Raw genomic sequence first — 72089 nt, forward strand, 5'->3', positions numbered from 1 at the left:
TTGGATAAGGATAGCAGATAGGTCAACATGTACTTCTTACAATAAAACTAATAAAATAATAGTAATAATAATAATAATGAACAAATACGATAATAAGATATGAATGACAAAATAAATAAATTATAAATATACCAATGCTAGATACAACATACAATAAAATATAATAAATAGTAATATAACTATAATAAATAAATACAATATGTATATATAATAATGGTATTCAAATGGATGGAGATTCGAGGTAGTGCTCTTTCAAGCGTCTTTTAAAAACAGCAATGGTGAGACTGTCACGGATGATGTGAGGGAGCGAGTTCCACAATCTGACAGCATGAACAGTAAACGAGTAGGAGTAGAAGTTGGAACGATGGGAGGGGAGGGAAAGGTTAGACCGGACATTGGACCTACAAGGGAGATCGGGAGATCGAGAGAAGTTGAATCTGTCGAGGAGGTATGAAGGAGAGAGAGGATTGTGCAAGATGTTGTAAAGTAGACAGAGGATGTGGGAGTTACGACGGTGACAGATAGGTAACCATTTAAGTTTTGTACGGTAGGCCGAGATATGGTCGAACTTTCTCAAGCCAAACACGAAACGTATACACAGATTCTGTACACGTTCGAGTCTAGTTAACTGCTCCTCAGTGGCATCTAGGTAGCAGGAATCGGCGTAGTCTAGGATGGGAAAGATGAGTGTCTGGAAAGAAAAATTTTGGTATGTATAGGTAGGAAGTTTTGGAGGCGCCTCAGCGTGTGTAGTGAATAGTGGACTTTCTTGCTCACTTTGGTCACTTGCGGGTTCCATGAGAGGTTACGGTCAAGAATTACGCCAAGGTTTTTGGCCGAGTCTGTGTAATCGATAACGGTGCCATCATAAATTACGCTCGGGACATTGTTTAAACGTTGAGACATGTATCTGCTGCCTATGATCATGGCTTGCGATTTGCTGGGATTAACCAACAGACCAAAAGACTTTGCCCAGTTAGCTATTCGCTCAAGATCTGAGTTGATGTCATTGACTGCAGAGACGATGTCGAGGATGTGAGTGTAGAACAAAAGAACATCTCATTCAAAAGTTATACGATACCTAAACAATTCGGACAATAACAGATGCGCTGTGCGTTTGTTATGAGTTGCGGTCAATTCTGACCCAAAGACCGTTAAAAAAGAGTAAAAAAAGCCATACGCGAAATATTTAAATTATTTTTTTAAAACTTATTCCACTAATAAGTAAATTAATAATAATAAAAATAATAATAATTTATTGAGAACAACAATACATCTGCTACAAAATATTTTTACAGGTATATTATATTATTTTAAGATTACAGACGGTTTAGTGCCGAGTTTCTTTGATGTCTGCACTAGGCAACCGCAAATTGAAACAAATAATTAAAAGTCATAAAATATCATAATTCTTGAGCGCTTATTTTCTAAGAAAATTTCATTTCTATCTCAAAATGGGTCAAAATTGACCCGAAGACCGTATGAAGGTTAAAAGAAACATAAAAATAAAAACTTTGACCAAAGTCTTCATGTGTGTCGTAAGTATTTTTTCTGTTAATTCATTTCCTAATATTATTTATCTTAACTTCATAAAATATGATCATTTTCCAGTTTCCCAACAACAAGACATTAATGACCGGAATATAAAGGAAGACTTGAGTGGATAAAGTAGAATAAATAACATATTGTTATAAGATTTTTTTTTATTTTTTTTTATGAAGTAAGGGGGCAAACGAGCTAACGGGTCACCTGATGGAAAGCAACTTCCGTCGCCCATGGACACTTGCAGCATCAGAAGAGCTGCAGGTGCGTTGCCGGCCTTTTAAGGGGTAATAGGGGAGGGTAGGGAAGGGAATAGGGTAGGGGATTGGGCCTCCGGTAAACTCACTCACTCGGCGAAACACAGCGCAAGCGCTGTTTCACGCCGGTTTTCTGTGAGGACGTGGTATTTTTCCGGTCGAGCCGGCCCATTCGTGCCGAAGCATGGCTCTCCCACGTCAAAATTCGGGCAAATATTTTTTTTCCTAATAATAATTTAAAAAAACCTTTTAACTTACCCACTTTATATGGCTAACATACCGTGCTAATTACTATATTATATAAAATTAATATTTTTATATATTTTTTTGTAGGTTCTACTATTACTCCGCCGTTTGTGAACCGATTTTCAAAATGTTTGTTTTGTTATACTTATTAAGTTTCACTCAACATTTTTTGATTTCAAATCATTTTTTTATTTTTAGTTGCACACTTAATCCACTCACGTCTTCAAATCACAAGCTAATTAGCGTTACCATGGCAACGAAATTAGCTAGCTAATAAAAACCATAGCTAACCTACGCGTAGACTTTCTACAATTAGATAGGAGTGATACGTCCCGTATGTAGAGATAAGTAGAGCGTGAACAACCGCTTGTGATGGTTCTATCGATTTATAGGCCTCATACTTTAGTATAAGCGGAGAGTTATTAATTAACTTTAATACTAACCCAAAAAATCAAAAATCGTCCTTCTCTCTTCACACTTACGCCCGTCTTTCATATGCCAGGTGAGAAAGGAAGACGCGGAATCATCGCCAAGTTAGTTTTTTCTTAATAACTTGATAAATATACAACATTTTAAATGTCCGCCAAATCAGTGTTTCAATGATAGAATTTAATACAATGTGTCAAAATATTAACTTAGTTTAATGCACGGTTATGGCAATATAATTATGAAAAATATGAAATATATGAAAAATTCGTGAAAATTAGATGAATATTTGTGATCATGTTTTCGATCAAATCAAATTCTTGGAAATATAATGTAGTATCTATGTTTAGAAATGTAAACAATAAATTTCGATGCTTATTTTCAAGTATAATAATGAATTATAAAATCGACAATATAAGGTTAGTCGATTTTTACCTTCGTAGGCAAACCTCTATTTGTCAAACTCTGCAATATTATTACTAAAAAAATATAATATTCCCAGCTAATGATAGAGCCTATTTATTTTATTGGTGGTTTTTAAAAATTAAAAAGCACTCTTCTTTTATTTATTTTATTTAGAATTATTCTAGATATTTAGTAAATAACACATCGAATTTAAAGAAATTAACAATAATATTTTTAATATTAGGCAATAAAAATGTTTTCGTCTGTCTTTTGACTAGCACTTAATGAGAATCTTAACCAAAATATTAAAAAAAATGATTACAGCCCTATTAAATACGAAAGAAAAAAAATTGTAAGTAATGTAAATTACTCTCATTTTGGGCAACTTTGAATTGTGAGTTGACTTTACTTACTTATTTAAAAAAATATTATTTCTTAGAAACCATAATACTTAACATAATACTATCTGTTTCTTTACAAATATTTCTAAATGAATAAAATATCAACTTTTTTATTATTACTGGCTCTTAGCCACGATGTCATTGTGGAATTCACTGTTAAAGTTAGAAAACTAAAATACGTAAGACATCTTAATTATAAGCCATTCGGCCATGTTGATTGTTGAATTCTGACAAACAAAATGAAATGCGTAACGTGTTAAATTACATTTTTGGTTTAAATAAGTTAAAATAACAATCAAATTTTTGCTGCATTGATAACCCAAATTACGAACTTCATAAGAAATTACATAATATTTGCAATCATAGTCAGAGATAATTAATAATTACTCAACTTAAATACTATAGTCGGGAATGGAGTTTCTAAGCCCCATACATTACCTGTTAAATTCTTCATTAAATTGAAGGTTAATCATAATTATTAAATGTCTCTGAGTACGGCGGTAAGCCCGCCCTGCCCGGCCATAGACGGACCACAAGACCGACTACTCTTATAGTGCGGTCGCATTGTGCACCTATCGCTCAGGAACTGCTCGAGCGGTCTTAATTTAGTATGAAAACTGCAGATCATTGTGCGGCAACCGCGTTTAGCAGTCTGTTTCGACTGCAAGATGCGGTCCGTCTATGGCCGGCCTTAAGAGGATTCCACACCGCCATTTTTTCCGTACAAACGTTGTCCCCTGTTTCCTCCCTGGATAATGCTAGTAGAGTTATAATTTTTTTCCTGAATATCTACGGCCACTAATACAATGTCCCTATGATTTCTTTTTTTTCATAATTTAATTATTAAATAAGATATGAACGTTCAAAAACCCAAAAAAATGGCCAGATTTTCCACTGTGTTCAAACGTCCAGAAAACAGATTTGGATAGATTATACAAAAAAAGCAAAACATAGGAACACAGCTCAAGCCTTTTTTTAATCTTTAATGAAAAAAGTACTTAAATCGGTTAAGTTTAGGACAACGAATCGTTGATTTTCTGGATTTTCTGCAGTTGTCTCTATCGCGTTCTGCGGTATAGGCTTGAGGTAAGGGAGACAGCTATAGATATTACACGTAGGTACTTTTTTTTCATTTCTCTAGCCGCTGTGGTATCCTCTTAAGCTGCGTTTCCACCAGAGATGTGTTGCGAGGAATGTGTTTTTAAGATCCAATAGAATCGCTGCGCTGAGCGAGGTCACGTCAATTAAGCGATTCTATTGGTTCTCAAAAACAGATTCCTCGCAACACATCTCTGTTGGAAACATAGCCTTACGGTGAAGCCAAACGAGCGTAATTTGTGATTTGTGAGTCGCAGAATTTCTGCCGCGTAAATATCTCTTCATACAAATCATGACCCACAAAATTACGCTCGTGTGAATCAAACAGGACTTTTGTATGAAACTGAATGCAGCAGAATTTCTGGCAGCCGAAATTCTGCGACTCACAACTCACAAATAACGCTCGTTTGGCTTCGCCCTTTGAGTGTTTCCGTAAATTCTTGTCATAATCTAGCCAGTATTAATCGGTGTCCAGGCGAAGTTTCTCGCGTTCCTTATCTTCTCTTCTCTGTCATCTTCCTTCTTGGTGACGAAGAGCCTCTCCAGCCTGTCTCTCAGCTCGTCTGGCGTGATGGGGGAAACTGTTGGCTCCAGCTTCTCCGGGTATTCTTGAGTGTAAGTATGTCTGTCCCGGTAGAATCCTGGAAACGTGATTGGTTATTATTTTTAGGTAGTAGGTTAAAAAAGTGGAAGGCCTAGTAAGAAAAATGTTGACACATACATACCCGAAAGTACCTATTATGATTTTTTATTTATTTAAAAGTTACTCAATTAAAGGTATTTCTAAGCTTATATAAGAAATTCCCGAATTCCATTTTGCCCATTATTACATTTAACAATATTTTTTTATAAGTTCTTTCCCGCGGGACTCAAATCTACAGGATATAATATCTATAATAAACATCAAAATTGGTTAAGGGTTTTAAGCATCAAGGGGTAATCGATAGAAAGACCCACAGTTTGCATTTACATAATATATTATTAGTAATAGTTTTAATATCGAAATTATTAGAAAATGAGTTTATAATAGGAATAAATTAACAAGAATATGGCCCATCAAGTTTTGCTTACAAAAAGGCATTACAAAACCCAAAAAATGGCAAAAATAAATAAACGCCAATAAATATTAAGTTATTAATAATATTAATTTGTTAATTTTAGGTATGGAAAAGCTTTTAGCAAACAGCTTAAAAGCGATGGAGTGTGACACACTACAATATATTATATTAAACTCACATATCGAAATGTGTAATAATGTTACTATCCTCGAGGAAATGAGGGGATAATGTTACACTTGCATGACGTCATGGGCCCTGCGATCAAAAATATTCGTACAAAATCTTAAAATGAAAAATCGGCCAAATGTGAGTCGCACACGCGCACGGAGGGTATAACCGTTTTAGTAAAAATATGGCAGATATTGTGGTTATTGTATGGGAGAATATATAATATTTTTTTTAATTATTAAAGTTACAATATTATAATTTTGGTAGGTTAGTATATTGTGAAGCATCATCACGTCAAACTTTTAAAACCTCTCTTTTACTGTCAGAGGTTAAAAGTAACTCAATGTGAGTACTGAGGAATCTCCAGTCAGCTTAAGTTATGGTTTAAAACAGTAAATGTAAGTTTACTAATGCATTATTAAATATTTTTACCTCCTCCTGTATGATGTCCTTGATAGTGCCCCAAGTTCTCATGAGAATAAGCTGATATTCCCGGACTAAAGCCTCCAATCCCACCGAAATACCCTGGATTAGAGCCTGAACTTCCACTGAAGAGTGTCACGGCTATCAGAGCTATCTTCGCCAGGAAGAAGGCTTTCTTGCTGGCCAGCAACAGGAGGCCAAGAAGCAGCGGCAGAAGAGTGGAGATGTGGAACTTCAGGCCAAGCAGAAACGGTACTAGAACGTTCCTAGCTAGGAGACGACCTGAAAGATATTAACGCTTAGAAAAGATTGAATATCATTGTTGGAATTCTGAATTTAGAAATAACAAAATATGGAAAGTAATATAAGGCATATTTAGTTTTAACACTGAAAGCAACGAAAGAATTTAGCCTAACCAGTTTGTTAGTTTAGGAAAATTAAACTAGATGGCGCTGCAAAGCCAAGTTCATTGCTTGGGCCGTGGCCTTGCTTTGTGACCTCGAAGCTCGATGCGTCGCTACTAGATGGCGCTTTATGAGGTTCTATTAAATAACAAAGTTTTGTGTTTAGTAAGCGATATAAATATAAGAAATATCCGTTTTTGCAACTACATAATTAGGTATATCATTAATATTTTTATAAAAAGAAGAGGATTCGCACACATGCGTGTAGACTCAGTAGCCCAGCAGTTCAGTAACTGCTGGACCGATTGTCACTGATGTCATTTATGTAGATAAAACATCAGCTGTAGTCTGTAGAATACCCTAGATTAGATATTTTACCCAGGGTATTCTACTCATATAGGAACCATAAAAACTACCAACCAGTGGATACCTCCCCCTGATGATAAGACCTGTCTTTCATACGCGGGTCTATAACGAACTCCAGCACTCCATTCGCCAGGGTCGGTCCTATCCTCATCACTAACCCAGGATATACACCTCCGAGGTCCCAGTGCAAGGATCTCTTGGATATTAAGTCGCTGGCATCCTCCATTATTGCCCTGAAATATTATGTACTTTCAGCCAAATTGTACGCGCCATTAACTTGAACACACAACGCCATCTAGCGATGAGTTGCAAAACTAAAAATATGGTTATTATAGTAGAGTAACTTTTTACTAACACTATTTTTACTTTTAAAACATACCCATGTATTTGTTATCATTTTTAAATATTAGATCATTTTTGTCATTTATTTATCTGTTTTTACTTCTTAATCCAGGAACTTATTTAGTTGCCTCCTGATTCATAATAATAATATTTATATTAGCATTATTTCGTAGATAAAATAAATTTAAATCAATCAATATATTTTATAATTAAAAATAAACATTACCGAAAATCCATGGGATCCTTGTCCAGAAAACTGCCAATAGTTCTCTCTGTTTTCTCATCTCTGACAAAAGAGATACCATTCGCCAAACTGAAACTCTCTTTCTCATCGTAATTATTCAGTCTACTCAGGAGTTCCTTGCCAAAACATACACCTACTTCATTGCCTCTTCTCACACTCAAACATTGGTTCAATTCTGAACTCTCTATAACATTTTCTTTCATTTCTTCACCCTGCTGCAACTGTATCGGTATAGCAGATCCGAGTAGCAACAAAAACGCAATTACGTAAGAATTCATTCTGAAGAATTCACATTACTTCATTGTTTAATTTGTATACACAAGTATTTGAATTGAGAACTTTTCAATTAATTAATTTGAAATAAGATTTTTTTTGTTAATTTGAAATAAGAACTTTTTAATTTTATTAATTCAAAATAATAACTTTTTAATTCGTTAATTTGAAATAAGATTTTTTTTATTATTCATTAATTTGAAATAAGAACTTTTTTATCGATTTTCTTTCTTTTTTCGTACACTTCGTCCTTATAAGACTTATACTTCGATTACGACTGAATTGTATCTTCGTTACCTTAGTTTTATAGACTTGTTTCTGGTATATAGTCCCATTGTTCGAGTCACGGTTCTCAGGTCACAATGAGGTGAAAATTCACGTGTTACGTGATGTTACGTTTACGGTTCAGTGGTAAGTCTTGTCTGTCACGTAAATTACGCGGATAGGGTTGAAAGGAGAAAAATAATCTTAAGGCGAGGATAAACCCCAATTTGTTATTCCGTGACTCCCGGTTTACCTAGTTCCAATATAATAACGAAGTGTTAAAAAATATGAGATATAAAGCACAATATTCAAAATACCTTAAACCATAAACATTTTAATAAAACCTAATACTTTGGCTGTAATTAATTTACAAACTCACCTCCGAAAAAACTCTATTTCATCGAAATATAAGTACGATATTAACTAGGATAATTATACATTTTATTTGAATAAATTGTTAGTAAATCTATATTAAAATATCCTTAACCGAACAATTTTGTTTCTTAATGTTTATTTCCAAAGATATTTAAAAAAAACATGAAAAGTAGAGAAGATCTGCCCGAGTAGTTACAGTTTTATGCTAAGCTAAAATGAATCTTATTGCGATGCGTATACGCTCGGTCTTTGGTTGTGTGCAAGGTTATCGTTTTGGATTGACATTAATTAGATGACGCCCGCAACTCCATTGCGGCAAAATTCGTTTATCGCGCGGGAACCGTACATTTTTCCGAGATATAAAGTATTCTTTGTCCTTTCCCGGGACTCAAAGTATCTCCATACCAAATTTCAGCCAAATCGGTTCAGCGGTTTGGACGTGAAGAGGTAATAGACAGACAGAAACAATTTAAATATTAGTAAGGAATGTTGACATAATATTACATTCATGATTGTGCACGTCCTATCTGCTATCCTTATCCAATCTCTCTCCGTAGGGCTGCTGGAAGAGATTTATATTAGAAATAAGCAGATCCTTTGTGTCGTCTTACTGTGTAAATCATTGTTTTGTTAATATTTCTTGTGCACAATAAATCATTAAATAAAAATAAATAAATAAGGAAGTAAGGATTTTCCTAACCCTATTATTGTTTTATAAGTACTAGATAACGCCCGTAACTCTATTTCGCTAAAATTATTTCATTTTTTCGCAACCAAAACTAACATTTATGTCCAAATGTTTGAACTAAATGGTTTTGGAGTTTAATATTGAAATTTTACATAATATTTATATTATATTTTTAAGGATGCTTATAGCCCGATAGCCAATTTGCTATGTAGATATTTAAAGAAAGTAGTTAATTCGTGATAAAATTGTATGGAGATATCCATACCCAGCAAAATCAGTTTAGCTGAAGAGGTAACTGACAGACGGACAGACAGACAGATAGACAGGCATACAGACAGACGGACAGACAGGCAAACACACTTTCACATTTATAATATTATTATGTATATTATGTATAATATCTCATATTATTATTGTGTAAACCTTCGAAGTTTAGTGCGAACTAAAAGAGTTCAACGCGAGCGAAAACTATTATGTTTCGATTATTATTATTTATTACTAATAGGTAATAATTATAAAATTATTCTAAATAAATAATAATACTACATATTTTTAGGGTTCCGTTCCCAAAGGGTAAAAACGGGACCCTATTACTGAGACTTCGATGTCTGTCCGTCTGTCTCCAGGCTGTAACTCAAGAATCGCTACAGCTAGAATTCTGAAATTTTCACAGATTGTTGTCGCTATAACAACAAATACTAAAAACAAAATAAAATTAATATTTAAGTGGGGCTCTCATACAACAAACGTGATTTTTTTGGCCTTTTTTGCTCTATATCAATAATGACAATAGGTAGGTACTTGAATTTTTCTCAAAGTATTTAATTATATGTGTACTTACTTTAATATTTAATAATAATATTAAAATAAAATAAAAAAGTGGGTTCCCATACAAAAAAAACAATTTTTGGCCTAATTTTGCTCTATAATGGTACGGAACCCTTCGTGCGCGAGTCCCACTCGCACTTGGCCAATTATTTATGTTTTACTCTTTACCTAAAAATCTTTGACATATATTTTTAAAACTATTTAATGTTTCTTCAATTTTTTTTGTGTTTTCATTACATACATTATAGTGATCACATTTCCCAAAAAGTTTTCCTTTGCACATGCCTTTAAGGCCTTTGACCGCTTAATGCTTAAAGTCATAACCTGTCGACATCTCCGAAACGCAACCAAACATCGACCTTAATACTATAGTATAAAGTTACATTTTCACTGTATTTTTTTCTTAATATGTTGAGGAAGAAAACTATATTCTATTGTGGTACAACAAGGTTGAATTTAGGTTGTTTTTTGGTGTCTTAAGATGTCGTGAAAGTCTGTCCGGCTGTAGTAAAAGTAGATGACGCAATACACATTGTTTTTGAATATATATGTAATTGTTTACGTAACATATGTAGGTCAAGTTATTTATATAATTGTTTTTATGTAATTCAATTTTCTAAACGGATCTCCTGAAAATGTAGGGTAGGTCAAAGGTAGTTGGTTTTTTAACTGGTTTACATTAAAATTACATTGCTTTATAGAAATTTAAATAAGTAATAATATATAATTAATTATTGTTCGCTTTTTATTTAACTATCAAATATAAGCTTTAATTCTTCCTTAGTGTTAGTAATTTCAGTTTTTTTAAATATTTAATTGGCTATTATATAGCCATTATGCCTAGATAATATTAATATTATGTGTATCTTAAATTTTCCAATCTGCTACTAAGGTTTTTATGTTTTTTTTTAAATATATTTTTTTTGTTTCTTTTTCTCTTGCTTGGGCCTGTAGCTAAAGCAAAAAGGTAGCAAATATAGTTAGAAAAATCATTTAGCTAACGAATTGTCTACTGTGTATTTAATTTTTAACTAGTAACCGACTCACTCAAAGGCAATAAAAATTATATTTTTTAAACTAATTAAATCTTTATCCTTCGATCGCGGATTCTTGGAAATTTATTTTTATTGTTGTTTTGGAACTTTTGGAGTTGAGAGGTTAAATGAAGATTTGACTATAAGTCCTATACATTATCTGTGAAGCTCATCATTAAATTACAGTTAAGTATTTAAATATTCGTCTCTGAGTGCGGCAAAAAGATGACTAAGGGCTTGTTTAACCACTTCCTGATAAGTGCCGGATAGGCTATCCACAACTTAACTTGACATATAGAGTATGGAGTGTCTGTCAGATAAGTGGTGGATAGCCTATGCGGCACTTATCAGAAAGTGGTAAAACAGGTCCTAAGCTAAGTACAAGGCAATTAAAAAAGTTACATCTGTCTATGGAAACATAGAATTTTACGAAATTTCAAACTTATACGAATATCATTCGAAAATGGAATCCGATGTTCGAAATTCAAAAGTGACACATCACTCATCGCTTTCTACCGCCTCGGGGTACCGGCTCCTACATTTAAACACCCCCCACTTTTATAACAAATCCTCGTGTTAAGCTAATTTCAACTCAAACGCAAGGAAATAGAATGGGTAATCGATCGATTCAACATTTGTTTATTTTCTATTTCCATGTGGTAAGCAAATTTAAATCTTATTTGCGTGGAATAGAGATGTGATCAGCTTATCGAAGTTAGTAGAAATATTTACAACCTGTCAATGCAGGTGTTCTTTTCTATGACGTGTAATGGAATGTGATGGGTCGAATTGCACCAAAAAAAGTGGCCGGATGATATCGGAAAAGCGATAAATATATTGCATTGTTATTCGTAAATTTATATTACGTGCGTAATTTCATATAATAATAATATTCAAAGTCCAAATTAAAAAAATTAAAATCCGATGCTATGCTGTAGTCTGTAGACATTAGCAAAATTTGGTACTCGAGTTCAAAATTAAAATGAAAATTACCTATTTGAAAATTAAAGTTATTTTAGAATTGAAACTACCTGAAGCCTATAACTACTATGTTTACCTTTAATTATTTATTTTTTATAACAAATATAATATAATAATAAAAGGTAAATAATTATAACCATTTTAAATATTAAATAGCTATTCTAGGAATGATTTTCACAAGTAGGTATAATAAAAAATAAAATAGCTCCCACACCGGTTTCGGTGACGGTGGCCGGTTTCATGGAAACCAGGCCAGCTACGCAGGAGTAATTTTATAGTGCCCAAGTGTGTGCGCAGTACACAAGAGCATTCTCTATTCCTTTACTCTCATAACCCAGTGGAACGGCAGACCGACACGACTGGCGAGAGATCAGGCGCCGGACCGACTTTTTACATGCCCATCCGACGCATGGATCATCTTACTTGTCAGACAATCAGGTGATCAGCCTGCATTATCCTAACCAAACTTGGAAATAACATGTTTCCAACGCGGGAATCGAACCCACGACCTCCGAGTCAAGAGCCGAGCTCTGAACCACTGGACCACGGAGGCGTTATAATAATAATTATGTTAAAGCACTATTTCAAGTAAATACCTATAGCAATTATTTTGATCAATATAAGTTTATTGATAGATTGCAATGTTTTTATTTTTTATTTTGTTGCATTTAAAACAAAAAAATCGGCCAAGTGCGAGTCGTACTCGCGCTCGAAGGGTTCCGTACCGTTATAGAGCAAAAATAGATCAAAAATTTTTAGACCCTGGGGCTTCCATACAAAAAACACAATTTTTGACCTATTTTTGCTTTGTGAAAATTTCAAGTGCCTACCGGTTGCCATTATTGATGACGAGCAAAAAAGGCCAAAAAATTGAAAACGTTTGTTGTATAGGAAATTAATTTTAATTTTAAATATTAATTCTGTTTTATTTTTATTATTTGTTATTTGTTATTATAGCGACAACAAAAATACACAATCTTTGATAATTTCAGAAGTCTAGCTATAGCGGTATTTGTGATACAGCCTGGTGACAGACAGGCAGACAGACGGACAGACATCGAAGTCTCAATAATAGGGTCCCGTTTTTACCCTTTGGGTACGGAACATTTTAGCATCTTACATCTACAATCGTAAAAAGATTTAAAATACTTAAATACTTGCTCATGGGTTTATTTAGACCACACACGCGTATTTTAGTGTTAACTAGGTGCGTTTATACGTCGCCTAACAAACATCAATTTGCACCAAACACAATCTTTATTCCAAACAACCTAAGGTTGAATTTGGAACTGGCGTGAAAAATATGAAATCCACATACATGCGTGTGGGAGTTTCATACGAAATTAAACTTTATTATATCTACCGTCATAAAGTGCATTGTTGTTTGAAGTGTGTACACTTGTTTTAACATAGTTATTTACTTTAAAGGAAAATCAAATATGTGAACCGGACACAGGAACTCGAGGTGAAATTTAAGATTTTTCATATTAAGGATGTCTCGATGGCGTTTTTGACACAATTTCTTGCATAATGTATTTAGAAATTTTAAGTGTATGCTTATCTTATGGTACTTCCGGAGACCACCCATGACAGATTTTATCATCATCTACTCAATCCATACAAATATCATAAATGCGAAATTCTGTCTGTCTGTTACCTCTTTACACACAAACCGATTTTGCTACAATTTGGTATGGAGATACTTTTAGTTCCGGGAAAGGATATGGTACTTTTTATCCCGGAAAAATGTACAGTTCCCGTGGTAAACATTTTTGGGTAACAAAATTATTATACATTCATTTACTATCGCCACAATCTCGTACAAAACATTATCTATATAAAAAGAATAAAAAAAAATCGCTATACTTAACTCAAGAACGGCTGAACCTATTTCGCTAATTTTAGTCTTAAAATGTTTGTAGAAGTTCAGGGAAGGTTAATATTGTAGCTGGAAAGTGATACAAAAAACAGTAGTTTTGGGCTATTTTTGCTCTATAACGGTACGGAACCCTTCTTGCGCGAGTCCGACGAAATTATTTTTGTTTTATATAAAATATACTTATTGTCTTTTTTTTTGTTTATTGAAATGTGGTGTAATATATTATATTTACGGAATAAAAGCTTATTATATTATTTTATTATTATTATATGAAGTTTACCGGATTATCTAGTAGGTAATTCATATATCGACTGCCTCTATAATATTTAACGTAATCTTTTTAACTTCACTACATCAACCTATACTTATCTTTTAAGTATAGTTAACTACAGTCCAAACAAACCCTTTGCCCGTACGGCCTGTACTTTCACTACAACTGCTGACCGGTCTGGGCTCCCATTCATAAGCGATGACCGATAGGCCAGTGTTAAGGCCCAGCAGTCCCTGAAATAAGCAGGTCGATGTCTGTCAGTACGAATATCGACGTAAAGGACATTAAAATAACATTCATATCAGCGCGCCTTGTACGGTGGTGGTTATAATAGGAAATAGGATAAAAAAACCTTTTGTTTTTAGTATTACACAAATCAAATATATCAAATCGTTTAGGCTAGGTTACGACAAATGTTTTTTAGGTTACGACAAACACTTTTAGTTTTTACTAGAAAGTGTGTAATTTAGCCATTAAATGATTTAATTATGAAAAACAGCATTAGAACAGTCATCTTTGAGATTTTTTTCTATCAAGCAGAATTTTTCAAATTGTGTACTGCGTATAGGAAATTTTCTCAATTTTAAAACGGTACTTTTTTAAACTTAAACTAGCTGTTGCCCGCGACTTCATCCGCGTTTACATAGTATAATAACAAAGATAGATAGTTTTCTCCTTTTTTGTTTTTGAGGTTCCTTATACAAAGGGTAAAAACGGACCCTATTTAAGCAAACGTCAAACGCAAACGTCAATAAACTTTCATGTTTCTAACTCAAGAAATGACGGACTTTCATTGAAACTTTCCACCCCTATTTCACCCCCTTGGGGATAGAATTTTCAGAAACGCTTAAACACGTATCCAATCATTTTTAATCAGTAACCCAAAAATAAAGTTTCATGTTTCTAACTCAAGAAATGACGGACTTTCATTAAAACTTTCAACCCTTATTTCACCCCTTTTGGGGTAAAATTTTCAAAATTCCTTCCTCAGTGGGTGTGTACTTAATAAAACAACCCTACTCACCAAATTTCGTGGCTGTAACTTTTACAGTTTTTGCTCAGCGATGATGAATCAGTCAGTCAGTCAGTCAGGACATGTAATTTTATAAGTATAGATAATGACATTTTCTTTACAAAAGACATTATTTAAAAAACTCATTTTACATAGTTGCAACAACCACAGCGCTTTAAGAGGAAACGCTCTGTTTTTCCATACAAACGTATTCCCCAATTTACTCCCTGAACAATGCGTCCAAACAAATGATTTTTTTATACAATATTGGGATCTGTTAAAGCTTAGCCTCTACGTTCGATTTTTTTTAAATTTACTTATAAATAAAATATAAATATCCGTACCCGCCAATCCACCGACCATAGAACAAATTTGATAAATCTTTAAGATAAAATAAAAACATAGAGGCATAGACTCACTCTTTTTGAAGATATTTATAAAAATAATAATTAGATAGGCTCTATTTTGAAGGAGGAATCAGAGGACTACGTTACATCGATTTACTGTATCTGTCTCTATCACAATACACGTGCCGGCGCAGGGTGAAGCGTGATGGCAATAGTTTCTTCGTTTAAACCCGCGTTCCCTCTTAAGGGTCAATTCATACCGCAACGCGACGAGGCGAGGCGAGGCACGGCGCGGTATAAAGAACAATGGCCAAATCGTACCAGGTGGGCGGTGGCGTCCCGACATGCCATTAGTAGCAAAAATTCCCTAATATTTTAAGGCATCGAAAATCATTAGAAATGTGTCTATAAATGGCCACAAAAAAAAGATCAATATATTTTAGTTTCGTTGTGTTCTGACAGCCGGCGATCATTCGCATTCGTTCTATTTTTTGGGTAATACTCGAGGAAAAATTGAAATAATTAGAAACGAGATCGCCGAATATACACTTGTAGGCTACACCGCAGTCGGTAAAAAGGTAGTTCTTAAGTCTAACCTCAAAATAATTGTAAACGTTATTAATTATTATAAAAAATCGTGGCTATTTAGACATAATTCATAAACGGAATTATGTTTAGAGCATAAGAACAACCAAATCTAACTATAGTTTATTTTGGGACATCAAAAATAAAAGTCGAGTCCAGCTCCTATACAAATTTGGCCATGATTCTTTGTATGGATTTGACAGATTTCAATTGCGTGAGACGTCTTGCGAATCTGTCAAATCCATACTAATTTAGAAATGCATCTATGCGTCGCGTTGCGGTCTGATTTTTTTTTATGAAATTAGGGGGCAAACGAGCAAACGGGTCACCTGATGGAAAGCAACTTCCGTCGCCCATAGACACTCACAGCATCAGAAGAGCTGCAGGTGCGTTGCCGGCATTTTAAGAGGGAATAGGGTAATAGGGGAGGGTAGGGATGGGAAGGGAAGGGGATTGGGCCTCCGGTAAACTCACTCACTCGGTGAAACACAGCGCAAGCGCTGTTTCACGCCGGTTTTCTGTGAGAACGTGGTATTTAAACGTAAGGGTTGATTCAGACCGCAACGTGGCGCGTAGATACCTCGAGCTGCATTTCTAAAAAACCCATTGAAATTTGAACTTTATTTACTACACCAAAAAGTTGACATTCAATTGACATACTCTAATGTAACTTCTGTGACGTCGCTAGACGGTTTTATCAGAATCAAAATGTTGAATCCATACTAATATTAAAAATGTGAGAGACTATGCCTGTCTGTTCCTCTCATGACTCTAATAATGTATATGTCAGCCTGTCTGTCTGTTACCTCTTCACACCCAAATCGTTAAACTGATTTTGCTGATATTTGGTATGAAGATACTTTAAATCTCGGGAAAGGACATATGATACTTTTAATCAAGGAAAAACGCACGGTTTAATCGTAAATCATTACTTTACTTAAAATTAATGAAGATTTTGACATAATTATTGAATAGAAGTTAAATATCCATTAATTTTCTCATAGACTACAAAATTAATTATCATTTACTTTCGTTGATAACGATGTAGTGCATCAAGACGGCACACGTACCTAATGGTCCGGAGTTAACCAGGCGGTTAACTTAACAGTTAACTCGCGGTTAACGGCCGTGACATCATAACGACGCAGTCAATGATTTACTCGACTACGAAGAAACAAGGTGACGGTGGCCGGTTTCATTATAACCAGGCCAGTTACGCAGGAGTAATTTTATAGTGCCCAAGTGTGTGCGAAGTACACAAGAGCACTCTCTATTCCTTTTACTCTCACGGGGCGATCAGGCGCAGGACCGACTTTTGACATGCCCATCCGACGCATGGATCATCTCACTTGTCAGACAATCAGGTGATCAGCCTGCATTGTCCTAACCAAACTTGGAAATAACATATTTCCAACGCGGAAATTGACCCCACGATCTCAGCTGTCATAATATGTCAGAAGTAGCTTCCACATGTCACGATATAGCTGTCTGTCTGGCACAACATTCAACACGAAAGATTTTTTGCTGGAAGAAATTTCTTTAGAGATAAGCAGTACCTATTGTGTTGTTTTTCTTCATATTATGTATAATTTGTTAAGTGTTTTTGTGTGCAATAAACTATTGAATAAATAAATAAATAAAAATAAATAAATTTTGGCAGTCTAGGTATGCATGATTCTGAAATGGCGAGCAGTGATAAAAGCTCAGCATTGTCCAGCATTTGACACGTAAAAGATAATTTTATTTATTTGTTTATTTTCCACTAGATATAACGCCCACAAATATGTTGCGTCGAAAACGTTTATGGAGTGAGAACCGTACATTTTTCCGCAAATATGTAATTACTTGTCTCTCAAAATATATACAATAAACATACCTTTTATCCAAAAGAGTAATAGACAGGGAGCCCTAGAACATTTTTTTTTTTATTATTATCAAGCTAATTTTTTATGAGTACCTTCATTTTGATAAAACAAACAACATTTTTATCTGCGAAAAATCTTGAAAGTGGTAGCTAACAGAGATAGAAAGGATTTCATATTTTGATTTGATGGTCCTAAAATATGGATTGTTCTATTTGTAGATATTACTCTTAAATTATATGATGTTACTCTTAAATTACATATATAACTATTAACCAACCAATATACAAAAAATCTGCTGGTTAGGGTTCCGTTTTAGGGTTCTGTAATCAACAAAACTTGGTTGACAAAGATTAGCTTGATAGTAATTTAAAAAATGTTCTAGGGCTCCCTGACTGTAATCTAAGCATAAATGAAAGATTAATTTATGCATGACGTCTGAAGAAGTAACAGATTGATACCCAATAATAATGTAAGGATGCATCCTCGTCACATTGCAATGTGAACTGTGCCCCAACACAACACGTTTTCTTTACCGCTTCTTTATGAAATCGCGAAAATGAATGGCATTGTCATAACATGGGTCGAAAGTAAACTTTGTATTATCGAATGCGTATGTCAATTCTGTACATTTTTGACCGGCGATTTCAATAAAGCGACAAAATAAACGTCTTGGGTTTGATCGTTTGATCCGCCAGTCGCGTATTAATGTAGTCCATTAATAACTTAAGCAATAAATTCTATTAAACGTATTATTATCTAAAATGTGATATATTATTAGTAATTGTTATTTCACAATGATTAATTTTAATAGCAATTCGTCTGCGTGACAACTGTCGGTCTGTGTGTTCACATTTTCTACGTAACATCGTGCAGTGAAAACACACCGAATCTATAGTCGAGTGTTCAGTATACTAGATGTTCGGCAAATTTATACGTGGGAGAGCCATGCTTCGGCACGAATGGACCGGCTCGACCGGAGAAATACCACAGGCTCACAGAAAACCGGCGTGAAACAGCGCTTGCGCTGTGTTTCGCTGAGTGAGTGAGTTTACCGGAGGCCCAATCCCCTACCCTATTCCCTTTCCTACCCTCCCCTATTACCCTATTCCCTCTTAAAAGGCCGCACGCACCTGCAGCTCTTCTGATGCTGCGAGTATCCATGGGCGACGGAAGTTGCTTTCCATCAGGTGACCCACTTGCTTATTTCAAATTAAAAAAAAAACTCCAAACATGTAAATTCTCTAACTATAGATAGGGACTATTCGATTCACGAAATATTATGCATGATCGCTTACTCACGCGTACTGAGATGAGACCGACTTTTCTGATTTGCATGACAGTACCTGGTGCCAGCATAGCACTGTAATCTAATGTTTGCCATACAAATAGCTAATTAGTTGAACAAGAGATCGCCTAATAGTCGAAACAAATTTAATTCTTCTTCTTCTTTTGGCTTCCGTTTAAAGTATTGACTATTTCAGATTTAATAAAAAAAACAACAATCCATTTTTAAATAATTGACAAAAAACAAACGCGTATAATTCGTGTAACGTATATAATAGGCTTGTCAGTCAAAAAGATGGTAGTGTGCACGTTGTAGCGTGTGTAATGTTTTATTTATTAAAATAATGTATGATAAAAGCATAATTTTAAAACAATATTAGCTCGATGCATATAAACTACAACTGTGCTAAATTTCATGCTCCTACGTTCTCACATTTTTCGTAAAATGAGAAGACAAAGAGAGAATGAAGAGACAAAGAGCCAAAGATTTTAAAATTTACTAGGTAACGCCCGCAATTCCGTTGCGCCAAAATTAATTTATCGCTCGGAAACGTTTTTCCGCGATAAAATATCCTTTCCAGGGACTCAAACTATCTTCATGCCAAATTTCAGCTTAATCAGTACTGCAGTTTGGGCGTAACGAGGTAACAGACAGATAGACAGACGGGCTGACAGACACACTTTAGATATAAATATAATTATAATATAGTAAGATAGTCTAAAGTGTTTACAAGCCGCCACAGTTTAGCTTTAATGACGTCTATGCAAGATATCAGCGCTTATCTTCCGCCGCGCTGTGCCGAAAGGTACCACATCATTTTCCATCTCGGTGACCTGCTGTCATGAAAACCAAGCCAGCTACGCATAAATCATTTATGTTGTGTCCGTCTATATCTAAGACCCTTAGGGTCTATACGGACGGACCGCATTTCAACTGCAATCCAACCGCAAATTGCAGTTCGAGTGCAGTTTGAATGCAGTTGACACGATTCCAATAGAACTGCAAACCAAACGCGCAGTCGGATTGCAGTTCAGTTACAGTTGGCGTGCAGTCGTGTGAACTGTTTGGTTTGCAGTTCTATTGCAGTCGTGTCAACTGCATTCAAACTGCACTTGAACTACAATTTGCGGTTGGATTGCAGTTGTAATTCGGTCCGTTTTTATAGAAACTAAGTGTGTACGCATCACACAAGGACACTATCCAATTAGATTAATAAACCGACTCGATTGAGTCGGTTGAGTTGAGTGGTTGAGAGGCTAAGGGGTGACTCTTTTATAGAGGTAGTGAAGAAACAAAATGATACACTAGTTAAGTGTGTGTATGTGTTCCCTGTAAAGTGATCACTGTAAAAGTCGCAGCGCTGAAAGAGTTAATTTTAACTTTTATGAAAATCGCTCGAATAAATATTTAAACAAAGCAAATCTTTCATCCTTGGTGCTATAACAGTGAATTCTATACAGGAGGTACAATTTACACACTAAATTGTAGTTAAATAGTTAAAATTATACTCAGTCTTAACTCAGTATAATTTTAACTCGTTGCTCTTGACTCGAAGGTCGTGGGTTCGATTCCTGCGTTTGTAACATCTTATTTCCAAGTTTGGTCAGGACAATGCAGGCTGATCACCTGATTGTCTGACAAGTAAGATGATCCATGCGTCGGATGGGCATGTAAAAAGTCGGTCCTGTGCCTAATCTCTCGCCAGTCATGTCGGTCGTCCGACCCACTGGGTTATGAGAGAAATAGAGAGTGGTCTTCTGTACTGCGCACACATTTGGGCACTACAAAATTACTCCTGCGTACCTGGCCTGATTTCAATGAAACCGACCACTGTCACCGAAACCGGTGTGCGAGTTATTATTATTACTAGAGATCGCCCAATGGTCGAAATTATTCGACCTTAGTTTCAATGACATTAGGACTACTACTTTTAATTTGTAAAAAATTTCGACTTTATCATATTTTTTTTATCTACTCTCGTCTCTGGGACTCAGCTGATCTCAGACTGGCCGTGTAAGCATTGTCTAATAATCCATTTTCAATTTGTCAATTTATTTTCAACAGACTTCAACCATAAATAAACGAGTATGATTCGTATGTACAGGTTTGTCACTCAAAAATCTGTTACCTTCTTGAGTGTGCGTATTGTGGTGTGTGTAATGTTTTATTTGTTAAAAAAATGTATGATAAAAGCATAATTTCAAAATAATATTAGCTCGATGCACTCCTTCACCATATAAACTATAACTGTGCAAAATTTCATTCACCTACATTTCCGCATTTTTCTTCAAAAGGGATACAAAGTTTTTCGCTTGCGTATTAATATATAGATACTGCAACAAAACAAACGCGTGACACGAGCAAGTATCGTGTTAACCATTAACTATACGACTCATGCTATAAATAACAATATTAATTCTAGTTGCCAGGTATACGATAACTATTTTACAAATTACAATTGTAACGGTTACTTCTATTACAATAAGTAATTATTGCAGCGGTGTGTGTGACGGACATTACACACATTTTGTTGGAAAAAAGACAAGCAGAAATATCCTTAGCCAAACATGAAACACTTTTTGGAGTCAATGAAATAATAATAAAATAATAAAATGACATGATAATAATTATTACGAAAAAAAACTTTAATTCTGCGATCTAATTATCGACAACTAGCTGTCCCGGCAAACATTTTTTGTCATATAATGATTTTCACTGTTTTCCTGCTTTTCTCTTAAAGTTTTTTCTGATTATTTTTTTTCTATCGACCTCACGGAGCCCGAGACCTTTCCAACGAATGTAAAACCGTGGAAATCGGCTCGTGCGTTCTGGAGTTATAGCGTCAGGAAGGAAAACCCGACTTATTTTTATAATATATTAGATAACACATCAAGTCTTTTAGGTACAATTTAGGGGCTGTCAAACAGCATGTGAAGCATCATGTAACTTTTTTGTTTCTTATTCCTTAATATATATATAAAAAATAAGAAATCTATATATTAATACGCAAGCGAAAAACTTTGTATCCCTTTTGACGAAAAATGCGGAAACGTAGGTGAATGAAATTTTGCACAGTTATAGTTTATATGGTGAAGGAGTGCATCGAGCTAATATTATTTTGAAATTATGCTTTTATCACACATTTTTTTAACAAATAAAACATTACACACACAACAATACGCACACTCAAGGTCCCCCCTTCTCCTTGAAGGGGGAACAAGAGGTCCCATAACATTGGCCATTAAAAAAAAAATGTCGTCGAAACTAAGGTCAAATTTCGACCATTGGGCGATCTAATAACTGAACCGATTTAAGTTTTGATTAGTACACCGCGTGCGATTTGATTCAACTTGAAAGATAGGATCTCAATTTACAGTCGTAATATTATTTTATTGCAAATTATTCTTAGACAGGTAAAAGATAACTTAGTTATCTTTTACCTGACTAATGCAAAGTCAAAGAGGGGTGTGTTTGACAAACCCTTTGTGTTTTATGAATAATTAATCTTCCTAACGATATTAGGATGCATATTATTAAACTGCAAAGCTAAAGTCGACTGATAGATCATTACATAAGTCAAAAGAACTATAACCCTAAAGGGGGTGACAGCCGTGCGAGTAAGTACGCGGACTTATGGCTCGACGATCTTAATCGCCTGTGTATCAGCAAAGAGGCGCGGGCCGCGAGCCTGGGGGCATGGTAATCCAGTGTGAGCGATTCTCATGTGTCACCGACGCGAGCCAAGTAAGTTCGTGAACTTAAAACCCGCGTACTTTAAGATCGTACGTCTATCAGGCACTTAAGGGTGGGTTGCACCAGCGGCGTTGTTATAGTTTAATGTTATAATCAAATATAATATAAATTATTGACTTTAACCAGGGATTTTACATTCCATTTAAGATTTTGTTAAAGTTGTAGTTATAGTTAAAGTAAGTTGGTGCAACCCACCCTAAATGTCCCGTGCTTTATATCCATAAAATAAACTAGGCCTTTTCATCCGCTGTGGATGATTTATACAGTATTTTCAGAGCGAAATAACCACTCCTCAAATACTGTAGTGCCTGGGACAAGATTTTTAAATGTCCGTATGGTTGCCCAAGCGCATACGGCATTCTCGCATCATAGTCGGCCTAGTCCAGAGGAAAGAACTAGTCATTACGTCTGGAACTATGTGCGGGTTTCCTCACGATGTTTTCCTTCACCGTACGAGCGTCCGATGTACTTGAGATCAGAGAATGTCTCATAGGTACACGCCTCCACACGGGTTCGAACCTGCACCCTCTAGGAGTGCGAACCAAAGGTCTACCCATTAGGCCACGGACGCTCCATACTGATATAATAAATGCGAAACTGTAATGTCTGTCTGTTACCTCTTCACGCCCAAACTGTTGAACTGATTTTGTTGAAATTTGGCATGGAGATACTATGAGTCGTGGGAAAGTACTGTCAGAGAAGTTGATTCCTATGCATATGGCGAACCTAAGTCCTCGATAGTACATATAATACTTTTATCTCGGAAAAATGTATGGTTCCCAAGCGATAAACGAATTTTGGCGCAACGGAGTTGCGGGCGTTGTGTAATTACTAGACTCTAGTACATTATATTCACTGATAACAGTTTTTTTATTTAAGGTTGTTCAATAGGGTTCATTTACTGTCGTTACTCAGGCCTTACACCTTAGGCCTAGTGTTACGGTACGTTCGTGACAAATAACAATTTTTAGGGAATATGTCAAGTTTGTGAGAAAAACACAATTTTAAGGGGGTCTATCACGTCTGCGACAAATATACAACTTTTAGGGGATCTATCAGGTTTGTGACAAAAACATAATTTTGGAGCTCTGTCAAGTTTGTGACAAATACACAATTTTTTTTAATGAAATAAAGGGGCAAACGAGGAAACGGGTCACCTGATGGAAAGCAACTTTCGTCGCCCATGGACACTCGCAGCATCAGAAGAGCTGCAAGTGCGTTGCCGGCCTTTTAAGAGGGAATAGGGTAATAGGGGAGGGTAGGGAAGGGAAGGGAAGGGAATAGTTGAGGGTAGGGAAGGGAATAGGGTAGGGGTTAGGGGATTGGGCCTCCGGTAAACTAACTCACTCGGCGAAACACAGCGCAAGCGCTGTTTCACGCCGGTTTTCTGTGAGAACGTGGTATTTATCCGGTCGAGCCGGCCCATTCGCGCCGAAGCATGGCTCTCCCACGTATACAATTTTTATGGGATCTGTAAAATCTGTGACAAATACACAATATTTTTAGGGTATATTCTGTCAAGTTTGTGACAAAAACACAATTTTAGGAATCTATCATGTTTGTGACAAAAACACAATTTTTGGCGATCATCAGCTGAGTTGCTGTCAAATCCGTCTAGACATAGGCTCTAGGATGCAGACGAGAGAGTGATATCGACGCGTTATAATTGCATTGAGGCATCTGTGATCTTATTGTAAGAGTTATTGGTAGCGACAGCAATACTACCACACTTAAATCTTCATCATATAAAAGCGACCTCAGCTGATATTGAACCGATTACACTGATTATATTCACGAAACAAAAAACCTGAATATTCCTTTTTTTATTAAAAAGGGGGGCAAACGAGGAAACGAGTCACCTGATGGAAAGCAACTACCCTCGCCAATGGACACTCGCAACATTAGAAGAGCTGCAGGTGCGTAGCCGGCCTTTTAAGAGGGAATACGCTCTCTTCTTGTTTGCAGGTCGTATTGGTCCGGAAATACTGCTGGTGAGAGTTTATTCCAGAGTCATGTAGATATCCATTAAAAATGGATTTCACAAAACTGGCTATACAGTTTCTAAAATTCGTTCTTGTATACGTCGAAGAGAGATAAACAGGGTTTGAATGTTTGAAAATTCTCAAATACAGAAGACTTATTGATTCTAATACCTTAGGCCTATAATACCCAATATAAAGCTGATGGTAACTAATTTAAGTCCGAGAGCATTCAACCTCAACAATTTATAATACTTCGAATGTAGTACATATTGCTTATTAAATCAATAAAACCAAATATTATAGTCAATTTTTTTAGTGTCTCAAGATACTTACTAGATGGATGATAATATATTATAAGATCTCTCGCCAGTCGTGTCGGTCTTCCGTCCCACTGAGTTAAGAGAGTAAAAGAATAGATAGTGCTCTTTTGTACTGCGCACACACTTGGGCACTATAAAAATACTCCTGCATAACTGGCCTGGTTTCAATGAAACCGGCCACCGTCACCGAAACCGGTATGGGATTTTTTATTATTATTATTATAAGCCTAAACTGTCCCACTGCTGGGCAAAGGCCCAAGGGAGTTATTATATTGCATTAATTGTTTTGCACACCATACAACTGCAAATGCATCCCTGTTGGGGGTGCAGTGTACCGTAACGTAAAACGCATATATACTCCATGATGCGTCCATTACTTCACAGTGCCTCCTAGACCACAGACAAAATGGTACCTCACTACCTTACCATACTGCTGCTAGCGGCGGCCGTCGCAGCCAGGTCTACCCAGGAGGTAGCCTCGGAGGACAACATCCTAGGGGACATCAAAGTTGCATACGAGACATACAAAGACTGCGGGGATAAGGACCTGTTCCATTGCCTGAAGAGGAAGCTCGCGAAATCCCTCACCAGGTTATCTAAGAGTGAGGAGATCTCACTGCTCAATGGTGTCACCATCACCAAGAATGAGGGTGCGGTGGAAAAGGTGGAGGAGGAGGCTATCCCCCGAGGTCTGGACGAGAGCTCCCTGGACAATCTTATCCTGGACAAAATCGTTGGATTCATGCAGACTCATACCATTCAGGTAACTTTTTAATTAATTTTTTCCAGCAGGCTTAAGGTGCGCGTGCACCGGATCGGAATCGGAGTGTACGCAGCGGAATTGTTGCTTTATATTGATTTATACGTCGTGCACTGGAACGTTATTTCTGCGCCTGACAAATTATAAATTACGACGCTCCGTCCGCACCGTACGCGCGTACATTTCGACCCGGTGGACGTGCAACTTTAGCATGGTCACCATAAAAGCGGTTTCATTCTACTGAAGAATAGACTTCTGAAAATGGAACTCGTCTAGTGTCCAAATACTACGATGATATATTTTTTCTTTTTTACTTCCTTCGAAGGTATTAGAGCCATGACGTCATGACTTGAGGATATATTGTGACTCCTGTCTTCAGACAGGAGATGAGATTGATTCTGAGATTGTTTTGTCTTAGAAAAGAGGTCATCTAGATAAAGGCTCCAAATATCTACGATGATATTTTTTTCTTTTTTCCGTCCTCCGAAGGCATGAGAGCCATGAAATCACTGCGACTCTTGAGAATTTTTTTCTGAGGGGAACTTCTTGAGGAGTTTTTGAGAATTGTAGTGGTCGATAAAGGGATATATTTTAGCGTTTTGTATCCAAGGGATAAAAATGGCACCCGATTTATTTGTCTTTTTTCAGATTATTTCTTGTAACATTTGATATCATTTCAATTTAAATAATAATAGTAATAATAAAGCAGTTTTTTTTTTGTTTTTCATGTTATTTTTTTCACTATGTCGGTGAGAAACAAGGCTATAATTTGAATCGTATGTTACATAATGACATATTATCATTATAGTATCCAAGTTCAATGTCGTACACAAATAGAGTTAATGGCATATTAAAATTCAGTACGAGTGCACAGTTACAATGATTTATAAGCAATTAAAACTGAACTGTAACGGTTCCGTTTAAGGCATCAGTGATTATTGTGTTAAGCGTTATTGAACGTGACCTTGAAATAAGTTCAGTCCTATACCACTGATTATACAGATATTACAGTACTGATATATTATACAGGCTGTAACAAAACTAAGTGATAATACTTTAGGTTGTGTGTGTGTGTGTTCCTTGTGTAGCGTTTACTGTGAAAGTAGCAGCGTCGAAAGAGCAAAAATTTTTATGGCAAATTCGTGGCGACCCGGCGTCTCGGATTTGCCCAAACAAATCACATTGTCTGATACGTCGAAAAAATGACTTGACAGAAAGAGAACTCTTAGGAACACGGTCAGTCTGGCATGGGTTAAGTCCATCAGCCTGAGACCGACGCCAGAATGATGACCGGAAAGTACATAATAAAAAAAATATTATCAGTCCATCAATGAAACGGTTACACGATCATTCTCCCGTCAGTCTGGATCAGACTAATGGACTGAACTCATGCCAGACTGATCGTGTAACCTAAGACTTATTTACCTGTTGTGTTTTGTGCTAGTAACGGAGTTAATGTTGTTCACTCGTGAAGCACAGCTAGAATAGTAAATAGCTAGATTGATGTAATATTTGTAAGATGAATGTATTTTTAACAGCTCACAAATATTAGGAACTTCATAGCATTTTAATGTACAGGAACCAACTTCTCTGATATGGGTCTACCAGAATCTGATGGCAAAAAGTGAGAAAAGAAATTGACTCTGGCAATACCGGGGTAATTGGAATAAAACATTTTGTTCCTTTATTTTTCTTATAGCGGCTGATTATGTGTGTCAACAGGCAAATATAAAAATTTATCCAATGATCAAGGATATTTTTTGAAAATCTGCTGTCGAAAATTGCCATCAGATTCTGGTAGACCCATATCAGAGAAGTTGGTTCCTAGGTAGATGGCGGACGTAAGTAATTTGGTCGCGTTACGTCAAACCCACCCGACCGATCACAGCTAACATTAAATCGACATAAGCCGACCAAATGTCAACCAGACTGACCGACCCACCGACGACCAAACAGGCCTACGTGGTCTGTCAACCGCCTAGGAATCAATTTCCTCGGGTATACAATTCGTTATTAGATCTTTGTTTTTACCCCTAAGATTCGAATTTATGTAAAACCACGGTATTAAATATTCACCACAATCTTTGCAGATGACAGATAATGTATTAAAAGGGGGGTATGATATTAGGACTGTGTATGTTGTTACATTACAACGAGGCACCTGATAAACTCCAGTTTATGAGGTCATAAGTAACAACGTCACGGACTTTATTATTAGTAGAATAGATGACTGCTTATCTCTTCCCTCTTAATATAAACCTTCCCTGGGCTCCCAAAAATATTTCAAGACTAAAATTAGGGAAGTCAGTGCAGTCATTCTTGAATTTTGGCGAGTGTAGCAAAATATTAAAATCGTTTTTATTTATATAGAACACAAAAAATAAGAATGATTCAGTGGAACTCGAAAATTGTCAGGGAGATATTATCACAATATACTATAATTCCAGACCTGATAAAAATCTGGAAGACTCAAAAACTTAAGCTCGGCGTGAAGATTAAGTGATTCGGAGACTGCTAAGTGCTAGAGTCTCCATTGCAATTATCTTCTATTTCTAATCGTCAGAGACTGCTTACAAAGATACTGGCGATCAAAGAAGACTTCTGTGATAAGTGATAACTGTAAAAATTACTCTGGGCTAATTAAAAAGGCATTTCGCAAGTTTCCAGGTAACATTATAGACGTTAATTTCTTTTGAGTTATTCAGTAATTATTTAAAGAAGATAATTCCTAAATAACGACTGATGACGAACCCAAGTTCATCCACGAATTTTTGGTACGTTAAGTCCCTAAATGTATGTAGCAACTAAGTCCCTCTTTACGCTAGGACAAAAGTAGACGAATATTCCACTCGTCCCAAATCGCCTGCATTTTTTCGCCATGGGCCAGCGTGGAAAGGCCACATTATATCTAAAAGTTCTTCAGAAAAAACGGTCATTAACCTTTCCATCTCTGTCACTTCAATCGCATGTCAACCAGCAAAATGCCAATAGCATGCGTGCGTAAATGCTTATTGAAGCATCATATTCAATAATGCATGCTAGAAAACAGTTGGAAAAAATAGCGTGCAGGAGAAAGCGCATCTTTTAATGGCATCAATTAATACAGTTTTCCTGTTGCAGTCTATTTACCGATTTTCTCGTATGCCCCATATATTTAATTGGTGGTAATGCTCACTTTTTATTGCTTAGCGGATAGTAATTATTTAAAAGTAACGCACTATGCTTTTGAAGATGATAGAAAAATATTTTTTTTTTAATTAAAATAACAGTAGTGCACTTTTATTGTAAAAGATCTATAATATAATATAATTATGTTTAGTGACGTTATTTGATAAGTCAACAACTTTTTTTAACGGTGTATACATATTGGAATTATTTTTATAATCTTCACATTTTAATTGGTAGCTGCCTTTTATATCAAAATTAAAACAGAGAATCTAATATTTTTATATTTGACATTAACATTAATGTCAAATCTCAACCAAAATTTTGGTATTCAAGAAACTTACAGTACTTATTCATCAAACTTACAATATTCATCAATCTAAAATTGTTCATCAGACTTACATTTTTCATCAAACTTACATTTGTTCATCAAACTCATTGTCTTCATCTGACTCATGTTCCTCTTTCCAGGTCAAATTCCCCAGCAGCGAGGAGCTGGCCCGCAGCCTCGGGGAGGAACGAGGCAGGAGGAAGAAGCTGGCCCCACTCCTGGCCATCCCCCTCCTCATCGGAGGCATGATGGTGCCCCTGGCCTTCGGAGCCCTGGCACTCCTCGCGGGCAAGGCCCTCATCGTGTCCAAACTGGCCTTGGTCCTGGCTGGTATCATTGGGCTGAAGAAGCTCCTGTCTTCGAGTGGAAGTGGAGAAGCGCACGAGGTGGTGGTATCGGCTGGACACGGCGGCGCAGGCTGGAGCAGGTAACAAGGGTTTAATAAACAGGGGTCTAGGAACCTGGGGTTCAGTAACAAGGGGGCTTAGTAACCAGAGGCTTAGTAACAAGTAGGTGTTTGACAACCAGGGGTTTAGAACTAAGGGTTTAGCAACAAGGGCTTAAGTTAGCAAGGGCTAAGTAACTTTTATGGATATAAAAAAGGGTCACGGCAAGCATTTTTGGTTTGGGACGAGATTTTTGTATTGAGGCATGAATTTTGTTTTTGTTTCGGTGAAATTCAAATTAAATTGTATCAGTAGTCAGTACCCTCGTAGATTGCACCATAGATTTAAAAACTTTTAGATACTGACTGACATTTAATTTTTTTTCAGGTCTATGGAAAGTGGCAATGACTTAGCATACAACGCTTACAAGCCCCAGTAAACATATAGCGGAGACATACCACCTAACATATATACATAACTGGTCATAGTATAGTACGATAGCTCGCTGAAGCGAAACGAACCGTATGGTTAGTACAATAGGGGATAGGAAAAACATTAAAAAAATATTTATTTATTTATTTGTAGCATAACGAAACGGCAAGACACGGACAATGATAGGTGTACTCCACGGACTTATAATTGATATATTATAACTCTTCGATATTTATAATTGATTTATAATATGTAAATATTTATGTAAATATATTGAGCCTTTGGATATGCTTTAATATTTAGTTTGTACATAAACGGGCATACATGTACCTTTGTATATACGTAATATATTTAAAATAAGTATTAAATTTACGTATGTTTATCGATTGCATTTATATATTATAAAGTATAGTAAATATCGAATACAAAAGTATGATATTATTTTATTTATTTTATTTTTTATATATTTATAGATCTCATATTTATTATATCTATTGACATTAACAAATGTGTAAATAAATTATAACAAATTATTTTTTATTTCTATTTATTATTTCAATGCAATTATAATATGACCTCAACTTTAAAATCAATAAAACTAATGGTTACAGAAGTTGATTTTTATTTATCCTTATGTCTGTTCGTATAACTTAAATTCATAATATTAAAATTAAGAAAAACTACTGAAATACATGCTATAATCAGTTGTATAATCATTTTATTGTGCCATAGTGTGTGCTTCCAACAAGGACACTCTTTATTCTTTTACTATCCCAGTGGGCGGAAGACCGATACGACTGGCGAGAGGTCAGGCGCAGGACCGACAATGCTGATTCGACGCATGTATCATCTTACTTGATAGACAATCAGGTGATCAGCCTGCATGGTCCTAATCTAAGTCGAAATTAACTTTTTAGTAGCTCCAACGTGGGATTCGAACCACCACCACATCGACAGCCAAGCTCGAAGCCTAGAAGAAGCATTTTAGTCTCAACAGCCAAACGCACTTTAGACCAGTAACCATGGGGGGTTAACCTTTTTTTTAACATGGGGAAATGCTTTACGCATCCCCCGGCAAATTGGGGATATCGGCCAGGGTATGTTCCTGTAGTCAAGGAAAATCAAGATACCCAGTATATCACCACGTAAAAACTTTTTAATACTTACGACCATCCAATTGATGACCTCCGTGGCTCAATGGTTTGAGTGTGTGGCAACTCAAGCCGGGGGTCGCGGGTTGAAATCCCGCCGACGGAACAAAAACTTTTTCAATGTTCCTGGGTCATGGATGTGTATTAAATATGTGTATGATATAATAAAAATCTTAAATATATGTATAATATAAAAGTATTAAATATATTTCCGTTGTCTGGTACCTGTAACACATGTCCTTCAGGTACTTAGCACGGGGCCAGACTGACGTGGTGTGAAGTGTCCATAGATATTATTATTATTATTAATTATATTATGTGAATTTTTGAGAAAATTTTTAGGATGCCATACTACATGTTTTTACGTGGTAATATACTGGGTACCTCGATTTTCCGAGATTGACTCCTAATTTGGCCTAAATTGATTGGACTGTTATAATATAAACAAGAAGTCAAGTCCCATAAACCTAATTCAAAGGTGTCAAAGTACACATTTTACTTGGCACCGGCATTTGAATTCCTGTTCACTGTCACTTAATATTACAGTGGCGGGTGACATATTTGCATACACATTTCTGTGCATATGCAATAGAGTGTAGAAAGGACAAGACCTTCCCATAATATATGCACACAAAATACGCAACGTAAGTATGGGTTTGAGACTAAAGGACGAGGCCTTCCTACTATATAAATACAAAATATACAACATAAAGATGAGTTTGAGATAGACATTTACATTTACAATTTGTCGGTAGAAAACTAAATCCATGAATAATCAAAAATATTCCTCGTTCAGTATCGTTATTCAAAGTGTCTCCATAATGAACAGTTAGACCGTGAAGATAGACAGACGCGTCTCCAGAACTTTCAAGGATCAGAAAATATTTATCTGGGCCCGCTAAGATGAGCCAAGCAAAGCGCGCAAGGGCACTACCTACCTTCTTTTCTCGAAACGTTTCGTCGTATTTTTGAAGCCTTGTTATTGCTTTTCTCAAATTACTGAATTCTGTCCGTAGCGGTCATTGACCCCTGTCAAAAACTTATCGTGTTTCATCGTTCTCGAATGTCTTTATAAGATTGCGGGAATTGTTCACTTAGCTCCTAGACTAAAAAGGTCAATGACCGCTGGTGCCACCTTCAATTATTTTGACTATAGCGCCTGCTTCCTTGCGGTCTGCCAACTCTGCAAATTCAAACTCTATGACCAAACAACAACCATTCAATAATTCATAACTTGCACCAGTTATTAACATTGAATTATTTAATTCGTGAGTGTGAAAGTATTTAGGGTTACAAAATATTTGAATATCATTTATTCAATACAAGACGACGCTCGTAGCACCGTTGCACTAAAATTAGTTTATTTCACGGGAACCGTACATTTTTCCGGGCTAAAAAGTATCCTATGTCTTTTCCCAAGACTCAAAGTATCTCCATGTCAAATTTTAGCAAAATCGGTTTAGCGGTTTGGCCATGAAGAGGTAACAGACAGAGAGACAGACAAACAGACACACTTTCGCATTTATAATAATAGTATGGATTACTTCTAAGCGCTGGCCTGGTTCTCAAACTTTCTTTAAAATTAAAATAAATCTGACAGTTTCTTTATATGAAATAACATTTTAAACTACTTATACTATATGATTTTGATAAACTACATATATTATGGAGTAGATCATGGCTCATGAGGAAGGACTCGCAATTTTATCGCAAAAAATCATGTTTTCTGTGTAAAACAACTAAATTTACATACAAAATCGACAGTTCAAACGGTTGAACAAAAGGAGGAAAAAAACAGTGTGCCTATAACCTAAAACTCTTGAAATGGTTACAATGACTCAAAAAAAAAAGTAAGATTACATCATTGCATTGTGGTCAAAAAAAGAAAGTAAGAAATTCCACCAGTTACAAAATACACAGTCATTATAGAAATCGAACAAAACGCCAGTCATCCGAACTTGTTGTGTGTGAAGAGAAAAAAGTGGAGTTGAGAATCGTAGCCACTATTTTTAGAAGACAATTGGAACAAACATGAGTTAAATTATTATACAACTTATTTTTTTAGTAGACAATTTAGGGCAGGCATTGTGACGTAGACAGGTGACGCCGCGTTAAAGTAAAAAAACCTTCTTAGATATGTTTTAGATTGCTTGTTTTCTATAAGAGGCCAGCCCGGCCTCTCATAGAAAACAAGCAATGGAAAGGGCGTAACGACAAAATGGTTTTTGTCGCGTAATTTAGAAACCATAAATATATTTCATATAAACTTTGGCAAATTAAAGTGTATGCTTGAACCAATATATTTACAAATTTTGGAGCTTAAATCACTCTCCTCTGTTGGCAAAATTAGAATCCCTTTTTTTACAGAGGTCTTTTTGATTGATTATTCTGTGTTATAAAAGTTGACCAATCGTGTTATGCTATGGATAATTAAAAGACAAAGACTTGATGAATATTGAAAAAAAAAATTAATTTCTTAGATTTAGTCATTGCTGAGAAAAATCGATATCGCTACAGCCAAGTTATCAAGGCGTCGCCTTAAGATAAAACTAGATGACGCCCGCAAAGCAATTAGTTTGTCTCGCAGGAACCATAGATTATTCCAGGATAAAAGCATCCTATGTCCTTTCCTGGGACTCAAAGTATCTCCATATAAAGTTTCAGCAAAATTGGTTCACTGGTTTGGGCGTGAAGAGGTAACAGGCGGACACACTTTCGCATTTATAATAATACTAGCTATTTGACCAAGCTTTGCTCGGTATTCGATAAAACACAATTAAAATGACATTTTTCAATAAGGATTTCTAGCTAGATCGATTTATCGCCCCCGAAACCCCCTATATACTAAATTTCATGAAAATCGTTGGGGCCGATTCCGAGATTCCAATTATATATTTATATACAAGAATTGCTCGTTTTAAGATATAACTAGCTGTTTGACCGAGCTTTGCTCGGTATCCGATAAAAATGACATTTTCTAGAAATTATTCCTAGCTAGATCGATTTATCGCCCCCGAAACCCCCTATATACTAAATTTCATGAAAATCGTTGGAGCCGATTCCAAGATATATATTATATATATACAAGAATTGCTCGTTTAAAGATATAAGATAAGATTAGTATAGTATATGGAAGTATGATTATTTCAAATTGTCAAACTCCTTCAAAACGGCTACACCTTTTTTGATAAAGCTGTAGATAGGAATAAGCCAACATTTATTTCTCTCCATAAATAAACTAATGTTACGTTTAAATAACTTTGCAAGGTCAGCTACAATCAGTATATAATATTATTAAAATTCTTTTAACATTTTTGTTGGAGCTTCGCTCGCGTTGAACTCTTTTACTCTGAACGATATTTTGCTACTTTTTGACCAACCTGCGTCGACAAACTTCGTTTTTATTTATAAATTATAAATGAGGCACGACGATTGCATTCGCAACAAATCCATACTAAATAATATGCGAAAGCCAATTTTGCTGATATTTAATACTTACTTGCGTCCCGGCCCCCGGGTAAGGACATAGGATACTTTTAATACCGGGAAAAGGTACGATTCCCCTCTTGATAAACTAATTTTGGCGCAACAGAGTTGCGGGCATAATCTAATTATTGTTATAATAATTATTGTAGCAACAAAAATATTGATTTATAATAGCACAATAGTGGTTTAGGGGTTCATCATCATCATATCAGCCTATAGTCGTCCACTGCTGGACATAGGCCTCTCTCAATGAACGCCAAGATGACCGATCTCCTGCTACTCGCATCCAACATGGGCCTGCAACTAAGCGGAGATCGTCGTCCCACCTAGTTCGAGGTCGACCTACACCCCGATTTCCCAGCCTTGGTCTCCATTCCAGAGTAAGTTTAGGGGTTATGACAAGTCAATCTAAATCATGATATATATAAATCGTGATTTGAGTCAACGATGATTTTTCGACTGAGCTTAAAGGTGCTCCCTAATCGGGAGCATTCGCTTGTAATGTAACGTTACAGAGTCGAGCATTACATCAGTGAGGGTGGAAAACCGAGCATTACAATGCACACCTTGTAATGATACAATGTATAATATCTTGATACAACTTGTAATATCAATGCTCAAAGTCGAATCTATAATGTTACATTACATAATATTACGAATGCTCTCGGTGAGGAAGCACCTTAAAGGTACGCGCACAGTTTGTCGCCGGGGCGTGCCGGGGCGGATCGGGGCTCAGCGCAGCGCAAAATGCGCTATAGCACACTATTGCCGGGCCGGGCCGCATCGCATTGATGGATTTTGAGTACTTTGGATAGCTCCAGTGTGACCACTCTTAAATCACTCGTGATTCGATATGTCTAAAACGTTGCTATATTCTACTGAAATCTACTAGACCGTGTTTTAGCTTCTACCGAAAATCTACCTTTATTAATCAATGTATTCTACGTGGTTGAAACTAAATTAAAAGTAAATTGTTTATATGGACTGTCTTCATTATGCATTTAAATTTTTTATATTATTTGTTCTATAATATCGATTTTCTATTAAAATTTACAAAAAAAATTTGGACTACTAAATCGTCATTCATTTGACCTCAAATCTACCAAAAAGTGGAAATCTATGTGAAGTGTGGTCACCCTGTTGCCGGGGCGCAGCGGGTTTGTCGGGGCTTGTCGGGGCTTGTCGCATTGACAGAAATCCGCTGCGCCCCGACACAGTGTGCGATACGTTCGCATCGCAAAAATCCGCCTCCATACAATTTGTATGGAGGCGGATTTTTGCGATGAGCCCCGGCACGCTGAGCCCCGGTGCGGCCCGTACCAATGGGCTCACTCCTTAAAACGTTCATATATGCAGCTTAATGAAAATATAAAAGACTGTAAATATTTAAGGCGAATCATGAGCAAAAGTTACAATACTCTCTCCTACCTTAAGGCTCAGACAACTTTTCACAACTAGTTCATACTACTTTTTACAACATCAAAGGAAATCACAGAAAAGTTCTGACGAGAAACTGACTGGTCATACACATCCGTTATTTTCTAACTTGTCTACTATGTTTAGATCAAAGCGCCCGTAGTCCAGTGGCTTAGAGTATCATGATTCGAAGGTCGTGGGTTCGATTTCCGTATTGGAAACATGTTGTTTCCAAGTTTGGTTAGGACAGTGCAGGCTGATCACTTGATTGTCTGACAAGTAAGATGATCCGTCGGATGGCCATGTAAAGTCGGTCCTGCGCCTGATCTCTCGCCAGTCGTGTCGGTCGTCCGTCTCACACAGGGCTATGATAATAAAATAATAGGGGATACTCTTGTACATTGCGCACACACTTGAGCACTATAAAAGTGATAGGTACCAAGCTGGTCTTTTCCTGCACCTAGTCTCTCGCCAGTCGTATCGCTCGTAAGTTCAGATTGATTTAAATAAAATTATTTTCATGATTAAATTTTTAGTAAATGTATAACTAAATATTATGTTCTAATAAAAGCATAGAAACTTTAAGAGAAGTAAAAAAAACAAATGTTTATTTTGACACCGTTTCTTTGCATGCCTTTATGTTTAGATAATCTAAGATAGCCATTCTTAAAGTGTGCTCCGTGGAGCCCTGGGGCCTCTACAAAAGCGAGCGAGCGATACCTAAATTGTTTTTAAAAAATATTGTCATCAGACACCAGCGTGAAGACAATTCATTCAAAGACAAAACATTCCTTTATTTGGTGTTCAAAAATCACTTCTTAAAATTGTTCCGCCACCAAAAAGTTTGAGAACCGCTAATCTACAAAGCCATTTAATTCATAACAAGCTATTAAAAATATACATTTATAATAATAAAGAGTGAAAACCCACTGAGAGTGATATAGTCACTCTCACTCTTACATCAGATATAAAAATTCAAATGATACAGCTGACATGTGTTTAGTATAGAGGAAGTATAATGTGATGTGTTAATGATATCGATTTTGTGATAAACGAGCTTTTTCACCTGATAGTTTGGAGTTTCGAAATGAAATTTGAAGGCTTAAAAGCTTTTTTTTATGAAAGAAGGGGGCAAACGAGCAAACGGGTCACCTAATGGAAAGCAACTTCCATCGCCCATGGACACTCGCAGCATCAGAAGAGCTGCAGGTGCGTTGCCGGCCTTTTAAGAGGGAATAGGGTAATAGGGGACGGTAGGGAAGGGAAGGGAATAGGGGAGGATAGGGAAGGGAATTGGGCCTCCGGTAAACTCACTCACTCACAGGAATGGGAAGGGAATAGGGGAGATCAGGGAAGGGAATAGGGTAGGGAATTAGGCCTCCGGTAAACTCACTCACTCGGCGTTAAACAGCGCAAGCGCTGTTTAACGCCGGTTTTCTGTGAGAACGTGCCGGCTCGACCGGAGAAATATCTCCGGTCGAGCCGGCCCATTCGTGCCGAAGCATGGCTCTCCCACGTAAGCTTGAAAAACCTACTACTTCATTTGTTTCAAATTCGTTTGATTAGTATAAAATATGCCAATAAGGATTATTTCCATCAAGGAGTTTATGTGTCAATCATGTCTTTACGCTTAAACCACTATACGTGGGGAGCCATGCTTCGGCACGAATGGGCCGGCTCGACCGGAGAAATACCACGTTCTCACAGAAAACCGGCGTGAAACAGCGCTTGCGCTGTTTCACGCCGAGTGAGTGAGTTTACCGGAGGCCTAATTCCCTACCCTATTCCCTTCCCTGATCTCCCCTATTCCCTTCCCATTCCTACCCTCCCCCATTACCCTATTCCCTCTTAAAAGGCCGGCAACGCACTTGCAGCTCTTATGATGCTGTGAGTGTCCATGGGCGACGGAAGTTGCTTTCCATCAGGTGACCCGTTTGATCGTTTGCCCTTTTATTTCATAAATAAAAAAACCGATTGTGATGAAATTTTGGATGATACTTTGAGAGACAAAACAGGACAAAGGAATATAGACTAAATGTTGGTTAATTACACCAACACTTAGTCCATATTATATATAATATACCCGCTTTTAATAATTCTTACTTATAATATTACATAGTGGAATTGTGTCTATCTGTCTATATAACTGACAGTCTGTGTGATCATTTGCCTATCTGACAGAAATTTTCGATGAAGATGATTTGGGAGACTGTGAAGGACCTGGAATACTCTTTCAGAAAAAATTACGATTTCTAAGCGACAAACGAACTTATGCACAACAGCGTTACGGCCGTAATCTACTCTACGACCATTCGCGGGTTTTTATCATAATAAGAAAGGCACTGCACATCGCAATTATCTCTGATTTACATGCTTAGCCGAACATACATTTTCAGTGTAATTTACACTACAATAAATACACATAATTAAGTGAGAAAGCGTTCGGAGATCGCAGATAATCCATTGTTTACGAGAGAAAAGCGAAAGCTCTTATTTAATAATAATAATCGCAAATAATGTCATAATGGTGAACAATACAATCATGTTTGAAAAGGCTGAACTAAAGATGATGATAATACCACACACGACGAATTATGGCCGATTCGCACCAAGCTGCACAGATGTTATTTTATAATGCTGAAGTGTGTACGCAATACATAAAAGCATCTCGTTTTTATGCTCTTTTCTTGTATGATGACCGGTAATTGAGAGAGGTCAGGCACAGGACAGACTTTTAATATGTGTAATAGCGTATGATCCATAGATCACCTTTCTTGTCAGACAATTAGGCGATCAACCTACATGGTTATTCTAACTATACTTAATAATAATAATATTAAAAAAAAATAAGGTGCTAAATAAGGTTATATTTTAATTTTAATTTAATTTTTTTTTATTTTCATTTTGACTTATTAATATTTCTTTTTTTTTTCTCTAAAATTAATTGACCTATTATTATGAATTTACTATTGACTTTACATTGACATTTTATTTATTAGTCCGGACATTATATTCTAGGCCTTATATAGTTAAAGTGACATTTTCCATATATATTTGTTTTATTTATTTATTAAGTATTACTTTTATGTCATTGAATTAAATTATGTACTGTGTAATATAATGCTTCTTTAATTTTTGAATATTTATAAATTTAGAATTAATTGTATACTTAACTTTAATTTCATTTGGTTATAGATGTGTTTTAATAAAATAATGTTGTGCATGTCTGTAATTGATATAAGCACTAAAATGTAGTTATTAATGTAATCAATGTATATGTGTGTGTTTATATTGTTGATATGCCTAAAAAAATAAATAAATAAATAAATACTGTAATATTTTAAAAAATGCTCTAAATTATATTTCAAAGCTTTTTTTTTAACGTCTTCTCTATAAATGAACATTGCTAAATTAACTAATAAGTCCGTTAAGAAGAGTACACAAATAATTAATTTATTAAAGTCCTTTCAATAAATTAAAAAGGATTTCATTACTTAGATCAATCGAGGACTTGGTATTACGGACTTTTGGGACTCAAACTTGTACTCAAATTGACTCAAATTTGTACTTTTAGTGACTCAAAAAATGGGCTCTAATGTGATTATATTTTGATTTTTTTTAGATATAATTTGCTTAAATAGGTCAATGAAGGACTCAGCTTTACAGACTTTTTGGGGCTTAAACTTGTACTCGACTCGACTCAAAATTGCGTAATTTTATTCAAAGACTCAATCCTACGTATGTTAGAGTCGACCCAAGTACTAGTGGCTCGAAATTCGAAATGCGTTCGCACGTAAAAGAGTGAGTGCTCGTATTAATCGTACCAGTTCAGACGGAGTGGGGTGGCAGGCTTAAAACCCAGTGTGGAGCTTGCCCGGCCACATTTTGTGAACAGCTGGTACCATGACTGCCAAGCTCCTAGCTGTCCTATTTCTAGCCACGGCCGCGGCCATGCCGGCCGTGGAAAAAGACGATGGTTTGATGACCAACGTCCTTGGAGTAGTGAAGGAGTGTGTCGAAGCAGACGTGTCCCTGTGCCTAAAGGTGTGTGAAGTGAAGTGCTTTTTTTTTAATTTCCATCTTTTTAATAAAAGATGGCGTGCGTGCCGCTGGTTCTTCTCGCCGGCTTCCCGAACCGTTCAGAAAAGTTTGAGTGAAGTGACTAAGTGATGTGACAGAAGACTCATTATTATTTTTGGTTGCAGGAGAAGGCTCTGAAGTATGTGGAGAGTATTTCGTCGGCGCGGGAGATGGATCTCGCTGAAGGTGTCACGCTATTGGGCACGGGGTCTCCCAGGTCAGCTAGGGCATTCGAACCCTTGGCTGAGGAGCCCAAGGCCAGGGAAGCACAGATCGAGTCGAGACTGGTGGACTCCGCTGCCGATTTCCTGGAGAACCATGTCATCCAGTTCAGGTTCCCCCCATCCACTGTTGAAGGCATGAAGAGGTCACTTGAAGAAGGTATGTTGTTTTTTGATAGCCCTAAAGATTTTGTAATTGACCTAAGTAGCAAAACAACGTCTTTAGATTCCACAATTTTATTATCTACTAAATTTTCTCAGCGCATAAACATTCCGTAAACATTCCAACCAATATTAGCAAAATCGGTTCAACCGTTCTCGAGTTTTTTCGAGACTAACAAAATTTTTGATTTATTTTTACTCACATAGATTAAATTTTCAAACATTAAAATACACAATAATCAAATAGGAATTATATCCATTTTGTGCAAATTATTATTAAAAACTAGCTGTCCCAGTGAACTTCGTGTCACTTTAAAACCTTCCCAGGACTTCTACGAATATTTTAAGACTAAAATTAGCCCAAAACTAAAACTGGAAAACGGCTGAACGTTTTCCAGTTTTAGCGCGACTAACACATTTGAAAATCCATTTTTATATATATAGATAATCAAACTACTATTATTACCACCCTGATAAATAACATAGCAGTAATAGCAACTATTAGCTTGAAATAAAGTCATTCATAAACAGATCTACATAAAATTGCATAAATTTTCGTGAATACAATTTACATGAACACACTAATTGTTGAACAAACAGTGTAAAAAGCACTTTCGTTTTTTGGCACCTCTGAGATAAATAAAGAGACCATTCTTATATTACAAATGTGTCTATTTGTCTGTTACTTTTTCAGCTGAACCGATGTAGTGTAGAGATAAATTGAGATACGGATAAGGATTTAGGATAGTTGCTTGTTGCGAAAAATGTAAGGTTACCACGCGATAAATAGATTTCGGGGCAACGTTGCGGGCGTAACGTTATTTTTTCTTAAAAATTCCTGCTAACATTTTAGAAAACTTCATTTTTCTTGTAAATAAATAAACTTCATTTTTTTTTGTAAATAATAAGTAGTAATAAAATTATAAGTCCGTGATCTTACATAACAGGCAAACTTAGTACTCCTATTATACAGCTTATTAACATCTTAACCATAAATAATGTTAATTTTGACATCCATACTTCTAAATCTATACATAATATTATAAAACAAAGTCGCTTTTGTCCCTCATGTCCCTTTGTTCCCTTTAATCTTTAAAACTACGAACGGATTTTGATGATTCTTTCAGTGTTAGATAGCCCATTTATCGAGAAAGGCTATATTTTATCACGCTGAGACTAATAGAAGCGAAAATCAAATCAAAATACTTCAAATAATATGTGGCCCCATCCTTATTAACTTTATTTAACAACAACATTAGAAAAAAAGTAGGTGATGAACTTCTAAGATTTCAATCGGAAAATGTTGGTAGAAAATCTTATTGGTACAGATAAGAAACAAAAATCCTGGATTTGATGGAATGATAAATTTTGGCGCATTTATTGACGGCACCACCGAAAAACTCTTAAAAAACCGTAAATTTTAACAATAAGTCACTTTTGATTGTGCATATTTTGGCTATTTTTTCGTGCATATTTGCATGCATATTTCGGCACTTTGATCGTGCATATAATCCGATGTCTAGTTATAAACTTATAACTGTGAAATTAATACATCATAAAAATAATAAGCTGCCAATCAAAAAAGTAGGCTTACGAGAGAAACAACCGGACATACAACTTTTACTTTTTAAGACGCTATTTAAAAACATATTAATAAAGATAAAGAATTCGGATTTAACTTTCATTTATCATAACTTAAATTAATGTTGTTTTCGCTATTACTATCGGATGTAATGAATTAGCTATTTAGGTAGTTAGTTTTGAATATGAAATAACTAGTTGGTTTAGAACTCCTTGTTTAGCTAGTTAGCGTAAAATACTGGATTAAACATAAATTTAAATTGCTTATCTAAGTATTTTGTTAGATTAGAAATCCCAAGAATTTTCGAAGTCTTAAAATCCAGTATTTTTAAGCTCACTAGCTATAGTGAGCTTAAAAATACTGGATTAAACATTAATTTAAATTGCTTATTTAAGTATTTTCTTAGATACGAAATCCCAAGATTTTGATAAATCATTATTTTATCTATTTTTAATTACATTATTTTTACATTATTTTTAATTACTTTCCATAAACTATACCATGGTCCATAATAAATTATTAACCATTTTACTAAACATCAATTTTATTTAAATGTTAACCAAAAAAACCATAAGGAATTTTAACAAATGTAGCTACTTATCAAGCTGCTTATTATAAACAAGATAACGCCCGCAACTCCGTTGCGCCAAAATTCATCTATCGCGCGGGAACCGTACATTTTTCACGATAAAAAGTATCCTATATCCTTTTCCAGGACACAAATTCTCTCCATACCAAATTACAGCTAAATCTGTTTAGCGGTTGGGGCTTGAAGAGGTAACAGACAGACAGACGGATAGACAGGCAGACAGACATACTTTCGCATTTATAATATTATGCATTAGTATGGAAATGGATTCTCAGCTATTTCACCAAGTACTTCAATTTCACATTTTAACCATTTCACTTCGACATTAAACTTAACCCTAGGCTAACCTAACAAGATCTCCTTTCATCCGGAACATGGAGAAATTAATTGCTTTAATAATTTTATTACACGGTTTTTATTCTTATAACAATTAAGTATAGAGTTATTTTATATTTATATAGGTAAAAGTCGTTGAGTTTATAATGATTATAAAAAAGATTTTATTATAAAATAGTCGATTGCTCCACAAAATATTTACCATCTGCACAGGTTTTCTATAATTTTTATCATTTGACACTAGATGACGCTAACAACTCCTATGAGACGATTTTAACGAGCGGGAACCGTCCATTTTTTACGGAACCAAATTTACATCTCAATCAGCTTAGCTTTTTAAACATGAAGAGGTAACAGACAGTCAGACACAGTTTCATATTTATAATTTTAGTAACAATGCACATTCTTTCAGTGCTAGGTAAAATGCGGTTCCTCATTTATGAATTTCAGTGCGAAGAAATTGCATATTATGATGTTTCTAAGACGAAAATATTAATGTGAAAATCTATCCTATAAGCACTGTTTTAGCACTAATATCAATCTAGACAAACAAACTTGTTCATCACTAGAATAAAGAACTTGCTTCAAACTACTTCATCACTAGAATTGAAGATGTGAGGAACCAGATAAGTAACAGTCAAAATTTGCCCTTTTTTGCACAAATGAAAGCTTAGGGCCTGAAAAATGATTTTAAATAAAAACACTGTACATTTTATGTACAGCCAGACATATAAGCCAGGTGATGAAGTAGATAAGTTACAAAGTTTGTTAAAAAAGGAAAAAAAATGAGTTAATGTCCGCATGTTACAAAATGTTAGTTATCGTGTTCTTCCACTCACGTCTTCAACTACTATTGCTAGGATTTTCTCCCAAAGCGGTCTTGGCTTCTAGGTCAGGTAAGTAGTCGTGGACTTCCTTACATCCTCACTGAAACCAGTTAGAAAACTCGAAAGCTGCCCAGCCTTAACTTGTAACATAAGTGTTTCACATCCAAATGTGGATAATACGGATAGTCTGGGAATATCAAGGCCTTGTAGATACATGGCGTTAGATTATACTTATGGTTAAATGAGTAAATATGTATTATTATTTATTATACATAACTAGCTGTCCCGGTGAACTTCGTGTCACTTTAAAACCTTCCCTGGACTTCTATGAATATTTTAAAACTACTACTAGTAAAGTCAGCCCAATCCGTTCAGCCGTTTTCGAGTTTTAGCGCGCCTAACACGTTTAAAAATCCATTTTTATATATAAGAAGATAATACACATTAACTCATTTAACCATAAGCATAATCTCAAATATTTATAGGTATGCCCAACTAGAAGATCCGGTGAAGTTCATATTATCACTTTCCTTCTAATATAAACCTTAGCTGGAATTCCATGAATATTTCAAGACTAAACTTAGCCAAATCTGTTCAGGCGTTTTCAGTTTTAGTGAGTCTTACAAAATTTAAAAATGATTTTATTTATATTCAATTCATCGTCGGTCCAAATGTGGAATCAACAAGGGATAGTCCGGGAATATCAGGGTCTTATAGACAACTGGCGAGAGATTATGCTCATGTTTTGTTAAGTTAATGAGTGAAGTTACTCAGAGTTTTTATTTGCGGCGGGTACCGCTTACCATCAGGCGATATGTATGCTTGTTTGCTCGCTCATTACACAAATATACTCTACTTGATTATAATTAAAACTTCTTAATAATATTTGCATTTTTAAATTCATGTGGATAGATAAGTATTCAGAACAAACTTACAGAATTTGCGTTCAGATAAGGAAGTAATTTCAATTCATCGTTGGTCCAAATGTGGAAGCAACAAGGATCGTTCGGGAATATCAGGGTCTTGTAGACAACTAGCTAGAGGTTTTGCTCATTTTTTGTTTAGTGAGTGAAGTTACTCACAGTTTTTATTTGCGGCGGCTACCGCTTACCATCAGACGGTATGTATGCTTGTTTGCTCGCTCATAACACAATTATACTCTACTTGATTATAATTGAAACTTCTGAATTATATTTGCATTTTTAAATTCATCTAGATAGATAAAATTAAGCTTTTTAAATTCAGACAAAACTTAAAGAATTTGCGTTCAGATAAGGAAGTAATTATTGAAATTCCAGTAGATACGCCAATAATTTAAGCAAGTACAGTTGTAGATAAATAAAGTTGTAAACGTATTTGAAACATTTAAGAGCTTATAGCACTTTTAGCGTCCATACAAATAAAACCGAAAAGAGGTACACCACCAAACGGACGCGTGAAAATTTATAATCGTAGAATTTGACACAGATTCTGATATGGAATTTGTTAAAATGAGGACTATCGTCTGCTTAGAATATAATATGCAGTTCCACATTATTCTTATTGTAATTCTGATCACATACAAGCTTAAAATGGGCAACACCTAATGTATGTAACGCCATATCTATAGGTAAAACATTCAAATCACCGCTACATTACAATTCACTTACTGTAATTAATTTAAATCTAATTTAGTACCCTTAAATTCTGTGGAAGGCTTTTGATAGAATTTAATATAAATAAGATATTAAAATTTATTGGAAACAAGACAAAGCCTACAACTCCGTAGTGTCAATTCGTTTATTGCAAAAACATACGTTTTTTGAAACAATAACTATTTCGTTTATCAAAGTATCTCCATGTCAAATTTCATCTAAACCGGTTCAGCCACTTAAGTGTGGAGAGGTACCAGACAGACACACTTTCACATTTCAAATATTAGTAATGCTAAGTACTCACATACGGTTTTGCTCGATAGTTTTACTCCAAATCGAGTAATAATTACTGTGTGGACCGCAAAACTGACAGCTCGAAGGCTCGCATCGAGCCGCTTGCGACCCAAAGGATTAATGGAACCGGATCGAGCCGGATTCATGGATTAAATATATAGATTTAGTATAAAACTATCCAGCAATGCTAAATGTATGGACGAAAGCCCGAGCCGTGGGTTTTGCTCGACGTTATTGCTCGATTGAGCAAAACCGTATGTCAGTACTTAGCATAAGGATTTTCATAATGTGAGTTATCATCAAAATGAGAGTATTAAGAATGTAAACTACCGTGCCAAAGACAAATACAGCTGGTTTTAACAATTTTCTCTATCTTTCACAGCTCGTGGCAAAAAGAAGAAGATCAAGCAGCTCCTTCCTCTCCTGGCCATCGCCAAGCTCAAGATCATGGCTCTCATACCCCTCTTCCTCGGAATCATCGCCTTCGCCGCCGCCAAGGCCGTCCTCTTGGCTAAGATCGCCCTTCTGGTTGCCGGTATCATTGCCCTCAAGAAGCTCCTCGCCAGCAAGCACCATGAAACCAGCTACGAGGTGGTAGCACATCCCCATCATGAGGAATACCACGCCAGCAGCGGCCACGGATGGGGCCGAGCGATAGACGAAGCCCAGAACTTAGCTTACTCGGCCCACGTGAAGCAAGACTAAGGGGTACCCCAAGGGTCCGTTTTTGACCGATGCTGTTTATTGTTTATACGAATGGCCGTATGATCCAAATGAGTGTATTTATTGTTAGTGTTAAGATTATTTATTGTGTGTTAGCGTGATGTGCGCGTGTTGTTATTGTTTTCAAAAAAATTGTTCTGCGTTTGTATGACCTCCTTGTAATATACTATATTAGTATTTTTTCCAAACCCTATACGGTATCCGTATATGTGTATTTTGTTTTATACAAACTATTTTTATGATCTATTCTCATTATTTTTATACACATCTAGTCTTCTTTTTATTTTATCATAATACTCATCATCTCATTATTATTATCATCCCACCAACATTGTATATACGTATTCATTTTTATCATTTTGGTAGTTTTTGTATATATTATATTTTTAATTGTACATATTATCTATGTTTAGAAGAATGTGTTATTATGATTTAATATTTATTTTATGCCATATTTATAGGTTTCATTCTCTCATCAGTTATTTCCATTATTCACTCACTTATATAATATTATGTATCTTATATATGTATATTTTATTGTATCGTCTTCTTTTTCATAATATTTACTTTACTCATTATTTATTTTTATTATTATACATTTATTATTTTATTTTTATATTTTTGTTTAGTTTTGATGTGACACCATTATCGTACAAATAATATTAATCATTTTCAATATCTATAACGTTAAAGATATCATTGTTTTATGTATTATTTTATTTTTATGTTATAATTGTTTGTGTTCAATTATTTATAAGTTTTTATTTTACGTTATGAACCTCAGATCGTACAAATAAAGAACATAATTATATAACCACATGTTTTATTGAAAAATATACAAAAACATTTGCCCATTACAATAAAAATAAATGAAAGGTTTGTTTCATGAAAATGATATTTTGTGGCTTCATAAAATCAGCTCTTATGAGGTTGCGTGTCCATGTGCGACAGTAGTTGCTTTCCATCAGGTGACTCCTTTGCTCGTTTGCCTCCTTACATTATTAAAAATACATATAATATTATAAGATATCTTACACACAGAATCAACCTACATCGCAAAACCCCTACAAGGCTTTTGCGGAGCTTCACGGCTCCATGGAGCAGACGTCTTTAAGAATGACTGACTTACATAATCTGATTGTCTTATCAAATTGATAACTACTTAATATATTAATAACACAAAATATAATGTTATTGACCTAATACGGAAATCAACTCTGAATAATAAATAATATTATGTCAACGAGTATCTTATGACGATAATGACAAGCTGTAAAAGCTAAAAGACAACATCTTTAACTTTATATATAAAAGTCAAAGGTGACTGACTGACATGGTGATCTATCAACGCACAGCCCAAACCACTGGACGGATCGAGCTGGAATTTTGCATGCAGGTAGATGTTATGACGTAGGCATCCGCTAAGAAAGGATTTTGATAAATTTCAACCCCAAGGGGTTAAATAAAATAGGGGAGGAAAGTTTGTATATAATAATACTTCTTAACGCGGGCGAAGCCGCGGGCAAAAGCTCGTATTAATATAATTATCATTGTAACGGTCCGGCCGCACCTGCGTCTATCGTCCAAAGCTTCGTGCTACGAGACGATACTATTGGACGATACACGCAGATCGTCCAATAATATCGTTTTTAGCGCGAAGCACTAGCATAAGCGGCCGCGGCATAAGTCTTCCAAGATGCAACTATTCACACCATTTGGCAAAAGGCCCACCACACTCCACCACTGCAACTCCTGTGTCGCCAGGATCAACAGCGGCAACCAACCACGAAAGCCCTTTGATATGATCTCAGGGATGCCCGAGGGACAAGCTAAATCTGTCTTGGGACCCGCAACGAAATTAATCAGAAGAAATTTAGAATGAGTAGGAGTCTGCTTGTCTGTTATTTCTTCTTGCAGTGCCTTATACAAGAAGAAATTGATAAAGAACCGATTTGTATGACACATGCTACGAAGATACTTTTTGTGCCAGAAAAGGACATAGCGTTATACTTTTTCTTGTAGCTAGTATTATAATAATAGTATTATAATTACGAAATTCCATTACATCTAGTACTAATTAAACCTTTCATGATTTTATATAATAACTAAGGTTCACTCCGCGTAACTTGGCGGTAGCCATAAAGTTAATATACCTACCGAAATAGAGAAACAAAGGCCTGAGCAAGAGAGATGTCACTATTAGTAACACTGCGTGGTAAAAAGAGACGTGCGGTACATGACAGCAGCACTCTTTTTTTGACGTCCAGTCAGCAAGTGCCGCACGTTGATAATTTAATCTCAATCATGCTTGTGTAAGTGTATACGTACCTGCACATCTTTTTACACACAGATGAAACCAATTTCGGTTTCATTTGAGAGCTCGAGATTGTTGCTCTATTTCTGTAGGTATATTAACTTTATGGCGGTAGCGGTCATTGACTCCCTGTCAAAAACTTGTCATTTTCTATACAAAGCCGCGATTGACAACATCTGACACCTTATTGTCAATCGCGGTTTCTATAAAAAATGACAAGTTTTTGACAGGGAGTCAATGACCGCTACCGCCAAGTTACGCCGAGGCACCTTAGATGACTAGATGATTTTTTGGAATAAAATGTACTTTTGTGCTTTCTCGGATCTCAAAGTATCTCCATACCAAATTTCAGCAAAATCGGTTCAGTGATTTAGGCATGAAGAGGAGGAACAGACACACTTTCCCATTTATAATATTTGTATGCATGTGCATGAAAAACCAGTCAACATTATAATGAATTCCCATGACGGTAGAGGGTACTTAGTCAAATTGCATTCAACAGTTTAAATAGCTACCCTATATTAGATGTCAAAATTGAACTCAGTTTGAAACGCATAGGCGGAGGTTACACGTTCAGTTTCTCCAATCTGATCCATCAATTTGGTAAAGATTAACGCAAAACTGAACGTCTAACCCACGAATCGATGAACTGACAATTTTTTTATAATGTACTTTTTAGGCATCAATCTGGGTTCAATCTCAGACTGATGGATTGAACTGATGCCAGATTGAGCGTGTAACCTACGACCTAACCTACGATATGTCGTGTCGTAGGAGACGCCATGACATTTTGTGACGTGTATTTTAAGAAGCTTTTAACGTTTATAGTTTGTTTGCAGCGAAGAAACCCCGAAATCGATAACACAATTTTGTAAAATTTTACACAGACTATAATGTTATGAAGAGAACAACCGAGACCACGAAGAAAAAAGGCAAATTCTCGTCTTAAAAAACGTACATTTCCTCATGTTTGCGCACACAAACTTAAGTAAAATCAAGTAGTTTAAATAAACATAACATAATTCGTACCAGCTATATACTAAATAAAATATTTAAAGTAAACAAATAACATTGTTCCTTATAAAGTAGTGAGTACATTAAATAACAAGTGTGTATTTACACATGTCTATGAGTAACTTGCAGGCGCTTTATATTGACGTTAAGTTACTAGGTGTTTCCCGCAAGAGCGCGCGTACCAACGTCCAACTGTTTTGAGACTCAAACAATCGGACGAGAATGCCGCGTCCTGCTCTAACAACGTCATTTCACGTTTGTTCTGAGTCTCAAAACAGTCTTTTTTTATGAATTAAGGGGGCAAACGAGCAAACGGGTCACCTGATGGAAAGCAACTTCCGTCGCCCATGGACTCTCGCAGCATCAGAAGAGCTGCAGGTGCGTTGCCGGCCTTTTAAGAGGGAATAGGGTAATAGGGGAGGGTAGGGAAGGGAATAGGGTAGGGGATTGGGCCTCCTCACTCACTCGGTGAAACACAGCGATAGCGCTGTTTCACGCCGGGTTTCTGTGAGAACGTGGCATTTCTCCGATCGAGCCGGCCCATCCGTGCCGAAGCATGGCTCGCCCACTTATGATGTTCGTGGTACGGTCCCAGAATCACGCGTAAAACGTACATTCCTTAGGTTAGTAATCGTACCTCATCTTTGCTTCTTATATTCCCAAAAGTTTAATCATTGATCCTGTTGTTTGGATATATAGGCCGATGGGCGATGGCGGTACCTACGTGTTTTGGTCGGAGTATGTCAAGTCTAACTGACTAATCTCTACTAACATTGACTTGACATAGCACTGAGGCCGTAGCCAAAATCCCTTTCATTAAAAACGATGACAAAATTCGTTATCAAAATGTATGGGATTTGACATTAGTCTTCGCAAGCGAAATGTCATTTAGCGATGATGTCAAACCGCATACATTTTGATAACGAATTTCATCATCGTTTTTAAAGAAATATATACTTTGTCTAGGGCCTCAGATTACGTAGTTCCGCCTATAAATCAATTTATATAAAAGCCGCGCTCAGTACATTACCTACTTAACTGTAATTAAATAAACATTTTCACATAAGCCCCATAAATTATCTGTCAAACTCTATATTAAATTCAAGTTTAATCATCACTATATTATTATGTCTTAGAGTACAGCCGTTTGTTAACATTATATTTAATTATTTCAAAGAACGCCTCCGTGGTCCAGTGGCTTAGAGCGTGGTTCGATTCCCGCGTTGGAAACATGTAATTTCCAAGTTTGGTTAGGGTAATCCATGCGTCATATGGGCATGTAAAAGTCATTCCTGCACCCGGCCTTTAGCCGAAACTTTTCGATTTCGCTTCGTTATAGAATCGCCGGTCAAAATGTATGGAATTGACATAAGACGAGTCGAACGTCAGTGTCATACTAACGAACGCTTATGTCGATTCCATACATTTTCATCGGCGATTCTATAACGAAGCGAAAAAGAAAAGATTTTGGCACACCCCCCAGATCTCTCGCCAGTCGTGTCGGTTTCCGCTCCACTGGGTTATGAGAGTAAAGGAATAGAGAGTGTTTTTGTGTACTGCGCACACGCTTGGGCACTATACAATTACTACTGCGTAACTGGCCTGGTTTTAATGAAACCGGCCACCGTCGCCGAAATCGATGTGGGAGCTGTTATATATTTTTTCAAAATTGAAAGACCCGGAAGCAGATTGCTTAGGCTCAATTTCTCATAATGATTATTTACAGAAAGTAAAATCTATAAGAACTGTGGAAATGCCCAAAACCAACAACGTCAATAACCACAGCTGTACGTGATGGGAAACACATTTGATTTCAGTCAAATTTGAAGGTACTATTTAGAGTAATTTTACCTCTGATAAGAGAGAATAGAGATAAGCTTTGAAACTACATTTCCGATTGAAAAATTTCTAAAGGGTCTATAATTTTTAAATGCGTAATGCGTTCAGATTTTTCATAGAAGCATCGTTTCTTAAAAGTTGTCTAAAGGTGATCGCACATATTATTAAACGCGCCACACGTTCGGCTCGTTTAGCCGTGGGAGAGCCATGCTTCGGCACGAATGGGCCGGCTAGATTGGATAAATACCGCATTGTACAAGAAAACCGGCGTGAAACAGCGCTTGCGCTGTGTTTCGCCGAGTAAGTGAGTTTACCGGAGCCCCATCCCCTACTCTATGCCCTGCCCTCCCCTATTCCCTTCCCTTCCCACCCCTACCCTGCCCCTACTACCCTATTCCTTCTTAAAAGGCCGGCAACGCACCTGCAGCTTTTCTGATGCTGCGAGTGACCATGGGCGACGGAAGTTGCTTTCCATCAGGTGACCCGTTTGCTCGTTTGCCCCCTTATTTCATTAAAAAAAAACATTTTAGAATTCGTTGTATGAAATGATGTGAAACCTCGCACATTCGTCCGCACCGTACGCGCCGTATTTCGTGTACTATGCGGTGCGTACGGTGCGGACAAATCTGCGGTCAGCTTAAGAGGTCCCTCTTAAGATAAACCGTTGAACCGATTTCCATGAAATCCATACTAATAATATAAATGCGAAAGGTTGTATGTCTGTCTGAGGCCTCTTCACGCCCAAAAAAAAATTTGGAATGTAAATAATTTGAGTCCCGGGAAAGGACATAGGATACTTTTATTCCAGAAAAATGTATTCCGCGCGATAAACTTTCTGGGCAGCGGAGTTACGGGCGTTGTCTGGTTTCACATAATTTGATTACCTAATTTTCGAAAATGTATAATTTAACCTAATTATTAACTTTCACTTGTAAATAATATCAATAAATAATAATCGCATGTGAACGTGAATAAAATTAACACATAATTACAGATTATAACCTCAATGATCGAATTCGAAACCTTTGCCTATAATGAACCTATATTATGAATATTTATAATATTAAGGGCCTGTTTCACCACTTCCTGATAAAGTACCGGATAGGCTATCCACAACTTATTTGACAGATTTTCCATACCTACCTGTCAAGTTAAGTGATGGATAGCCTATCCGGCACTTATCAGGAAGTGTTGAAACAGCCACTAATTAGGCATATTTAAGAGGAGATATAAATAGAGTAGATGACGCTCCACAAAACTCGTTTATCACGCGGAATACATTTTTCCGGAATAAAAAGTATCCTATGTCCTTGTTTGGACGTAAAGAGGTAACAGATAGACAGACACACTTTCGCATTGTAATATTACTAGTATAGATTACTTACTTAATTAATAAATGAATCTTGACGAAAGATCCATAATATTTCTGTTGAACTCTCCATTAACTTAAAGTTGAGTAATCAGGGCGAGTCAAGCGAGTCCTAGTATATCCCACAAACTGTACATTTTGTGGTACACTTTACGGTAAAACTATCAAGCCTATTGATTTGTGCTTTAACATAGTAATTTTTATTCATATTATGTAGATGTGTTATCATCAGTCAATCAAGGTGTGACAACGCGAACAAATTTAGTATATAGGGGGTTTCGGGGGCGATAAATCGATCTAGCTAGGAATCATTTTTAGAAAATGTCACTTAATTCGTGTTTTATCGAATACCGAGCAAATCTCGACCAAATAACCAGTTAAAATATCACCCGTAGCCGCATATCATTCCATTTGTTAATCCACTAAAATCTTAGCAATCTGTAATCGATCCCAGTTATAAATAGTGCAAAATATATTGTATTTTGTACGAAGTTGTTTTGAATAAGCAATTTCCAAGTCTTTTCTTGTATTTAACAAGAAAAAAGTGTATCAGTACGTAAGACAAGAGCTTTTGATACTAAAATTACACAATAGAACAGGATAGACGTTTTGTATGCCCAACATAATCCCACTTTCGCTATATGACCGTACGCAGTAAATGACTATAAACGACTTATTATGACTACGAATACGACTGCAAGTGGCCAAATAGTCATATTAATGGGAGAAAGTCTTGCGTAAGTGTCAAATGGGAGCATTTTTAGGCAATTCTGACGATTCGTAGCAGTGTTTATAGTTATTAATGCAATTACCTGACGATTTGACACGACAAATTGTAGGAAAACTACTTGATGATGTATGTATGTTAATTTCATCGCAGTACTATTCCAGAAAAAAAATATCTATGAAACAAAGTATTCAGTGAATAATAATTAATAATTGTTCCATAAAACATGAATTCTTATGAATTGTTCTGAGAATTTTATTTATTTATTTATATAGCTATAATTCCACTTAGCAGTGCAGACTGTTATTCATGATCTTTTTTCTCGATTATTTCCATTTGTTCCATTGCTACGTGGCCCCATTCTGGGTAAAAGCCTCCTCCATTTCTGTCTTTAGCAGTTTGCATCCAGCTTTTCCCTGCTATTTTTGTAATGTCATCTGTCCATCTTTTCTTTGGCCTTCCTTTAATTCTTTTACCTTTTGGGCCCTGCCATTTGGTTGCAAGGTTATGAGAATGCAAACATATAATATTGTCCTTCACAACTCTATTCACAACTGTATTTTACAAAATACATAGTTTTCATGATTTGAAGTACATACTAAATTTTTTCTTTAATTAATTTTATGACATCTGAGACTGAAAAAAATTATATCAATTTGGATTTGTGTGATATATTTTTTAGGAGGAGGAACTATCAACAAGTTTTTTTTATGTATCGTCATAATAGCTATAAGTAAAGGATTATGCTGTTAAATTGTGTTTACTTAAGAATAATCAGTTTATATACTACTATTAGATGATTTACGCGACAACATACTACTTACGCCTAAAGATAAATCACGAGATGAAATGGAAAAATTAAGTAGGTATAAAATTTTCCGCAAACAAATTTAATATGCTCCTACCCGTAAACTGATTCTAATTGTGCTGAATTCAGGCGGAATCAGTCCAGTATTTTTAGAACCTACTCGATTCTAAACACACCTAGCTCTTCATAATATTAGATGTTTAGACCTACAGTAGCCATACATCAGGTTACATTGTTAGCATAGAGAGTCTTTTTATACATTACCTTTAAGTTACTGGGAATAAAGCTCCAAATCCCTTGTCAAAATCTTATGTCACAAGATTCCGGGCACTCGAAGAATTGTTAAAGAAGGGAAAACAACGGACGCACGGAGAAAATACTAAACATACATAATTATTTATTAGGTAATTAGCTAATCACTTTTACTGACCGCTGCGTCTGTGGCCTAGTGGGTAGACTTTTGGCTCGCACTCGAGAGGTGCAGGTTCGATCCTGGGTGGAGGTGGACCAATGAGACATTTTTAGATCTCAAGTACAATAATGCGGACGCGGAAACCCGCACATGGTTGGTCCCAGACGTATTGATATTTTTCCTCTGGACTAGGCCGACTATGTTTCGAGAATGCCGTATATGCTTGAGCAACCATATGAGCATTCAAATCTTGTCCCAGGCACTACAGTATTTGTGGAGTGGTTATTTTGCTCTGAAAATACTGTATAAATCATCCACAAAATATGCAAAGGCCTTTTTTGGTGGCTGCTATCTTAAAAGCTTGGTTTTTTTGCTGGCTGCTATAAATATTAAAAGCTGGTTTAATCCTGCAATCGTAAAAAAAACCAGATTACTAGACACAATATCTTATCTATTGTTATCGCAGCCGCATGTGGCCGCTTGGTAGTTGAAGCATAAAACTTCTTACTAATATTATAAACTAGATGATCGACTTCGTATCACTTCCCGTCTAATTTAAACGGCCGTTTCCGTATTCCGTTGCGTATAAATTATTGTATCGCACGGAAACCGCAAATTGTTCCGGGATAAAAAGTATCCTATGTCCTTTCCCGGGACTCAAAGTCTTTACCTTTCAACAAAATCAATTCAGTGGTTTAGCCGTGCATATAACAGTCAGATACTAAGACAAACAGACGCACTTTTGCATTATTAGCATGGATAAATTGAACTGTTACTAAAAAAAAAGACTGTTACTAAATATATCGTAAGCCACGTGGGAGAGCCATGCTTCGGAACGAATGGGCCGGATTGAACGGAGACATACCACGTTCTCACAAAAAACCGGCGTGAAACAGCGCTTGCGCTGTGTTTCGCCGAGTGAGTGAGTTTACCGCAGGCCCAATCGCCTACCCTATTCCCTTCCTTACACTAACTTTTCCCTTCCCTACCCTCCCCTATTACCCTATTCCCTCTTAAATGGTCGGCAGCGCACCTGCAGCTCTTCTGATGCTGCGAGTGTCCATGAGCGACGGAAGTTGCAGTTGCAGTTGTTTCCATCAGGTGACCCGTTTGCTCGTTTGCCCCCTTATTTCATAAAAAAAAGCCATTTTGACGTCTTTACTGAGGTCTCTCTGCAGATTGAATAGACTAAAGCTATATTAATGGGCTATTTAAGATAGACATCTGTCCCACGCTTTTTTATAAGTGGTCCCACATTTAAAGTTATTTCTTTGTATAATGACCCTATTTAACTATTAAAGACATGAGTAATAAAGTTAGTAAAGCTGACAATTTGAAAACTTTTTTTTTTCTTGCTTGGAAGCTTTAGGAACAGGAAAATGATTTGAAGTAAAAAAATGTGAATTCTACGTATAGCTAAATATTTTAGCTAGATAAATGAAGTAGTTAAGTTACAAGGTCAGTTTAAATTATAAGGGAAAAAAAGAGTTAATCTTAATATATAAAACAAGATGACGCCCGCAACTCCGTTGCGCCAAAATTCGTTTATCGCGCGGGAACCGTTCATTTTTCCGGGATAAAAACTATCCTATGTCCTTTCCCGGGACTCGAGGTATCTCCATACCAAATTTTAGCAAAATCAGTTTAGCGGTTTGAGCGTGAAGAGGTAACAGACAGACAAACAGACACACTATCGCATTTATAATACTAACGAGCTTTTGCCCGCGGCTTCGCTCGCGTTAGCTAGTATATACAATTTTTCATCCCCTATTTTGACCCCTTAGGTGTAGAATTGATCAAATTCCTTTCTTAGCGGATGCCTACGTCATAACATCTACCTACATGCCAAATTTTAGCCTGATCCGTCCAGTGCGTTGATAGATCACCATGTCAGTCAGTCACCTTTGAGTTTTATATATAGAGATAGATATGGAAGTATGGATTGTGTCACAGTGTTTGTGCGCGAACTCCTCCTAAACGAGTCAATCTATTTTAATGAAATTTTGTATGTTAATTCGTTAGACCTGAGAATATGTTTTGCCATATAATAATTTATATGGCAAAACAACATTTGCCGGGTCAGCTAGTGATCTTATAATCTAAAATCTTAGTTACCCACTTCATCTACTGATGTATTCAATTAAGTCCGGCTGTCTGCGAAAGTTATTTGCATTTATACACAATATGCATATTTATAACTTTATGTCATTCGTAACGCGCATCACTGTGGCCTACATATTTTGGGTGGTACGCACGAAGTACTTATAGTATGAAAGTATGTATGACTGTCACCACTTTTCATTTTGACAAAATTTGGTATGGTAACACTTGAGGCCGGCAAAGGAAATAGGCCAGTTTTAACCACACTTAAACTTACAACGCGTGCAATGAAATTTTAGTGTTGTATCCACGTTGTATGTTATTCGGTATCTTTTCGGTTATTTTCTAAAAACTATATCTCGAATCATGTAATGACATAATTGACTTATTTATGGACTTATTATTGGAATCTCGGAATTAATCGGCTCCAACGATTTTCATGAAATTTAGTATATAGGGGGTTTCGAGGGCGATTAATCGATCTAGCTAGGAATCATTTTTAGTAAATGTCTTTTTATTCGTGTTTAATCGATAATCGATAAACTGAAAAATATGACTCTTCCTGACATCTATTGGCGAATAATAATACTATTTCGTGAGCAACTAATTGCTTTAACGACACAACAACAGCTAAAGCTATTCCAGCAGATGGCGTTGTTAAGTAACACGAAGCAATGAGTGTTTGCTATACCGAGCAAAGCTCGGTCATCCAGGCACTTTGTTCATTATAAGAGATGACTGATGACGTCTGCAACTGCGTTACGCTAAAACTCGTTTATCGCGCGGAAACCGTACATTTTTCCAGGACAACAACTATCCTATGTCCTATCCCGGGAGTCGAGACTCAATTATGCTCAAAGTATCTCCATGCCAAATTTCATCAATGTCGGTTCAGCGGTTTGAGCGTGAAGAGGCAACAGACAGACAGACAGACACACTTTCGCATAAAGTTATAATATTAAAGTATGTATGAACATAATATCATACGTTACATATTATGGTAAAATAAACATTTCAAAATTAGTTCCCTTTTGGTTTCACCGTAGACGAAAAAAACGTGTATGGAACAGATTTTGTCAATGTCACAAAGACCAAAGTATTTTCACTCCAATTCAAAAACTCTAAGGACAACTCTATTAAAATACTGCCCATATATGCGTATAACAACATAATATATTAATAACAAATCTTGAAATAAATCATAGCAAAGAACTTCAGATTGGTTTAGTATAGCAAGCGCTTAAGCTTTTAGCTTTTAATAATAATATAATAATAATATCTATCGACGCTTCACACCACGTCAGTCTGGCCCCGTGGTAAGTACCTGAAGGACTTGTGTTACAGGTACCAGACAACGGATATATATTTAATACTTTTTATACTATACATATATTTAAGATTTTTTATTATATGATACACATATTTAATACACATCCATGACCCAGGAACTTTGAAAAACTTTTTGTTCCGTCGGCGGGATTCGAACCCGCGACCCCCGGCTTGAGCTACCAACGCGCTCACCACTAAGCCACAGAGGTCGTCGAACGTCATAAACGTTTATTTGACTAAGCTCTTTAATTACTAAGTTATCATGTTTTTTTTTTTAAAAAGGTTATCTACAATAATTCTCGGTCCTAAAATTCTGCAGTTTGGCGGAAAGCCTTTATTGTTTTATATCATTTTAAATCATGCATGAAGCTTAAAGTATTTTTCAATGGATTATGAAAATAATCCGATAAAATCATCAACAATTAATTTGGAAAAAAGTACAAAGAAAACAAAAATAGAGCAATTTGAGATGTCTTATATTTTCAAAAACTTTTATTTCATTTCTTTTCCTTAGTTCCAGTATAACAATATCTTATATCTTTAAACGAGCAATTCTTGTATATATATAATTGGAATCTCGGAATCGGCTCCAACGATTTTCATGAAATTAAGTATTTAAGGGGTTTCGGGGGCGATAAATCGATCTAGCTAGGAATAATTTTTAGAAAATGTCATTCTATTCGTGTTTTATCGAATACCGAGCAAAGCTCCGTCAAATAGCCAGTCATTATTTATAAGAATAGCATATAAACAGCCATAGCAATGAAAATAATTAAGTATAAGGCCTAAGATACCTAAAACAGATAATATTTATGCCATTAAATACCAAAAAAGCTTAGGATACCTAAAACAAATCGTCCCATTTCTTATATCATAATATCCTTACCGCTTTTCATAGTTTCCATCGCTTAAGGATGTCAAAAACGCGTGGTGGGAGGCACTATACATATAGTCGGCGTACAGACAGCTTGACAATTGAACACCGAGATGAAAGCGTGCATAGTTCTGTGTTTGGTCGCGTTGACGGCTGCGAAGCCGGTCGAGGAGGCCGACAAATTCGTGTCGGGGCTCCGAGACTGCCTGGAGACTGACACCATGCTGTGCCTCAAGGTGGAGTGAAGTGTTGTGTTGTGACTGTGATGTGAAGAACAAAATCGATAGAGTCCCGAATAGTACAAAATTTGAGTCCCGAATAGTACAATGAAGTTCGAAATTTGAGTCCCGAAAAGTACAAAATAGTTTGAGTCCCGAATAGTACAAAGAAGTTCGAAATTTGAGTCCCGAATAGTACATATTTTTGCCGCTAAGTCGTACTTAAAATTTAATATTCATGAGTTTTTTGGCGTTATTGGATTTAGATTCTAAATAAGATTTAAATAATCTTTCGTGACATTAATTTAATTTACTTATTTTAAAATTAAATTCCTATTTAAAATCCTACTTCCGACATTTGTCTTTTACTTTAATAATGAAGTTCTCAAATATTTAATTATCTCTTACTTTCATTATTCAATACCTACTATAGGAGCTCATTATTGACTTTGACTTATGACCAAACCTGCTTCAAAGTCTATATACAATCATATTTCAATACATACTTCCATACATAGTTTTCCGATGTCATTTTTCAAATGACCTATCAAAACCCATATTTAGGGCCTGTTTCAACACTTCCTGATAAAGTGCTGGATAGGCTATCCACAACTTTTTTGACAGATTCTCCATACTCTATCTGTCAAGTTAAGTGGTGGATAGCCGATCCGGCACTTATGAGGAAGTGGTGAAACAGGCCCTTAAAATCTTTAATTATCTTATAACAATCCAAATATTTCACATAACATGACAAATTATTAGAGATTTTGTACAATATAAAGTTTACACCCTATCTTACGCTACACTTACTATAAAACCAAGACCCTAACCCAACTTTTTTTTTTTCAGGAAAAAGCCATGAAATTCACCGACAACCTGGCAGTGGCCAAGGACTTTAGCCTCGTGGACGGCATCTCCTTCTCCAGGACCGGTTCTCCCAGGTCTGCCAGGAGCTACGAGCCACTCCCAGAAGATCCCAAGGCCAGGGAAATGATGGTTGAGGAGAGGATCTTGGATAATGTGGTAGACTTCCTGGACAGCCACACACTGCAGTTGAGGATGCCCAGGTCTCTTCTGGATGAGGAAAACAGCGTAGACGAAGAAGGTTAGTAGAGTTTTTTGCTGAATATTAATTGGGTCAGAGTTGATTAAGATTTATATCTCACTAGCTGTCCCGGTGAACTTCGTGTCACTTTAAAACCTTCCCTGGACTTCTACAAATATTTTAAGACTAAAATTACCCCAATCCGTTCAGCCATTTTCGAGTTTTAGCGTTGCTAACACAATTGGAAATCCATTTTTATATATTATATAGATATATAGCAGCATATAGATAAGCATTATTATCTATTATAATCTTTCAAACTACCCAAAAGTTTTACGCTAAAAAATGAAATGGGTTATAGTAATGTGATACTATAAGAAATCTTTGAAATCGTGTGTATATTGCACCCAAAACATGATAATTTGTTCCAAAACATCTTGTATCAACAACAACAAATTATAAGACCAATTAAAATCAACACGTCTTATAAAGATAAGAATCAGTTTTTTGCAGTTATTAACTTTTAGTGTCACAAAGTAAATGGTCTTTAGATTGTGTCTAGATAAAGAATTACAAATTTAAGCTAAGCAGTAAGCTGAACTAACAAGAGTGTATAATGTTTTACTGCAAAATAAAATTGTGTATTTCCTGTGCTGTAAAAAAAAGATTTATTAATATAATGCTAGACATCGTTTCATGTTGTAAACTTACCTATATTACCTATATTATATAATAGATCGCTATAATAAAACATAAGCGATTTTAGACCTACCTCAATAGAGGGAAAAAGTAAATCTATGACAACCATTAATAACTTCTAACCTAGGTTACCTTTTTATATAAAAATTCTAATACATTTTACAAAATATGTGAACAGTGAAAGTGTGTCTGTCTGTAACCTCTTCACGCCCAAACCACTGAACCGATTTTGCTAAAATTTGGTATGGAGATACTTTAAGTCCCGGGAAAGGACATAGGATACTTTTTGTTCTGGAAAAATGTACGGTTCTGGAAAAATTTGCGGGCGTCGTCTAGTTTTTATACAAATTTCACATTATTTCTCTTAGCTACAATTTTCTTTTCTTCTTCCAGGTCGTGGCAAGAAGAAGAAGAAGCTGAAGAAACTCCTCCCAATCCTCGCGCTCATCAAATTGAAGTTGGCCGCTCTCATTCCTCTATTCCTCGGCATCATCGCTTTTGCCGTCTTCAAGGCGTATATTCTCGGCAAGATTGCCTTTATAGCTGCTGCTTTTGGAGCTATTAAGAAGCTTCTGGAGTCCAAGAAGTCCAGCGGCTGGTCAGAGCCTCCCCATGAGGAGCACGGGTGGGAAAGCAGCGGCGGTTGGGGCCGTTCCCAGGACGCCCAAAACCTCGCTTACGCAGCCCACGCTAAGCAGGACTAAGTTAGACTAATAATAATTTATTTAACTTATTACTTACCTCTAAGTATTAATTTAATGACCACCGTTTTGTTTGAATGTTATATTATATGTATACTGTGATTTATTTTATTATCAGTATTGTATTTATGTATATTATATTTTGTATAAGTTTAGCTATGTATATACGTATTCTACTTTTTTAGTTTATGTCTCTCACCAAATACTTTTAAGTTTTTTTTATTCCAAAGATACGTTTATTGTTTATGTTTATATATATTTTGTGTGTGAGGAAAACGAGTCATTATGTACCATTATTTATTGTGATGCGAAGGATCCGCGTGGAACAATAAAATATTTAAATCAATATTTCGTTTTATTCTATTTCTTTTTCTACTGTTTTATTTCAACCCCTATTTAATCCTTCGACCGGAGATTCTTGGAAATGCTATTGTATTCTATTGTTGTCGCGGTCACCGGTGTCCTTATGGGGGCTTGAAGGATTAATAAACTAAAAATTTTAACATGTTACTCATAAATTTTCTAATCCCTATTTCCTTTTATTACCCCTTCTTCATTACTTTAATTCTCTGTTGATCCTATTTCATCAACTCAAAATGCTAACAAGTAACTCATGACTTTTCTAATCCCATTTCACTGGTTTTATTTCATCAGTCCCGCTGTTTTCTGAAAACTCAAACTTTTAACAAGTAACTCACGAGTTTTCTAATCCCGATATTAAAACGAAAGCTCCAAAGAACAGTATGAGTAGTCACACATTCTATATACGGGTGTGTGTTTAAAGATTTTTTTGTGACGATCAATAACGGAACGTCGCCATTGTACAAAAAGTCGGTCACACGAAGTACAAGCTCATACAATATTGATGCTGTGAGATCCGTACTCAATGGTAATAAGCGAAAGTTAAATCTCCATATAATTATCGTTTAAAAACGTTAATTGTCAAAATTGTAAAAAAATGGAAATTATTTTTTTACTCTTGAGTCTCCTGTTAATTCTATTGAGTTTCCCGTTAATTCTATTGAGTGCTATTGAGTTTTAACGAAAATTTTTTGAGTGATTTGGTTAAATCGGTGTAGGCTTACTTTCACTCTTATGTTAATAAATGTAGGCCCAAAATTGTATATACGGATACGGTTTCGCAATGATGTTCGAAACTTTCGTTCGACAAGGAATTCTTATTGCACAATATCGAAAGTTGACCTCTGGTTACGAGAAATTTGAGTATATTGAGTCAAAATGCAAAAGAAACGCGGTTGCGTAAGCAATTAAAATATTTATATGCTGAGCTTCGTGGTAAAAGTCACTACTGCTGTCGCCGTGGTCTAGTGGTTTCGTCTAAGTCGTAAATGAAAATGAAATTAAATTAATAATTTTTTATTTCCAAATTGGCTAACAACCTTTTTTATAATGTCCTATTTTCTGGCCACAGGTTTGGGAACTAACAGCGAGAAGGACCATCGCAAGAAACTCGCACGAAAATTATTGTCATTAATTATCAAGTTTGCTTGGAACAATGCAGGCTAATTACCTGATTGTCTGACCTATATTACTATAATATTATAAAGCGGAAGAGTTTGTTTGTTTGTTTAAACGCGCTAATCTCAGGAACTACAGGTCCGAGTTAAAAAATTCTTCCAGTGTTAGATAGCCCATTTATCGAGGAAGGCTATACTGTATATTTCATCACGCTAAGACTTAGATTAGTGAAGAAATAAAAGAAAATGTGGAAAAAACGGGGGGAAATTATTTGAAAGGGCTTATCTCCCGAACTACTAGAGCAGTTTTTCTGTTATTACAGATAAGAAGTAGACCACGTGAAGGATCATAGGCTATTTTCTGTGGACTAATTTTTCTGTGAAATGTCTTATTTACGCGGGTGAAGCCGCGTGGAACGTCTAGTAAGTAATATGATCCATGCGTGGGATGGGCATGTAAAAAGTTGGTCCTACGCCTGATCATTCGCCAGTCGTCCGTCCGTCCCACTGGGTTTCGACTGCGCGCACACTTGGACACTGTAATAGTCATTCGTGTCTAGCCGGCTTTGTCCTGCGTCTGATGTCGCAGTCGTATCGCTTATACAATATTAATCTATAGAAAAAAAATTGAAAAAAATAGAATCTCCTCCTTGGAAGTCCGATAAAAAGATCGGCCTCTTATTTCCGGTGCAGGGCACAGTTGAGAACCACTGACTCCTTGTTGAGTGTCACTGACCGATTGTAATGTAACGACGCACTTAAAGTGTTTGCCAAGAAAGTGGAAATGCCCTGTGACATACTAAACACTAGACGTACTGACGAATGAATTGTGATGTAAAATTCTCGTACTATACAGTCAAAAGGAAAAAACACTTTTTTTTATTTCAAAGCTACAACTTAACTTATGACTACGTGATGATTGTTATACTCGTAAAATGTTGTGTCAGTAGGTAATCATATATTTTTGACGCCTCCGTAGTCTAGTGGTATAGAGCGCGGCTCTTGACTCGGAGGTCGTGGGTTCGATTCTCGCGTTGGAAACACGTTATTTCCAAGTTTGGTTAGGACAATGCAGGCTGATCACCTGATTCGTCTGACAAGTAAGATGATCCATGCGACGGATGGGCATGTAAAAAGTCGATCCTGCGCCTGATCTCTCGCCGATCGTGTCGGTCTTCCGTCCCACTGGGTTATGAGAGTAAAGGAATAAAGAGTGCTCTTGTGTACTGGGCACACACTTGGGCACTATAAAATTACTCCTGCGTAGCTGACGTGGTTTCAATGAAACCGGCCACCGTCACCGAAACCGGTGTGGGAGCTATTATATTTATTATATATTTTTCTGGGACAAAAACTATAATTTCATCTTCTTACATCGTCGACGAATAAAAACCGTCGGCTTCATATCTTGAAGGGAGAATGAATGAAATTATTTATTGAAATAGTTTTATTTCCGAAATTACGTAATTTCGGAAATTCTAAATAAAAAAATATGATATATATATACCAAATACGTAATAAAATCCTGTCCAAGTGAAAGTTAGTATAATAATTATTTAATATTTATGCCAATTATACATGAATATTGAATGTTATTCAAATTATTTATAGGATTTCCGTTCCTTTTTTATTTTATTAATCGTCGCTTATACTATTTCCGCGGCGGAAGTTCGACTTGATTTTGCATGTGATGTATTTTAAATTACCGATGACACACTATGCCGAAATTCCGTCGCGTTATATTGTATGCGTTTGACATTGATGATTTCTGCCGCGGAACTTCGGCAAAATGTGTTTAGGCACTTAATCATAGGAATACAGTACTGCCAAATTAATAATGCGCATGCAAATCAACGCTGTCGTAATCACGAAAACACCCGATTCTATGAAACGTGAGAGCCCCAAACAATGCACTTGCATTTTGCACCTTGTTCAAAGGAAATAGAAGTAAATATCATATAGCCGGTGGCTGTCCGCTGTCGCCGGTCCGTCAATAAGTGCTACAACTCACCGGGAAGCCATGGTAACGTCCAAGCAACGTCAGGCGCTTTACGTCGCTGCACGTACGAGCGTCGGAAGACGTCGCTGCAAGAGCTGTTTTAAACTGAAGAAAAACAGCGCTTGCAGCGACGTCTTCCGACGCTCGGGAAATACGACGTTTGCCGAAAATTTACGAAAATTTATATGCGCATTATCGCTTTGGGAGCACTGTACATAGAAACCAGTAGTGTCGCGAGGACACGTCGTCTGCTGCAACTTCATGTAGCCGGCTTACAACTTGTACTTTTACTCCAATAATATAGAGTCTCGGCAAAAAATGTTGTGTCTAGTAATAATGTAAAAACTTTATCATCGTGAAAACACTAGACAAAAATTAAATTGTAGTAACTTGAATATACTCGGGGTATGCCAAAGAGCGATGGGGCGCAGTATGCTAGGAGTTAAACTTCTCGATAAAATGAGAAACAGCATACTGCGCTCAAAAACGGGAATTAAGAACGTAGGAGTAAAGACGGCAATGTTGAAATGTGATTGGGCGTGAGTCGGGACACGTAAGCCGCATGCATCCCGACCGCTGGGCAAAGGTCTCAACAGAGTGGGTACCGGAAGATGGACACCGCCGCTGCGGCCGGCCTAGAAAAAGATGGCGCGTTTAGCTGGAAGCATACCAGCCAGTCTGGCCAGCGGTGGCACAGGAGCGAGCACAATGATGATAGACGACCTCTGTGGCTCAATGGTGAGCGCGTTGGTAGCTCAAGCCGGGGGTCGCGGGTTCGAATCCCGCCGACGGAACAAAAAGTTTTCAATGTTCCCGGGTCTGGATGTGTATTAAATATGTGTATGATATAATAAAAATCTTAAATATATGTATAGTATAAAAGTATAAAATATATTTCCGTTGTCTGGTATCTGTAACACAAGTACTTCAGGTACTTAGCACGGGGCCAAACTGACGTGGTGTGAAGCGTCCATAGATATTATATTATATTATTAAAAAATGGAAGACCTTGGGTTAGGCCTTTGCCCAGCAGTGGAACAGCATAGGCTTAAAAAAACCTAAATATAATAATATTAAATTCTTCTTTTAAGTTACTGAGTTAGTTTTATAACTGAAACTATAAATTATGCTATATAGCTTTCATGGCTTTTCCGTTTATGGCCTCAATTCTGGCCCTAAAGTTGGCCCATCCGGCTCTGGCCGGAAATGACATCGTGACTACCATGTGACATAATTCCGTCGTAACGAAGAAAGTTGATTCGTAATGCTCATACAGTATGTCGTGGTCAAAGTGTGCGAGGTAGGTAATTTTATTGTTGGCTAGTTTTGGGTGTAATATTTAAGTTGGATTAAGAATTTTGTTGTTATTAAAGTAGCAATTACTTTTGATAGTAATTATTTATTACACTATATTAAAAAATGCATGCAGAATTTTAAATATATGCTAGTTTTATATGAATAAGAAAGGAGAAGAAAACTTTTTTTCTGTCACTCGCAAAACACAATATTCAACTTTAATAATCATAAATTGAAAATTATCGGTCTCTTATAGCCTAATGACATCTTTTTTATTAAAATTAGACTGCTTAAATCAAAATTGCGAATTTTGGCACAAAACTCTATATTATGCCTATACCTTATGTGCCTCTATTCGTCATTTTGATAATAATTATAATCACTGGCTCTTACATTGCCGTCGTAGTAAAACTTTTCTAGCCACAATTCAGTTTGTCCAGTTTATACTACTATCAGTTACATGTGACCGCTCCTCCCAAGTTAAAGGTTACCACCGTTATACAATTACTTCAACTCGCCGACGCTATTAGGGATGTCGAAAACTTTTCATTCATAAAATTTTAGGGTTGTCAAAAATTTTATAATTTTACGATTTCATTCATAAAATTTTATGTTTTAAGGTTTAACAAGTGTACACAAGGTGTGACAAAACAAAATGTAATACTTTAGTGTGTGTATGTATCCCTTGTGTATCTAAACATCTGTCATTGTGAAAGTATGAAAATACTTTAACAGGGACAATATGCACACCCTGAAGCCTAAACTCTTATCTCTTTGTTTTTTACACCCTTTATAATTTGTACGTGATAAAAATCAAAACGAGTTCTTTGTAAGATTAAGGGTCAATACATTTTGTAACATAGAGGACCTATAGCTATATAGACCTCTAGCCTAGGTCATAAAGTGGCTTGACATAACGTGTGGTCTCAGGGACTGCCTTGGTAAAACTAACATAGCATTTTTATTAATTTATCTATGCTTAATAATATTATAAAGAGGATGAGTTTGTTTGTTTGTTTGTTTGAACGCGCTAATCTTAGGAACTACTAGTCCGATTTGAAAAAAAATTTCAGTCTTAGATAAGTCATATTATATCGAGGAAGGCGATATATTATCACGCTAAAACTAATAGGAGCGAAGAAGCAGAGGAAAATGTGGAAAAAACCGGGAGAATTATTTGAAAGGGCTTATCTCACGAACTACTGGAGCAATTTTTATGCTTTTGGCACAGATAAAAAATAGACTACTTGAACGATCGTAGGCTATTATTGTGGGCTAATTTGTTTGTGAAATTCCTAATTTATGCGGGCGAAGTCGCGCGGACTTCTACTGCAATTTATAATTCGCATACGTCTAGTCGCACGCACACAATTACCGTGCCTAAGCCGTCTCCTACCTAACACGTCCCACTCAAACCGGCACACGGTTTGAGTGGGGCGTGTTAGGGTTTTTTCATTACTGAATTTTTTTATTCGGTCGCCGCACTCAAAGCCCACGTTAAAAGCTATGCTATAGCAATGTTTGTTTTTATAAAGGTGCCTAGGTTTTTCATTAAGTACAAATAGCCTCAATAGAAGATACAGCGTAACTAAATTAGTATAATATAGTCATATTCATCAATCATGAACATCACGAACATACATACATAATCCATATACATAACGAGGATGTTACGTTTTTTATTCTCATGCAACGCACGTTTTGGCACACTTAGATCATTTTGAAGCTTTGCTGGTGTACCTTTTTGTACCTTTTTCTAGTTATAGTCCTCGGCATTCCTTAGGGCCAACCCACACGTACCACAACCACAATACGTCGCAACCACGGACGTAAAAAAATACGGACGTAGCATTACACTATAAAGAGGTGAAGCATGCAAGGTACGACAATTTCGTTTATTGTACACGTGACCGACACTCACACACGCAACTAGGTACTACAACCCGCTGTCATTGCACATTGAGTGACGGCGCCAATGACACGCACACATCCTACACGGGCGGCCATAACAGCAATGCTTCACTCATGATTAGACAAGGTTACGTCCGTATTTTTTTACGTCCGTGGTCGCAACGACAAAATGCAAGTCAAGCAGTGGTTACGCGTGAAGTGTTTCGCTGCAGCTTTTTGTAGTTGCGATGTGGTTACGTACGAAATAAAACATTGCATCGACGCAACGTTGTGGTTGCGATGTGGTCGGTATCACACAAGTGGGCGACAACGACTGCAAAATGTCGTATGTGAATAGTTCAGTTCATTTACAATACGAAATATACGCCCAACCACGAGGTGTGGTTGTGGTGTGGTTGTGGTTGTTGTGTGGTTGTGGTTGTGGTGTGGTTGTGGTTGTTGTGTGGTTGTGGTTGTTGTGTGGTTGTGGTTGTGGTTTGGTTGTGGTTGTTGTGTGGTTGTGGTTGTTGTGTGGTTGTGGTTGTTGTGTGGTTGTGGTGTGGTTGTGGTTGATGTGTGCTTGTGGTTGTGGTGTGGTTGTGGTTGTTGTGTGGTTGTGGTTGTTGTGTGGTTGTGGTTGTTGTGTGGTTGTGGTTGTGGTGTGGTTGTGGTTGATGTATGGTTGATGTGTGGTTGTGGTTGTGGTTGTTGTGTGGTTGTGGTTGTTGTGTGGTTGTGGTTGTTGTGTGGTTGTGGTTGTGGTGTGGTTGTGGTTGTGGTGTGGTTGTGGTTGTGGTGTGGTTGTGGTTGTTGTGTGGTTGTGGTTGTTGTGTGGTTGTGGTTGTTGTGTGGTTGTGGTTGTTGTGTGGTTGTGGTTGTGGTGTGGTTGTGGTTGTTGTGTGGTTGTGGTTGTGGTGTGGTTGTGGTTGTTGTGTGGTTGTGGTTGTTGTGTGGTTGTGGTTGTTGTGTGGTTGTGGTTGTGGTGTGGTTGTGGTTGTTGTGTGGTTGTGGTTGTGGTGTGGTTGTGGTTGTTGTGTGGTTGTGGTTGTTGTGTGGTTGTGGTTGTTGTGTGGTTGTGGTTGTGGTGTGGTTGTGGTTGATGTGTGGTTGATGTGTGGTTGTGGTTGTGGTGTGGTTGTGGTTGTTGTGTGGTTGTGGTTGTTGTGTGGTTGTGGTTGTTGTGTGGTTGTGGTACGTGTTGGGTACGGGTTGGCCTTTACGCCAGTACAAAGCAGCAGCGGCATGGGTCGCTAGATCAATGTCGGTAGAAAATGAAACCTATAGCCTATGTCTTAAAGTGGCATTTTATTATTTTAAATTTTTGTCGGTCGCGGACTCTTAAGATCGGAACGGTAGTTTTCTGATGAAATAAAGATGTCTGGAGAAACATAATTGCCAAACTGCAAACGGTAGCTTCCTTAATAATAATAAGGGTTGATTCAGACCGGAACGCGACGCTTAGATGCATTTCTAAATTTGTACTGAATTGACAGATTGGCATGTCGCGTCGCGCAATTGAAATCTGTTAAATCCATACTTTGTGCCGCGCCGCGCCTCGCCTCGCCTCGTCGCGTTGCGGTCTGAATCGACCCTAATGGAAAAACGGTCCATTGGTTTAGAGCATGACTCGTGATCCGGAGGTCGTGGATTCGATTCCCGCGTTGGAAATATATTATTTCCAAGTTTGGTTAAGACAACGCAGCCTGCCTGATTGTCTGACAAGTAAGATGATCCATGCGTTCTGCGCCTAATCATTGAGTGTGACGCCACGATCTCCAAAACATTGTGTGTGACATTAACATTTCGATGTCAAACCCATACAACGATTTTGTTGTTTGGAGGACCGTACGTATGAATATCACTGTCCTCCTAAACAGCTTGACTTGAGTGAAATTTTTTTCAGACAATAATACTCCCCCACACCGATTTCGGTGACGGTGGCCAGTTTCATTGAAAACAGGCCAGGTACGCAGGAGTAATTTTATAGTGCTCAAGTGTGTGCGCAGTACACAAGAGCACTCTCTATTCCTTCACTCTCACAACCCAGTGGTACGGAAGACCGACACGACTGGCGAGAGATCAGGCGCAGGACCGACTTTTTACATGTCCATCCGACGCATGGATCATCTTACTTGTCAGACAATCTGGTGATCAGCCTGCATTGTCCTAACCAAACTTGGAAATAACATGTTTGCAACGCGGGAATCGAACCCACGACCTCCGAGTCGAGAGCCACGCTCTTAACCACTAGACCACGGAGGCGTTTGTTTTCAGACAATAATAAGTCCTGTAGATGGCACTGCAGGACAATGTCTGTTGGGCCCGCTACATCAATGTTATGTCACAAGCAATGGAGGCACAAAGAATATCAATAACGAGTGAGATAGAGATTACAAAATCAATCGAAACCGCCTTAGTTATTGACGTGAGAATTATTGTAGTTTTCAATATCTGACCCCGTGCTTAAAGGTCAAATATTCGAAAAGGAAAGTTACCCTAAACGTGTGTGGCCTCTAGGGTTGCCAATTATTTTATCGCAAAAACTTAAAAAATATTTAACAAAACATTTTTACCATACACAACAAGTTTGTTAATAAGTTAGCTTCTTCGCTAATTACTAAACGTATTTTAATAAAATTTGGTATGGAAGTAGTTGGGTTTTACCAACTATTATCTATTCTGTGGTTTTACCCCGAAGAAGTGTTCTCGTGGCATGTTTAAAAAATTTACAGCGTTTTAAAACCAAAAAAAAAATCATTTCAAAATCGATTGTTTTTTCAGAGTTGGCAACCCTGCTGTCGATGCGTCTGACATGTGTCAGCCCTGGCGGTATGCGTTACCGCTAAACGGCGCGAAAGTAGCCGCACCTTTGCCCAAGTTGAAGCACACTGGCTGATTTTCGAGTAATGGTTCAAACCTACGGAATTCCATTGTTTTGACCGTAGAAGCTTAGTATTTTCTTTGAGTACTATTGATATATTAATTATATAAAGCTTGTAGTAAGAAAAAGTTGTAGTCTTAATATATATATTCGGAATAAATAATATTTTATAAACAATCAAATAATAATCTACTCATCAATGTACCATCGAGGAAATTGATCCTTATGCAGTTGACGGACCTACGTTGGATGTACGACGTAGGTCTTTTTTTTTCGACGTAGGATCTACGGACCTAGTACGTCAGTTGGTCGGCTTATGTCAATTCATGTTAGCTGTGATCGGTCGGCTGGGTTTGACGTAACGCGACCAAATTACTTAGGTCCGCCATCTGCCTAGGA

At 36.6% G+C, this 72089-nt stretch overlaps 4 protein-coding genes across 4 annotated transcripts; 3 read left to right on the plus strand and 1 right to left on the minus strand.

The window, feature by feature from the left end:
- Positions 1-4749: 4749 nt before the first annotated feature.
- LOC121737866 lies at positions 4750-7658 on the minus strand. Its single transcript, XM_042129598.1, has 4 exons — positions 7363-7658; positions 6849-7027; positions 6034-6306; positions 4750-5016 (listed from the first exon to the last, which is right to left on the minus strand). The coding sequence occupies exons 1-4, from the start codon at positions 7656-7658 to the stop codon at positions 4826-4828; spliced, it is 939 nt and encodes a 312-aa protein (XP_041985532.1). The 3' UTR covers positions 4750-4825.
- Positions 7659-25518: 17860 nt separating this feature from the next.
- LOC121737541 lies at positions 25519-30539 on the plus strand. Its single transcript, XM_042129194.1, has 3 exons — positions 25519-25885; positions 29519-29805; positions 30152-30539. The coding sequence occupies exons 1-3, from the start codon at positions 25529-25531 to the stop codon at positions 30201-30203; spliced, it is 696 nt and encodes a 231-aa protein (XP_041985128.1). The 5' UTR covers positions 25519-25528; the 3' UTR covers positions 30204-30539.
- A 9613-nt stretch (positions 30540-40152) lies between these two features.
- LOC121737537 lies at positions 40153-46679 on the plus strand. The gene is made up of 3 exons (XM_042129191.1): positions 40153-40293; positions 40455-40710; positions 46357-46679. Exons 1-3 carry the CDS (start codon positions 40153-40155, stop codon positions 46677-46679), a joined length of 720 nt encoding a protein of 239 aa, XP_041985125.1.
- A 12917-nt stretch (positions 46680-59596) lies between these two features.
- Positions 59597-62149, plus strand: LOC121737542. The gene is made up of 3 exons (XM_042129196.1): positions 59597-59719; positions 60551-60806; positions 61839-62149. Exons 1-3 carry the CDS (start codon positions 59597-59599, stop codon positions 62147-62149), a joined length of 690 nt encoding a protein of 229 aa, XP_041985130.1.
- The last annotated feature ends 9940 nt before the right edge of the window (positions 62150-72089 follow it).

The sequence above is a fragment of the Aricia agestis genome, chromosome 21, assembly GCF_905147365.1.
Source record: "Aricia agestis chromosome 21, ilAriAges1.1, whole genome shotgun sequence".
Lineage (NCBI taxonomy): Eukaryota > Metazoa > Arthropoda > Insecta > Lepidoptera > Lycaenidae > Aricia > Aricia agestis.

Bases quoted from the DNA above. Each gene is read 5' to 3' on its own strand.
- LOC121737866 (XM_042129598.1), bottom strand. From the start codon at position 7,658: ATGAATTCTTACGTAATTGCGTTTTTGTTGCTACTCGGATCTGCTATA. The intron at 7,028-7,362 runs GTAATGTTTATT...ATAATATTTCAG, and splicing joins AAGGATCCCATGGATTTTCG to GGCAATAATGGAGGATGCCA. The intron at 6,307-6,848 runs GTTGGTAGTTTT...AATATCTTTCAG, and splicing joins TCAGGGGGAGGTATCCACTG to GTCGTCTCCTAGCTAGGAAC.
- LOC121737541 (XM_042129194.1), top strand. From the start codon at position 25,529: ATGGTACCTCACTACCTTACCATACTGCTGCTAGCGGCGGCCGTCGCA. The intron at 25,886-29,518 runs GTAACTTTTTAA...TCCTCTTTCCAG, and splicing joins TGCAGACTCATACCATTCAG to GTCAAATTCCCCAGCAGCGA. The intron at 29,806-30,151 runs GTAACAAGGGTT...ATTTTTTTTCAG, and splicing joins GGCGGCGCAGGCTGGAGCAG to GTCTATGGAAAGTGGCAATG.
- LOC121737537 (XM_042129191.1), top strand. From the start codon at position 40,153: ATGACTGCCAAGCTCCTAGCTGTCCTATTTCTAGCCACGGCCGCGGCC. The intron at 40,294-40,454 runs GTGTGTGAAGTG...TTTTGGTTGCAG, and splicing joins ACGTGTCCCTGTGCCTAAAG to GAGAAGGCTCTGAAGTATGT. The intron at 40,711-46,356 runs GTATGTTGTTTT...TATCTTTCACAG, and splicing joins GAAGAGGTCACTTGAAGAAG to CTCGTGGCAAAAAGAAGAAG.
- LOC121737542 (XM_042129196.1), top strand. From the start codon at position 59,597: ATGAAAGCGTGCATAGTTCTGTGTTTGGTCGCGTTGACGGCTGCGAAG. The intron at 59,720-60,550 runs GTGGAGTGAAGT...TTTTTTTTTCAG, and splicing joins ACACCATGCTGTGCCTCAAG to GAAAAAGCCATGAAATTCAC. The intron at 60,807-61,838 runs GTTAGTAGAGTT...TTCTTCTTCCAG, and splicing joins AAACAGCGTAGACGAAGAAG to GTCGTGGCAAGAAGAAGAAG.